The sequence below is a fragment of the Choloepus didactylus genome, chromosome 15, assembly GCF_015220235.1.
Source record: "Choloepus didactylus isolate mChoDid1 chromosome 15, mChoDid1.pri, whole genome shotgun sequence".
NCBI classification, from domain to species: Eukaryota; Metazoa; Chordata; class Mammalia; order Pilosa; family Megalonychidae; genus Choloepus; species Choloepus didactylus.
The window spans coordinates 66,899,138-66,971,226 of NC_051321.1; the positions used below are offsets into that span (position 1 = coordinate 66,899,138).

General features: G+C 41.1%; 2 protein-coding genes across 3 annotated transcripts in view; both read right to left on the reverse strand.

Annotated features, from left to right (window-relative positions):
* Nucleotides 1–1,556: 1,556 nt before the first annotated feature.
* PPA1 (inorganic pyrophosphatase 1) lies at nt 1,557–41,503 on the reverse strand. Its single transcript, XM_037804734.1, has 9 exons — nt 41,425–41,503; nt 40,048–40,106; nt 29,660–29,713; nt 28,223–28,342; nt 26,275–26,361; nt 22,406–22,532; nt 19,776–19,903; nt 19,417–19,502; nt 1,557–2,606 (listed from the first exon to the last, which is right to left on the reverse strand). The coding sequence occupies exons 1-9, from the start codon at nt 41,486–41,488 to the stop codon at nt 2,453–2,455; spliced, it is 879 nt and encodes a 292-aa protein (XP_037660662.1). The 5' UTR covers nt 41,489–41,503; the 3' UTR covers nt 1,557–2,452.
* Nucleotides 41,504–58,187: 16,684 nt separating this feature from the next.
* NPFFR1 (neuropeptide FF receptor 1) overlaps nt 58,188–72,089 on the reverse strand; it is a 16,188-nt gene continuing 2,286 nt past the window's right edge. Inside the window, exons 2-5 of one of the 2 annotated variants that reach the window (XM_037805032.1) lie at nt 71,616–71,767; nt 64,564–64,878; nt 62,238–62,337; nt 58,188–59,735 (exon numbers count right to left, since the gene is read on the reverse strand). In XM_037805032.1, coding sequence (XP_037660960.1) covers nt 58,859–59,735; nt 62,238–62,337; nt 64,564–64,753 — 1,167 coding nt within the window. In that variant the 5' untranslated portion in view covers nt 64,754–64,878; nt 71,616–71,767 and the 3' untranslated portion in view covers nt 58,188–58,858. The remainder of the gene's footprint in view (nt 59,736–62,237; nt 62,338–64,563; nt 64,879–71,615; nt 71,768–72,089) is intronic. The other variant, XM_037805031.1, reaches the window with a different exon arrangement.

Consider the following 72,089-nt stretch of genomic DNA (forward strand, 5'->3'; position numbering starts at 1 on the left):
AGTTAAAAAAAATCTGAACGCTCACTACATGCCATTTACTTAAAGAAGGTCTGTTTTACAGATGAGGGAACCCAGGTTTTAAGTGGCTGGTAACTGCCCTGTTACAGAGGTAATAAATAAATGGGCTGGGATTCAAACACAGGTCTGGCCAGCTCCAAAGCCCATAAACTTAATCACAAAGTTTTTCTGGTTGATAACTCAGAATATAATGTGAAGGAATTAATGGTCCAATTAGTTTACTAGAGAAGTAAAAAAAGTAACCACATCACATCAAAAGGTAAGCAAGTTTGTGCGTGCTTCTTTTACTACTCATCTAATTAAATTTTTTTTTAAAAAGCCTTGCTTTACATGGGATGCCAGCAATTATGTAACCAAGCATATATCAAAACTACTATAAGAGATTCCATTCTAGGGTCCCTAAGAATAAGCAGTCAGTTCTAGTCTAACAATTAATTATAAGATTGAATTTTCAGATCCTTGATAGAAAACAAACACTGAAAAGTACTCATGGCCTGCATGGTAATGTCGGACTTCAGATTAAAATAAAAATATCCTCAACTGAGTTTCAGCAAAATAATTTTATTTCTAACACAAAGAACACATATACATCCAGTATGTGCTTATCTGGCACATTTATTCACAAATGACTTCCAAATTACAACATTTGCTTTTATATTTAAGCCTATAACAAAGTTATCTTGGTTGAGATAAGAAAAATGCTTTTAGACAGACGGCATTCTGAATGGGATTGGTTACAGCTGAATTTGCTTTAGTAAGATTAGTTCTATACATTTATTAAAGCTTTGAAAAGCTACTACTTTTTGCAACTAATACTTCCAGATGAAAAGGAATGCAGCAATATCAGCTTGTAGTCCAGAGAAATTTCATTAGTTTTTCTGGTGATGGAAACCATTTATCCACTGTATTCAGAGAAAGAAAAACATTAGAATTCCTGCTAAGAATCAAAATTACATCCAACATGTAATACAGAATAACATACTTGCCCTATGGGTCCTACTACAGATGATCTTAAAACAACACACACACATGCAAGTCACCACAGCAAAACCAGGTAATTTGGTCACAGTGATTTCTTTTGAGCTTCCTTAGTCTTGATGCTAATCCTATAGAAGTATAATTTTCAAATTTGTTTTTTAAGTGGCAGAACCCTTTTCTCACCAGAAGAAGCTTACAGAGAATTCTAACATCTAAATGTGGAGAGAGGCAGCCTGTGGTCAAATGGGGACGTGGAGCCCAGCCCCCTCAGCTGACCCCACAGTGTCTGTGAGGCCTCTACACAGAACTCAGAGGAAAAACTGGGTCACACTGTGAAAACTGCTGTGCTAGTACGCTGCCAGTAAAGGTGCTGAGCAGCCCATTCTTTCTTTCCCACGTACACCATGGAACTCTAAAAAGGTTTCTCTTTCCGTCTCTTCACAGGTATGTAAGTAAACACCACAATTTTTAATGTAATTTTACTAGAACCTAGATCTTACCATCTGTTGGGAGTGTACAGGCAGATGCACACAAGGGTGGTGTGGTAACTAAAATAAAATATCAATAATATATTAGTCTAATCCCAGGGTAAAAAAAGCTAAGAAAGTATACTGACACAAAAATTAAAAGAATCTGAACAGAAGACAAACGATCCCATTTTTAAGTCTTAAAAATAATTTATAACATACAGGAACAATACAAGGTTTTGCTCTACTGCTAAGAGACACTAAGAAATTAAGACTCCTGGCTTTTATGACACACAGGAGACTACAATTTGTAACAAAAGAAGAATAAAAACTAATTTTATGTACATAATGATATATATATATAAACACACACACACACATATATATATATAATGTGAACAAAAGTGCTCTCATAGAAGACTTAACGACTGGCTTTTCCTTTCCTACTTTTCTATTTCATCTATCTTTAAGTGTCAGGATTCATACGTAAATAAAGACAAATCTATTTACTGGCTTCATCTTTAAATTGTCCTTTTTTCCTTCTACTACCCCATTTATAAGCCAGTTCTCATTTTCTTTGTTTTCTATAACATTATAAATGAGAATAATTTGACTTAGTTCTATCTTTTGGCTAATCCAAATCAGATAATGAAAATAGTACAAAAACAGCATTATTTCCTTGATGAATGGCTTATTACCTAACATTAAAGTCTTTTTTAGTATTACAAACCACTCCTACAAATAGCACCCAAAAATTTATAATCCCTTGCTATAACCAGGCCAAGCAAATTCCCATTGGTTCTTTTCTTTAAAAATGGTTTGTGATAGGTAAACAGGCACTGGGTTACCCGGTACATTCTGGAATTGAGTTAGGTTGACTAGGACCACTCCTCAGCTTCTCCCCTCAAATATGTATTTGTATATGTTCATGGTTTGCTATTTCAAGACTTTACATAGTAATATGTATACAGGAAGTACTCAAATGTTTGTTAAAAGAAGTACTTCTCTCTCCATTTGGCACCATATTTTTTCCACCACCAGGAATTGTTTTGTAAAACAAAAACTTTACATACAGAATCCACAATGGCTTTGGCAGAGTCCGGCTCACACTTGAAGGGGCTGTCAGACACTGTTGTATTCATGCTATTAAATAACACAAAAGTAATCATAAGTCACAGGAACAAAAATTCTATCTTAAGAGTTAAAAAATAACCAGGTGACATTGAAGTTTAGTTTAGTTAAAAGCTTTCTCACCTATATTAAACATTGTAACTACTTATTTGGGCAAGCTACAGCTATTCTTGTGGTCAGTTTTACTTACAGATTTAATTCAATTCAAATTGCTTAACAAGTTCTGATTTAAGAACTTGAGATGGAAGGCCCTGTAATTCTCACTGAAATAGCTGAGAAATGCCTATTAAAATGGGACATTTCTTTCCTAATTAGAAAAAATGAAGGGAAAAAAAGCCCAAAAACCCAGTTCCTATCACTGTTAGTGAGAAATTTGAGACACATAATCCTGGCAGAGTGATACCTAGTTCAACACTTGTGAAAAATAATTTGGTAAAATGTGTCCAAAACCTTTAAAAAGTTCATATGCTTTGACAGGGAAATTCTACTTCTAAGAACCCAATCCAAGATCTAAAAAATGATCTAGAAAGATGTTCACCAAATACCATTTCACTATTATAATTTCAGAGAAAAATTGGTGGTAATCAAGATGTCCAACAATAAGGAATGATCAAAAATGGTTTCTCTACAATTTGGAATATTACACAGAGATGGGATATTATATAATATTATAAAAATACTATTTTTTAATGACATGAGGAAATGCTTATAACATAGTGTTAAAACAAACTGTGTATACAATATGGTCCTCATTACAAAAAAAAAAAAAAAAGCATTATATATACATACAACGGACTGGTAAAAAGAAAAACTCCAAATGTGAGTAGGGGTAGACATTTCTGGAAACAGCATGGTTATGGGCGGGTTCATTGTTTTTTTTAAATTTTTTTTCATATCCATAGTTCAAAATTTCCTATATATTAATTATCATAGTACACTATATGGGTATTTTCATCTATTAAAATGAAAAAGGGAAATACCTGCATTTACCTGATAACATATATTAAGGCCATTTCCATAGAATAAATAAGACATCACAAAATAGAGAAATTAACTTAAAAGCAAAGTACTACATTTAAACATTTTCACACAAATGTATAAATGCGTTCGGTTTTTCTGCTGTGTGTGGAGGGACAATGTTTTCATTTTATAGGACATTTTCCTGATTCACAGAATAAAATATTTCTAGGAGAACTATTTTTATACATTAGGATTTTTCTCATACTCAGAAGAAAATTTTTACTTCCCAGATAAATTTCAACATTAAAAAAAAAAACAAAATAGGCCTACCTCCACTCTCCAAATGGTTGTCTCCAAAGGCAACCCACTACTTTTGGTCTTTAGTAACATCCCAGAAAAAAAATTTTAAATACAAATAGATGCTAAGATGTGTGTGGGTGTGGGTATGTGCATTTCATTTGCATAGTTGGGATCAAACTAAACATACTATTATGGACTTTGCTTTTCTTACTTAATATATTTGGGACATGATTCCATGTCAGCATATATAGATCTAATTTTTTTAAAAATGTGCCACAAACTGTTCTATTATATGGTGTACTTAACCATGACATTTTGGTTGTTTCTACCTTTTTGCTATTATAAATGATGCTGTAATGAACATTTTTATATATATATCTTGATGAACTTTTTGGAATGTATCTATAAGATACCTTCCTAGCAGTGGTGCTATGAAGAAAAATACATTTATTTTTAATTTTTGGACTAGATTTGCCAAATTGCCCTTCAGAAAAGCTTTATCTATTTATACTCCCATGAATTACATATGTTCCTGGCATCCCTGGCTATCATCCAACTTTGAAAATGTTTGCAAATCTATTGGAGAGTGTTCTAGTTTGCTAATGCTGCAGAATACAAAACACCAGAGATGGATTGGCTTTTATAAAAAGGGGGTTTATTTGGCTACACAGTTACAGTCTTAAGACCATAAAGTGTCCAAGGTAACACATCAGTAATCGGGTACCTTCACTGGAGGATGGCCAATGGTGTCCGGAAAACCTCTGTTAGCTAGGAAGGCACGTGGCTGGCATCTGCTCCAAAGTTCTGGTTTCAAAATGGCTTTCTCCCAGGACGTTCCTCTCTAGCAAGCTTGCTCCTCTTCAAAACGCCACTCACAGCTGCACTGAGTTCCTTCTCTTTGAGTCAGCTCATTTATATGGCTCCACTGATCAAGGCCCACCTTGAATGGGTGAGGCCATGCCTCCATGGGAATATCTCATCAGAGTCATCACCCACAGCTGGGTGAGGTGCATTCCAAGCAAATCTAATCAGCACCAAAAGGTCTGCCTCACAAGACTACATCAAAGTTAATGGCATTTGGGGGACACAATACATTTAAACTGGCACATTCCACCCCCTGGACCCCAAAATGACATTATCTTTCCATATACAAAATACATTTCATCCCACAATATCACAGAAACTTATATCATTTCAGTAACAAAAGTTAAGTACAAGATCCTATCAAAATCAAATGTAGGCATGGTCAGTCCTAAGGCATACTTTTCCTTTAGCTTTGGATCTGTGGACTTTGAACAAGTTATGTGCTTCCAATATACAAAGGAGGGACATTCATAGGATAAACATTCCCATTGCCATAAGGAGAAAGAGTAAGGAAAACAGGGTTAACAGGACCAAAACAGTTCCTAAAACCTGCAGGACAAACTCCATTAGATTTCAAAGTCTGAGAGTCATTTACAGAACAACGTTGCATCCTTGGGGATGCAGAGAGTGGGAGTCTAACCCTTTCTAAGGGCCTTTGTGGCAGCCCTTTCCTCTCCAAACACTTGGGTGAGTGCTCCAACATATCCAAACACTGGGGAGACCACCTTCTCGGCCCCACCCTCCTCAAACATCGGGGCAGCTCCCGGATTCCCTTCCATCTCCGGGGCACATGCTCAACCCCTTCAGAACAGTGTGGTGGCAGCCAGGCTCTCCCCAATTCGCTGGGAATGTGCTCCACCCTCTTTGGGGCTTGGGGTGGCAATACATTTCCTGAGCATCTAGAAGGAAGGCCTGCCCTCGACTTCCAGGGCAAACTCACCCTTTCCATGCTTGTGGGCCACTCCGTTCTCCCAGCCGAAGACCTCTTGACTCCAGACCTCAATCTCCATGGCTCTGTCTTTGAAGAAATTTTTCCTTCAGTTTGTTCCTTGTCTGTCTTCTCCAGTCCAGACTGGCAATGGCTCTGTCTGTAAAGATCTCGCAAAAATTCTGCTGGCTTCACATGAAGCATGCAGGTGTCAAAGCCATCAGACAACAGGAGTTTCCACAAATCCTTTCTGGATAATTCCATCTCCAATCTTGGCTTGTACTGAAATGGCAGCTGGGTTCCATGTTTGGTTACATCCTCACATTGGGCTGTAGCTTCTGGGATTCCACCCCTTGGAAGCCTGTAATTTTCCAAGCCATCAGCTTCTGGTTTCTTTGAACCTAAGAGTTCAGTTCAAAGTTTATCTCTCTCTGCTCGCATTTTACTATAAGCTGCAAGAAGAAGCCAGGGTACATCCTTCACACATAGTCTGGAGATCTCCTCAGCTAAGTATTCCAGGTCGTCACTTTCAAATTCTTCCTTCCATCTAACAGCAGGACTCAATTTGCCAAATTTTCTGCCACTTTTAAACAAGGATCACCTTCCTCCCAGTTTTCAACAACACATTCATCATTTCTGCTCAAGTCTTTATCAGAAGTATCTTTAGAGCCCATATTTCCATAAATAGTCTCTTTAAAGCAGTTTTGGCCTTTTCTATCAAGCTCCTCACAATTCTTCCAGAATCTTCCCCTTATCCATTTGAAAAGTCGTTCCAACATGTTTGGTATTTGCAAACTCAGCAGCAAAAGCACCCCACTTCTCTGGTACCAAAATCTGTTCTAGTTTGCTAATGCTGCAGAATGCACAACACCAGAGATGGATTGGCTTTTATAAAAAGGGGGTTTATTTGGCTACACAGTTACAGTCTTAAGGCCATAAAGTGTCCAAGGTAACACATCAGTAATCGGGTACATTCACTGGAGGATGGCCAATGGCGTCCGGAAAACCTCTGTTAGCTAGGAAGGCACGTGGCTGGCGTCTGCTCCAAAGTTCTGGTTTCAAAATGGCTTTCTCCCAGGACATTCCTCTATAGCAAGCTTGCTCCTCTTCAAAACGCCACTCACAGCTGCACTGAGTTCCTTCTCTTTGAGTCAGCTCATTTATATGGCTCCACTGATCAAGGCCCACCTTGAATGGGTGAGGCCACGCCTCCATGGGAATATCTCATCAGATTCATCACCCACATCTGGGTGGGGTGCATTCCAAGCAAATCTAATCAGCACCAAAAGGTCTGCCCCACAAGACTACATCAAAGTTAATGGCGTTTGGGGGACACAATACATTCAAACTGGCACAGAGAGTAACATTATCTTGTTGAATTGCATTTTACATTATGAATGAAATTGTTCATCTTTTAATATATAAACTGCCTTTTCCATTTTTCCCCCTGTATTTATTGAGTTGCTAATCTTTTCCTTATTGACTTGAATACCTATTTGTAAACTAAAGAATTTAGCCCTTTGTCATGTGAAAAAAGAAAATTGAAAAAATCTTCCTCTGATACATAAAAAATAATATAGTAACTAAAGCTTTCCTTTATGGATTTTGAGTTTTCTGTTCCATTTGGAAAGGTCTTCCTTATTATAAGCTAATAAATAAATTCACCTATGCTTTTTTCTAGAACTTTTTTTTAATCCATTTTATTGAGATATATTCACATACCATGCAGTCATACAAAACAAATCGTACATTTGATTGTTCACAGTACCATTACATAGTTGTGCATTCATCACCAAAATCAATCCCTGCCACCTTCATTACCACACACACAAAAATAACAAGAATAATTAGTGAAAAAGAGCAATTAAAGTAAAAAAGAACACTGGGTGCCTCGGTTTGTTTGTTTGTTTCCTTCCCCCATTTTTCTACTCATCCATCCATAAACTAGACAAAGGGGAGTGTGGTCCATATGGCTTTCCCAATCACACTGTCACCCCTCATAAGCTACATTTTTATACAATCATCTTCAAGATTCATGGGTTCTGGGTTATAGTTTGATAGTTTCAGGTATCTACCGCCAGCTACCCCAATTCATTAGAACCTAAAAAAGGTTGTCTATATTGTGCGTAAGAGTGCCCACCACAGTGACCTCTAGGCTCCTTTTGGAATCTCTCTGCCACTGAAGCTTATTTCATTTCCTTTTTCTAGAACTTTTTTTAACATTAAAATCTTTTATCTATCTGGAATTAAACATTGGTATAATATACTATGTGCCAGCAAATAGCACATAATTAACAAAAGGGTGTTCAGTGGGCTGGATGTTACCATACCCTTTAAAAAACAAAGCAAAAACAAAAGAGTACCTTTTAAAAACAGAACAAAACCAACAGAACATGTTGGTGGTTGCTGGTTTGCATCTCTAATGTAAGAAGTATGAGAAGTGAGACAGAAATCAAGTCTTATTTCCTTCCTAATTAGCCAGTTGGACCCAAACCACTGATCTGCACCACCTTCTTTACTATAAGCTAAATTCCTATACATCTTTAGTTCTACTTCAGGTCTACTAAACTCTAACAGAATTGAGTAATTTCTCTTTCTTCTTCAATATCAAACCTTTAGTCAGTAAAACGACATGAAGCAACAATAATTAACACTTCTTCCTACACCACTACCCTTACTTTTTTCAGAATTTTCCTGGCTATTCTAGCAAGCAAATTTTTCTAGATGAAAAGATACATTATGCTCTTGAATGTTGTTCAAGAGCATAATATATCTTTCTATTCATCATCTTTTATCCTCCTCAATAGAGTATTTTTTTATCTTCATTTTATTGAGATATATTCACATACCATGCAGTCATACAAAACAAATCGTACTTTCGATTGTTTACAGTACCATTACATGGTTGTACATTCATCACCTAAATCAATCCCTGACACCTTCATTAGCACACACACAAAAATAACAAGAATAATAATTAGAGTGAAAAAGAGCAATTGAAGTAAAAAAGAACACTGGGTACCTTTGTCTATTTGTTTCCTTCCCCTATTTTTCTACTCATCCATCCATAAACTAGACAAAGTGGAGTGTGGTCCTTATGGCTTTCCCAATCCCATTGTCACCCCTCATAAGCTACATTTTTATACAACCGTCTTCGAGATTCATGGGTTCTGGGTTGTAGTTTGATAGTTTCAGGTATCCACCACCAGCTACCCCAATTCTTTGGAACCTAAAAAGGGTTGTCTAAAGTGTGCGTAAGAATGCCCACCAGAGTGACCTCTCGGCTCCTTTTGGAATCTCTCTGCCACTGAAGCTTATTTCATTTCCTTTCACATCCCCCTTTTGGTCAAGAAGATTTTCTCCGTCCCACGATGCCGGGTCTACATTCCTCCCCAGGAGTCATATTCCACGTTGCCAGGGAGATTCACTCCCCTGGGTGTCTGATCCCACGTAGCGGGGAGGGCAGTGATTTCACCTTTCAAGTTGGCTTAGCCAGAGAGAGAGGGCCACATCTGAGCAACAAAGAGGCATTCGGGAGGAGGCTCTTAGGCACAACCATAGGGAGGCCTAGCCTCTCCTTTGCAGCAACCGTCTTCCCAAGGGTAAAACCTATGGTAGAGGGCTCAACCCATCAAACCACCAGGCCCCTATGTCTGTGGTCATGTTAGCAACCATCGAGGTGGGGTAGGCGAATATCCCTGCATTCTCCACAGGCTCCTCAAGGGGGCACTACATCTTTTTTTCCTTGTTTTTCTTTTTTTTTTTTTTTAACTTTCCCTTCTTTTTTAGATCAACTGTATGAAAAAAAAGTTAAAAAGAAAACAAACATACAATAAAAGAACATTTCAAAGAGACCATAACAAGGGAGTAAGAAAAAGACAACTAACCTAAGATAACTGTTTAACTTCCAACATGTTCCTACTTTACCCCAAGAAAGTTACCTAATATAGCAACATTTCTGTGAACTTGTTCCTACTATATCCATCAGAAATTAACAGACTATAGTCATTCCTGGGCATCCCGAGAACGTTAAATACCTTATCTGTTCTTCTTGGATTATTGTTCCCCCTTCCTTAATTGCTCTCTATTGCTAGTTCCCCTACATTCTACATTATAAACCATTTGTTTTACATTTTTCAAAGTTCACATTAGTGGTAGCATATAATATTTCTCTTTTTGTGCCTGGCTTATTTCGCTCAGCATCATGTCTTCAAGGTTCATCCATGTTGTCATATGTTTCACGAGATCGTTCCTTCTTACTGCCGCGTAGTATTCCATCGTGTGTATATACCACATTTTATTTATCCACTCATCTGTTGAAGGACATTTGGGTTGCTTCCATCTCTTGGCAATTGTGAATAATGCTGCTATGAACATTGGCGTGCAGATATCTGTTCGTGTCACTGCTTTCCGACCTTCTGGGTATATACCGAGAAGTGCGATCGCTGGATCGAATGGTAACTCTATATCTAGTTTTCTAAGGAACTGCCAGACTGACTTCCAGAGTGGCTGAAACATTATACAGTCCCACCAACAATGAATAAGAGTTCCAATTTCTCCACATCCCCTCCAGCATTTGTAGTTTCCTGTTTGTTTAATGGCAGCCATTCTAACCGGTGTTAGATAGTATCTCATTGTGGTCTTAATTTGCATCTCTCTAATAGCTAGTGAAGCTGAACATTTTTTCATGTGTTTCTTGGCCATTTGTATTTCCTCTTCAGAGAACTGTCTTTTCATATCTTTTGCCCATTTTATAATTGGGCTGTCTGCACTATTGTCATTGAGTTGTAGGATTTCTTTATATATGCAAGATATCAGTCTTTTGTCAGATACATGGTTTCCAAAAATTTTTTCCCATTGAGTTGGCTGCCTCTTTACCTTTTTGAGAAATTCCTTTGAGGTGCAGAAACTTCTAAGCTTGAGGAGTTCCCATTTATCTATTTTCTCTTTTGTTGCTTGTGCTTTGGGTGTAAAGTCTAGGAAGTGGCCGCCTAATACAAGATCTTGAAGATGTTTTCCTACATTATCTTCTAGGAGTTTTATGGTACTTTCTTTTTTTTTTTTTTTTTTTTTAATCATCATTTTATTGAGATATATTCACATACCACGCAGTCATACAAAACAAATTGTACTTTCGATTGTTTACAGTACCATTACATAGTTGTACATTCATCACCTAAATCAATCCCTGACACCTTCATTAGCACACACACAAAAATAACAAGAATAATAATTAGAGTGAAAAAGAGCAATTGAAGTAAAAAAGAACACTAGGTACCTTTGTCTGTTTGTTTGCTTCCCCTACTTTTCTACACATCCATCCATAAACTAGACAAAGTGGAGTTTGGTCCTTATGGCATTCCCAATCCCACTGTCACCCCTCATAAGCTACATTTTTATACAACTGTCTTCGAGATTCATGGGTTCTGGGTTGTAGTTTAATAGTTTCAGGTATCCACCACCAGCTACCCCAATTCTTTAGAACCTAAAAAAGGTTGTCTAAAGTGTGCGTAAGAGTGCCCACCAGAGTGATCTCTCGGCTCGTTTTGGAATCTCTCTGCCACTGAAGCTTATTTCATTTCCTTTCACATCCCCCTTTTGGTCAAGAAGATGTTCTCCATCCCACGATGCCGGGTCTACATTCCTCCCCGGGAGTCATATTCCACGTTGCCAGGGAGATTCACTTCCCTGGGTGTCTGATCCCACGTAGCGGGGAGGGCAGTGATTTCACCTTTCAAGTTGGCTTAGCCAGAGAGAGAGGGCCACATCTGAGCAACAAAGAGGCATTCAGGAGGAGACTCTTAGGCACAAATACAGGGAGGCCTAGCCTCTCCTTTGCAGCAACCGTCTTCCCAAGGGTAAAACTTATGGTAGAGGGCTCAACCCATCAAACCACCAGTCCCCTATGTCTGTGGTCATGTTAGCAACCATGGAGGTGGGTTAGGCGAATACCCCTGCATTCTCCACAGGCTCCTCAAGGGGGCACTACATCTTTTTTTTTTTTTTTCCTTGTTTGTCTTTTTTCTTCTTTTTTTTTTTTAACTTTCCCTTCTTTTTTCAAATCAACTGTATGAAAAAAAAAGTTAAAAAGAAAACAAACATACAATAAAAGAACATTTCAAAGAGACCATAGCAAGGGAGTAAGAAAAAGACAACTAACCTAAGATAACTGCTTAACTTCCAACATGTTCCTACTTTACCCCAAGAAAGTTACGTAATATAGCAACATTTCAGTGAACTTGTTCCTACTACATCCATCAGAAATTAACAGACCATAGTCATTTCTCGGCATCCCCAGAACGTTAAATAGCTTATCTGTTCTTCTTGGATTATTGTTCCCCCTTCCTTAATTGCTCTCTACTGCTAGTTCCCCTACATTCTACATTATAAACCATTTGTTTTACATTTTTCAAAGTTCACATTAGTGGTAGCATATAATATTTCTCTTTTTGTGCCTGGCTTATTTCGCTCAGCATCATGTCTTCAAGGTTCATCCATGTTGTCATATGTTTCACCAGATCGTTCCTTCTTACTGCCGCGTAGTATTCCATCGTGTGTATATACCACATTTGATTTATCCACTCATCTGTTGAAGGACATTTGGGTTGTTTCCATCTCTTGGCAATTGTGAATAATGCTGCTATGAACATTGGCGTGCAGATATCTGTTCGTGTCACTGCTTTCCGATCTTCCGGGTATATACCGAGAAGTGCAATCGCTGGATCGAATGGTAGCTCTATATCTAGTTTTCTAAGGAACTGCCAGACTGACTTCCAGAGTGGCTGAACCATTATACAGTCCCACCAACAATGAATAAGAGTTCCAATTTCTCCACATCCCCTCCAGCATTTGTAGTTTCCTGTTTGTTTAATGGCAGCCATTCTAACCGGTGTTAGATGGTATCTCATTGTGGTCTTAATTTGCATCTCTCTAATAGCTAGTGAAGCTGAACATTTTTTCATGTGTTTCTTGGCCATTTGTATTTCCTCTTCAGAGAACTGTCTTTTCATATCTTTTGCCCATTTTATAATTGGGCTGTCTGTACTATTGTCATTGAGTTGTAGGATTTCTTTGTATATGCAAGATATCAGTCTTTTGTCAGATACATGGTTTCCAAAAATTTTTTCCCATTGAGTTGGCTGCCTCTTTACCTTTTTGAGAAATTCCTTTGAGGTGCAGAAACTTCTAAGCTTGAGGAGTTCCCATTTATCTATTTTCTCTTTTGTTGCTTGTGCTTTGGGTGTAAAGTCTAGGAAGTGGCCTCCTAATACAAGGTCTTGAAGATGTTTTCCTACATTATCTTCTAGGAGTTTTATGGTACTTTCTTTTATATTGAGATCTTTGGTCCATTTTGAGTTAATTTTTGTGTAGGGGGTGAGGTAGGGGTCCTCTTTCATTCTTTTGGATATGGATATCCAACTCTCCCAGCCCCATTTGTTGAAAAGACCATTATGATTCAGTTCAGTGACTTTGGGGGCCTTATCAAAGATCAGTCGGCCATAGATCTGAGGGTCTATCTCTGAATTCTCAATTCGATTCCATTGATCTGTATGTCTATCTTTGTGCCAGTACCATGCTGTTTTGGCAACTGTGGCTTTATAATAAGCTTCAAAGTCAGGGAGTGTAAGTCCTCCCACTTCGTTTTTCTTTTTTAGAGTGTCTTTAGCAATTCGAGGCATCTTCCCTTTCCAAATAAATTTGATAACTAGCTTTTCCAAGTCTGCAAAGTAGGTTGTTGGAATTTTGATTGGGATTGCATTGAATCTGTAGATGAGTTTGGGTAGAATTGACATCTTAATGACATTTAGCCTTCCTATCCATGAACATGGAATATTTTTCCATCTTTTAAGGTCCCCTTCTATTTCTTTTAGTAGAGTTATGTAGTTTTCTTTGTATAGGTCTTTTACATCTTTGGTTAAGTTTATTCCTAGGTACTTGATTTTTTTAGTTGCTATTGCAAATGGTATCTTTTTCTTGAGTGTCTCTTCAGTTTGTTCATTTCTAGCATATAGAAACATTACTGACTTATGTGCATTAGTCTTGTATCCCTCTACTTTGCTAAATTTATTAGCTCTAGTAGCTGTATCGTCGATTTCTCAGGGTTTTCTAGATATAAGATCATATCATCTGCAAACAATGACAGTTTTACTTCTTCTTTTCCAATTTGGATGCCTTTTATTTCTTTGTCTTGCCGGATTGGCCTGGCTAGCACTTCCAGCGCAATGTTGAATAACAGTGGTGACAGCGGGCATCCTTGTCTTGTTCCTGATCTTAGAGGGAAGGCTTTCAGTCTATCACCGTTGAGTACTATGCTGGCTGTGGGTTTTTCATATATGCTCTTTATCATGTTGAGGAAGTTTCCTTCAATTCCTACCTTTTGAAGTGTTTTTATCAAAAAGGGATGTTGGATTTTGTCAAATGCTTTTTCAGCATCTATTGAGATGATCAATTGATTTTTCCCTTTTGACTTGTTAATGTGTTGTAATACATTGATTGATTTTCTTATGTTGAACCATCCTTGCATGCCTGGAATGAACCCCACTTGGTCATGGTGTATGATTTTTTTAATGTGTCTTTGGATTCGATTTGCAAGTATTTTGTTGAGGATTTTTGCATCTATATTCATTAGGTAGTTTTCCTTTTTTGTAGCATCTTTGCCTGGTTTTGGTATTAGATTGATGTTAGCTTCATAAAATGAGTTAGGTAGTGTTCCATTTTCTTCAATGTTTTGAAAGAGTTTGAGTAAGATTGGTGTCAGTTCTTTCTGGAAAGTTTGGTAGAATTCCCCTGTGAAGCCATCTGGCCCTGGGCATTTATTTGTGGGAAGATTTTTGATGACTGATTGGATCTCTTTGCTTGTGATGGGTTGGTTGAGGTCTTCTATTTCTTCTCTGGTCAGTCTAGGTTGTTCATATGTTTCCAGGAAATTGTCCATTTCTTCTACATTATCCAGTTTGTTACCATACAGTTGTTCATAATATCCTCTTATAATTTTTTTAATTTCTTCAGGATCTGCAGTTATGTCACCTTTTTCATTCATTATTTTGTTTATATGGGTCTTCTCTCTTTTTGATTTTGTCAGTCTAGCTAGGGGCTTGTCAATCTTGTTGATCTTCTCAAAGAACCAACTTTTGGTGATATTTATGCTCTCTATTGTTTTTTTGTTCTCTATGTCATTTATTTCTGCTTTAATCCTTGTTATTTCTTTTCTTGTATTTGGTTTAGGATTGGTTTGCTGTTCATTTTCTAGCTTCTTCAGTTGATCCATTAGTTCTTTGATTTGGGCTCTTTCTTCCTTTTTAATATATGCGTTTAGTGCTATAAATTTCCCCCTTAGCACTGCTTTTGCTGCATCCCATAGGTTTTGGTATGTTGTGTTCTCATTTTCATTCGTCTCTATATATTTAGCAATTTCTCTTGCTATTTCTTCTTTAACCCACTGATTGTTTAGGAGTGTGTTGTTTAACCTCCAGGTATTTGTGAATTTTCTAAGTCTCTGATGGTTATTGACTTCTAATTGTATTCCATTGTGGTCAGAGAATGTGCTTTGAATAATTTCAATCTTTTTAAATTTATTGAGGCTTGTTTTATGTCCCAGCATATGATCTATTCTGGAGAAAGTTCCGTGAGCACTAGAAAAGTATGTGTATCCTGGTGATTTGGGATGTAATGTCCTGTATATGTCTGTTAAATCTAATTCATTTATCAGATTGTTTAGGTTTTCAATTTCCTTATTGGTCTTCTGTCTGGTTGATCTATCTATAGGACAGAGTGATGTGTTGAAGTCTCCCACAATTATTGTGGAAACATCAATTGCTTCCTTTAGTTTTGCCAGTGTTTCTCTCATGTATTTTGTGGCACCTTGATTGGGTGCATAGACATTTACGATTGTTATTTCTTCTTGTTGAATTGCCCCTTTTATTAGTATGTAGTGGTCTTCTTTGTCTCTCAAAACATCCCTGCACTTGAAGTCTATTTTATCTGAGATTAATATTGCTACACCTGCTTTCTTTTGGCTGTAGCTTGCATGAAATATTTTTTTCCATCCTTTCACTTTCAGTTTCTTTGTGTCCCTGTGTCTAAGATGAGTCTCTTGTATGCAACATATTGATGGTTCATTTTTTTTGATCCATTCTGCGAATCTATATCTTTTAATTGGGGAGTTTAATCCATTTACATTCAACGATATAACCGTGAAGGCATTTCTTGAATCAGTCATCTTATCCTTTGGTTTATGTTTGTCATATTTTTCCCCTCTCTCTATTAATATTCTTTATTGTACCCATACCGAATCTCTTTAGTACTGAACCTTTCTCCAAGTCTCTCTGTCCTGTCTTTGTTTCTCTGTCTGTAGGGCTTCCTTTAGTATCTCCAGTAGGGCAGGTCTCTTGTTAGCAAATTCTCTCAGCATTTGTTTGTCTGTGAAAAATTTAAGCTCTCCCTCAAATTTGAAGGAGAGCTTTGCTGGATAAAGTATTGTTGGCTGGAAATTTTTCTCACTCAGAATTTTAAAGATATCGTGCCACTGCCTTCTTGCCTCCATGGTGGCTGCTGAGTAGTCACTACTTAGTCTTATGCTGTTTCCTTTGTATGTGGTGAATTGCTTTTCTCTTGCTGCTTTCAGAACTTGCTCCTTCTCTTCTGTGTTTGACAGTGTGATCAGTATATGTCTCACAGTGGGTTTATTTGGATTTATTCTATTTGGAGTTCGCTGAGCATTTATGATTTGTGTATTTATGTTGTTTAGAAGATTTGGGAAGTTTTGCCCAACAATTTCTTTGAATACTCTTCCTAGACCTTTACCCTTTTCTTCCCCTTCTGGGACACCAATGAGTCTTATATTCGGATGTTTCATATTATCTATCATATCCCTGAGGTCCATTTCGATTTTTTCAATTTTTTTCCCCATTCTTTCTTTTATGCTTTCATTTTCCATTCTGTCATCTTCCAGGTCACTGATTCGTTGTTCAACTTCCTCTAGTCTTGTACTATGAGTGTCCAGAATCTTTTTAATTTGGTCAACAGTTTCTTTAATTTCCATAAGATCATCCATTTTTTTATTTAGTCTTGCAATGTCTTCTTTATGCTCTTCTAGGGTCTTCTTGATTTCCTTTGTCTCCCGTACTATGGTCTCATTGTTCATCTTTAGTTCTTTGAGTAGCTGCTCTAGGTGCTGTGTCTCTTCTGGTATTTTGATTTGGGTGCTTGGGCTTGGGTTATCCATATCGTCTGGTTTTTTCATATGCTTTATAATTTTCTGTTGTTTTTGGCCTCGTGGCATTTGCTGAACTTGATAGGGTTCTTTGAGGATTTGTAGACCAATTGAAGTCCTTATCTCTAATTTATCAGATCTACAGCTTCGTGGAGTACACTTTCTCTAACTAACCAGCAGGTGGCGTCCACGAGCCACCTGTTCTCCACAAGCCAGTATCACCCCTGCTTAGCCTTTTTGCTGAGTGGGGGAGTGAGTCTTGTGGGGTCCAATTGGTGTACCAAGCTTGCGTGTGTAGTTGGTGTTGCCTGCCCTGTATATGGGGCGTGTTTCTGGGCAGTCAGGGAGGGGGGGGTGGCCCTAACAATCAAATCTCCCTGGTGATCCTAGAGTTTTAAAGCTGCTGCAATAGTCTAATCCTTCAGTTCAGTCCTGCCACAGTTTGTCTCTGCCACTGACCCACAAGTCCTTGGTATTGGCGTATGGCTCCTGAGACTTGCAAGTGGGCCCCTCTTCCAGGCTGTGCACCCCGGGTCCTCTGTTGAGGGATGACTATGCTATGTCACAGGTGAGTGCCGTCCCCCCAGGGCAGTTCTGGGCTGCTGGGCTGTGTAGGGAGGCTCCCAGTCTGCTGAAATGATGGCTGAATGGGGCTTTGTTAATTCACACTGCTCCACCTTCCCAACTCTGGGACAATCAGCTGAGGTTGCAGGGAAGGCTAATGTACACGCCCAGTTTTGTGGTGTGTGCCTGTTATTTGAAGCACTTCCGTCACACTGGGTTGTCTGGGGCAGCTCTGGGCTATGGGGCTGGCGATGGGCAGGAGTGTTTCCTGTCCACCAGGATGATGGCTGTGAGTGGACACCCCCCTTTTCTTGGGAAGTTGTGGTGTTTAGTGAATTTTCTCAGCCACTGGATTATTGCCTTTTGTCTCAGAGCTCTCTTAGTTCTGCTCTTGACTTGACCTGCCCAAATTGCAAGTCTTTGAAGCTTTCTGTATTGGGCTTCTTAGAGTAATTGTTTTAGAAAAAGAAAAAAGGATTAAAAAAAAAAAAAAGGGCCCTCCTCAGAGATCTAATGGGTTATTGAAATGCTAAGAGACAAAGCAACCAGGGCCATTAAGGAAAGGTCCACAGGGCAGAGAGATCAGCTTTTCTTTGGGATTTGCATATGCGCCTCAGGGCCTGAGCTCTGCCCTTCCCCTTTCTATGCTCACCAGAACTCCAAAAATCCTCCGCTTTTATTTTGGAGTTTTTCGTGTTGTTTTGTCTATGCCTGTCTCCTCTCTGCTGGGCTGGCTGCTCTCAGATTCTCTGGTGTCTGGTCTCAGTCTATCTATGGTTGGAGTTTGGATCAGTAGAATGAGATTCCGATAAGGGCTGCCACTGCAGTTCTCCCTTCTCCTTCCCGGAGCTGACAGCCCCTCCTCCCACAGGACTGAGCCTGGCAGGGAGGGGCGCGGGTCCCCTGGCCGCAAAAACTTACAGATTTCGCTGATCTCAGCAGTTCCACGTTTTCATGAGTGTTGTATGAAGTATGCCCAAAGTCAGATTGCTCTGTGGTGTGCAGTCCACGCAGTTCCTGGCTTTCTACCTACTTTCCTGGAGGAGTAACTAAAACATACAGCTCACCAGTCCGCCATCTTGCCCCGCCTCTCTCTCCTCAATAGAGTATTAAAGTTTTTTTTCTGGGTCCTGCAGATTTATTGTTTATATCTTACTGTTTCCTTTCTTAAAATACTATTCTATATAGGCTCATTTCTTCCATTTTAGTGTCTGATATAGTTTGTATAGAAAGCTATCTATCTATCTATCTACCTATCTATTCATTTTGTAATCAGTCACCTTGCTGAATTCTTTATTTTTCTAGGGTTTTCTGGGAGCACCATCATATCACCTCAAAAAATTATATATTTGTTCCCCTTTTTCCATATTCCTACATTTCATTTCTACTACTATTTCTTATTTCTGACTATTATTTCCAGAACATTAGTTAAGTGATGATAATGAGTATATTCTTATAAATACTGAAATACTTAAGAGGACGTATATGGTACTGAAAAAGAACATGGGTTTGGGAGCCAGACAGATTTCGGTCTGAGTCCTGACTCCCAACATTTATAGTGGTGTGAGGAAGGTTAAGTTTAATCTCTCTATACCTCAGTTACATGCTTGGCAAATATTAACTGGTAAATAAACATTAGCTATTACTATTAATGAGAGTTATAATTCGATACTCCTGGTAGATCCTGGTTTAGTTGCAATACATCTTATATATTTATATCAGCAAATACCAACACTTGCAGTCAACCTTATTTAACTAACAGATCCTGAGCACCCAGATGCTAGGCAACCTTTTCCAATTACCCTTCGATTTCATAGTCCCTTTTATAATTTTAGTTTGTTCAGAAAGTATTTTATGGAAACTTTTCAATGGTTTATGTATGGATTTTACCTTCCCATTCAAGTACTAGGTGACAAAGCTGGTTATCTCTGTTCAAAGTGAATGGTGTGGTTTGCTTCTTATGTTAAACATGGAGAAAAGAGTTAAAAGCTTACCAACTGATTCCTTTTCCATCGGTTTTCTTACTCACTAATGCTCTCCAATGGTCATGAGTGCTTTTAATAACATCAATTGCAAAGTTCTATAATTTGAAGAGATATATATTACAATCATTAGAAAGTGTTCTCTTCCTATTATCAACATCTTCCCAAAGCCTAAGACTTTGTCCCTTTGGAAACACTTCCTTGTGTCAGAAATGCAGAACATTTAAATGAATACATCAACATCAAGACTGTCTTCTGCCTTTAAACATTTGTTTAATAATCATATAGTCTTTAGATGGCAGCAATATGGTTAAATTATAAGTCTGAAAGCAAATAGGCCTAAAGTTATGGTTCTGAATTACTTTTCTTACTTTATCTTTAAATTCTGCATTGAAAGCGAACTCATTCTCTGGTTTTCCATCAGGAACCTTGTACCTTCTAAACCAGTCCACAGTGGCTTCTAGGTAGCCAGGTTTCAGCCGTTTGACATCATTAATATCTAAGAAGAGATTAAGCAGACAGCAAGAGATATCAGTATGAATTTAAAAAAATATATCAAGGACTTACTATGAGAGAACTATGAGATAGATCATCAAAAGTTTAAGACAATATTGGAGCTAACCATCTTGTTGAAAAGCGGACACGTATACACATTAAAAGAAAAAAAAAGTAGTATCTTACAATAGCTTTTACATTAATTACTAAGGGAACTATCAGACAGTAAGTGTGATTAGATAAGAGGACAGAGGAATGGCTGGGGGCTACGCAATGAAAGAAACAGTTTGGCAAATGTGGATAACATCAGTGTCATCTTACTGACCAAACCCTTGCTCACTGCCAGCAAACAGAAGATACAAGTGCTAAAAAAAGTCAATCAGGAAAATACTGGAAGAAGGAATGGATTCAACAGCAGAAATGTATTTACAGTTGTATAAAATAACTCTGCTTTAAGTCCAATTTATAATTTACATAGTTAAAGGATTATCAAACATTCTGTTATCATAATACCATTAAAAGTATAGAAAGTTTACAAAATGAACTGGGAAATGTTTATGTAACCAATAAATTAAGAATTAACAGATAATTATGATTACTGAATCTTTATATAGATAATCTTCTTACTTTCTATTATATTAGAATAGCCAGAAGTACCTGAAGTTACTGAACTGTAACCCAGGTGCCTTGATCTTTGATAATGATTGTATAACTATAACTTTTATCTTGTGATTGCAAAAACCTTGTGATTGACTCCTCTTGTATCCCCTTATTCTGTTTTTCAACTTTAGTCTTATGATCACAAAATACAGCCCCTAATGTTTATTAATGAAAGAACTTGAGTCAGCCCAGAACAACCCACTCCAATTCCTAAACTATCATACTAGACGGAGCTGGATTTAACCAAAATTGACATGCATGACATGCTCAGTAGCTTAAACTTTAACCTATAAGTGATTTATTCTTCATTATAATACTAAAAATCATGCCCATCATCAAATTAAGGCCACCATTTTCTTACATATATTCTGCGGACCAAGCATGCAATCAATCTGCACATGCTTAATAATTGGATCATCTTTAACTTGTCATCTCGAGCCAGTATACTCGTTATCCTAAAACCTGCCCATCTTTTGATACTATAAAACTATCAGTCACTGCAGTTTGGGGAGACAGACTTTTAGGTGATAGGCCATGTGAGCTCCTGTTTTGTGCTCTGCAATAAACTCTTTATCTCTTTGAAACCTGGTGTCTCAGAAAGTGGTCATTTGAATGCATCACGCAGAGAGCCCCCAGCTTTTGATTGGTATCATTTAAACACTGATGAATTTCAAAGAATTTATAGTTAACATAAAATGTGTCATCTGATACAGAAATAATTTGAAATCCCAGAAATCTGAAATGCAGGAAAAATATAAGAGCTGATTAATTCTCTGACTGTAAACCAGACACTGTAAAGATGTACTGGATCTAAATTGGGGAACCCTGAGCAAAAGAGCCAGAAAAAAAAAGGTAGGGAAACTTGGTAGAAGATTTTTGTTCCTCGTTTTGTACATTATGAATACACAGACAAAGCCAGCAGTCTGCAGAGCTAGCTGAGCAAGAAGCTCTAAGTACTGCCTCCTTCCTGATGCCACATCAAGAGAGCACTGGGGTAGAGTACATCTGAAGGGATTAGCAACAGTGACACTCAGGTTAACTTCTCATTGCAGAATCCCAATGAGAAAAACCAATCGAAGCTTCTCTGCCTACTGAGCACCGATTTAAATGTTCTTCCCAACCTTCCATGACTGAAATGTAGCCATCAGCCCTGTTAATCTTTTTAGGAGTTAACAAATATATTTGGTTCACACCATTTTTAGTTCTTTTCAATAGTCTATTCATCTATTCCAGTTGCCTTTTTTCCTAGTATAAACTTTTTTTATTTTAGAACAGCTGTTGAGTTACAGAAAAGTTACAAAGATAGTACAGTGAGTTCCCATGTACCCCATACTCAGTTTCCCCTACTATTAAATTCTTATATTTTATGGGACATTTGCTGGGGGCTGGGACGAGGGGAATTAGGGTACTTTGGGGGGGGGTGAGTGTGTTCATCGTTCCACAACTTTGTGAATATACTAAAACCCACTGAATTGAGCACTATAAAAGGGTGTACTTTATGGTATGCAAATTATACCTCGAAATACATACATACATACATACATACATACATAAAGCAAGCAAGCAAGCAAGCAACTGAGTGCTAGTAGGTAGGGAAGGAAAAGAGAAAATGGTAAGGTAAACCAAAGCTACCAGATACTTTTTCCCCTGGAGTGAAGGAGAAAGTTTACTTAGTCAATTATAGGAGATCAGTAGTGGAAACAACAAGGCTTTGCCAAATGTTTTGTGCCTCTATTCCTTAACAGTTTGAGGGCATGGGTTTACAGTTCTGTCATGATGTGTTAAGTTTGGTGGTACTTAAGAATGAGGTTATAGACTTCAGACTCTTCCTAACAAGGTTTCTTACCATTATAATTGGCTGCATCAGGATCATCCACATTAATGGCAATGACTTTCCAGTCGGTTTCCCCTTCGTCAATCATAGCCAAGATGCCCAAAACTTTCACCCCAATTATTTCACCTCTTGCACATACCTGGAGTCAAGAACCACAGTCAGGATAATACTACTGAAGGAAAACTTTCAAAGAGAGGTTTTACTTAGTGGATAATTGGGAATAAAGCTGTCAAGTTTCTGCAAACTTACCTTAAAATTGTTCCTTTAGGCATATTTTAAAAAGCTCAACAAGTAAATGCCAAACAGACTTAGCAAGGTTGAAAATAGGGTATCCCTTATTATTTGTAGGTCATAAGAAAATCACTAAAATAATCCAGGGTAACTGACTGTTTTTTCAACTACCTCTGACTACTCCAAAGAATAAATCCTCCATAATTCGTTCAAATATACGTGGCATCTTTACATTTAATTTTAAAGATGTCACTGAGTTTGCTAAGTCATACAGTATGACTTAAAAACTGAGTGACAGCTAGGACTTCGGAAGATGGCAGCATAGAAAGAAGTGGAAGACAGTCTCCCCCAGAACAATTCATAAATGAACAAAAAACCAGTAAATAACCTGGAATAACAGTGGGGAGACAAACATGACTGCCCACTCATCATCCACCAACCTGAATTGGGAGGAATGCCCGAGATCACAGCATAAAATCTGTAAGTAAAACTGCGGACCCGTGCTGAGAGCCGAGAGCCCCTCCCTCATAGAAGCCTCCCTCATAGAAGCCCCTCCCTCATAGAAGCCTCGCGGTGCTGGCTCTCTCAGCCCAGCTCCAAGTGAGGTTTTAATATTAACTGCTCAATACAGACAGCGAATCCTCAACAAGCAGACAGAGGCTTTGGGTGACAACAGACCTTGGGAGAATCGGGGGACATATCTGTCTCAGGATAGGGAGCCCAAAGGATTGGGTGCTATCTCTGGCTGACGGGTGAACCTGGGAGTTTTTCTGTCCCTCTCTCTCTCTCTGTGGAGAAAACCTCAGCTGTTCTCAGCCCGCAAGGCATTGTAGCAAAGACAGCCTCAGACATTCTGCATTCTGAAACGAGCTGAGAGCGCGCCACGGCACAGCACGGCGGCCCAGGGCTTCCCTTGAGGGACAGCACGCACTGGTGACGTAGCACGGCATTCCCTCGGCTGAGCTCCTGGAGGATCGCGGCTGGGAGGGGGGACCTGCTCGGAGAACCCAGGGGCGCTACACCAAGGCTGGTGGTTTGTAGAGCAGCAAGAGAGAGGGTCGGGGGCTGAACTGAAATGAAGGCTTAGACTCTCGCGGCAGCCTGGAATTTCCTGGAACCAGGGGGATTTGAACATTAGAACTGCCCTTCCTCCCTGGCCACCCGTACACATGCCCCACATTCAGGGTGGATGGCTCCAGCAACACACCCAAACTGAATTCTCCAACTGAACCCACAAGAATCATTTCCCCACACACCGCGGGAACAAGGTTGTGAACTGACTTGAGGGATATAGGTGACTCACAGACGCCATCTGCTGGTTAGTGAGAGAAAGTGTATGTCACCAAACTATGTCTCTGAAAAATTAGATCGATATGCTTTTTTTTGTTACAATTTGAAAGAACCCTATCAAGCAAAACAAATGCCAAGAGGCCAAAAACAACAGAAAATCTTAATGCATATGATAAAACCAGACGATATGGAGAATCCAACTCCAAACACACAAATCAAGATTTCGGAAGAAACACTCTACCTTGCACAATTAATCGAGGAATGAAAACATGGCAAAGGATTTAAAGGACATCAAGAAGACCATGGCCCAGGATATAAGTGACATAAAGAAGACCCTAGAAGAGCATAAAGAAGACATTGCAAGAGTAAATAAAAAAATAGAAGATCTTATGGAAATAAAAGAAACTGTTGGCCAAATTAAAGACTGTGGATATTCACAATACAAGACTAGAGGAAGCTGAACAACATCTCAATGTCCTAGAAGTCCACAGAACAGAAAATGAAAGAACAAAAGAAAGAATGGAGGAAAAAATAAAAAAAATCGAAATGGATCTCAGGGATATGATAGATAAAAGAAAACGTCCGAATTTAAGACTCATTGGTGTCCCAGAAGGGGAAGAGAAGGGTAAAGGTCTAGAAAGAGTATTCAAAGAAATTGTTGGGGAAAACTTCCCCAACCTTCTACACAATATAAATACACAAAGCATAAATGCCCAGCGAACTCCAAATAGAATAAATCCAAATAAACCCACCCCAAGACATATTCTGATCTGACTGTCAAATACTGAAGAGAAGGAGCAAGTTCTGAAAGCAGCAAGAGAAAAGCAATTCACCACATACAAAGGAAACAACATAAGACAGTAGTGACTACTCAGCGGCCACCATGGAGGCGAGAAGGCAGTGGCATGACATATTTAAAATTCTGAGAGAGAAAAATTTCCAACCAAGAATACTTTATCCAGCAAAACTCTCCTTCAAATTTGAGGGAGAGCTTAAATTTTTCACAGACAAACAAATGCTGAGAGACTCTGCCAATAAAAGACCTGCCCTACTTCAGATTCTAAAGGGAGCCCTACCAACAGAGAAACAAAGAAAGGAGAAAGAGATGTAGAGAATTTTAACAGACATATATAGTACCTTACATCCCAAATCACCAGGACACTCATTTTTCTCTAGTGATCACGGATCTTTCTCCAGAAGGGACCATAAGCTGAGACATAAAAGAAGCCTCAAGAAATTAAAAAAAAAAAAAAAAAAAAATTGAATATACTCAAAGCACATTCTCCAAACACAATGGAATACAAATAGAAGTCAATAATTTTTGAACTGTAACTCCACTATTTTCTTCCTACATGATAAAAAATACACAAACTCTAAGGACAAATCAGTGGTTTTGAACTCAACGTAAAATATGTCATTTTAGACAACTATATAAAGCTGAGGGAATAAAGGGGTATAGGAACATAGTTTATGTGCCCTATTGAAGTGAAGGTGGTATCAAAGAAAAACAAGATCGATAGGGATTTAAAAGGTTAATTTTAAGCCCCACAGTAAACAAAGAAATTATTAGAGAATATAACCATAGAGATGAAAAGTAGAGTTTGGGTTAAGAGAAATGGGGGAAGGGGCAATGGGGAGTTAAGAAATGAGTATACGGTTGCTGTTTGAGGTGAAGGGAAATTTCTAGTAATGGATGGTGGGAAAGAGCATTACAACATTCTAAATGTGATAAATCCCACTAATGGAAGGCTAGGGAGGGGGTGGAATGGGAAGATTTAGGCTGTATATATGTTTCCACAACTGAAAAAAGAAAAAACAAAACAAAAAAAAAAAAACTGAGTTGACAACTTTCTTTTCAGTTGTTTAATATTTCCCTGAGCCTGAAAAAGAACACAAAGAAATATAACCATAATCAGAAACTTACAGCAGTCTTACTTGACAGAGTAATCCTTACCTCAAGTCTCCAACTCATAGGGTCATTCAGCTTGGGTCAATTCACTGATCACTTCAAATCATTAAATAAGGTTTATCTTGTATGAAGATGAAATTTGCCTCCTGGTCCTCTTAGCCTATTGACTAATTCTCTGCCTTCTAAAGCAATGCAGAATATATCTACTTCTTTTACTTATATGCACATTTATACACACATATATACACATTATTTTCTATATTAAGGTTTAAATGTACAACTTATAATATACAAATGCTTAGAATGAAATAGAACCTTTTATTACCCAGAACTATTATTTCCACTAATATTCATATATTCATATATTTTATTCACAACATTTTTAAAAGGATAAACTTTATATATTTCATTAATAATATGTCAACACCAAAAAAATTTCAGAATCCATTACCTTGCTCCCAATTTCACACACATCAATTGGGTCATTGTCACCACAACAGCCAGTGTGTTCGTCATTGTGTCCTGGGTCTTCCCAAGTCTAAAACATAAGGCATGCAGTATAGCATTCCCATACTTGCTATTGACAAATGGATCAAGTTGACATTGAAAGATAACACCCTATGAATCTTTGTTTGCAAAAATTATGTATCTTCAGTTATTTTTTCTCATTTAAAAAAATTTTCTTTAAAATCTTTATTCACACTTAAGAATACACAGTAATTTCAATCAAATCCTGGAACCCCTATTATGTAAATAATGCTAAACTAAATTTAAGCGTTAAAACAGACAATGATCCTATTTAAAACAAACAAAATTACAACCACTACAAATAACTGAGATGACAAACAAACACAAAGAAATATAGACGCAAATACTTACTTTACAAATACATTAAAAGAAAACTGCTTGGATGAACTCTTCTAGGTACTTACTATCTTCTACTAACTAAATTTTCTTCAAAACACATTTCCAAAGCAGAGGTATCTGGGCAATAAGACTGAAATGGAAATGAAGTGTTCTGATGGTATAAGTGTTATCACCTTGACCAGGAACCAAGACTGAAAAGTTTAATCTGTATTTTCTGGAGCATTCAATTGCTGATTTTCTCTCCTTGCTAAATTGCAAGACAGAACACTTGCAGAGCAATTCAAAAAATAACTGATTGCTCTGCTTGCCAGAAAGTCAGGTTTAAAGTAACAACTATTGCTTTGGTTCTTTTCTCCTCCATCCAGAACATATAACTTGGATTTGTTTATCTACTCAGCTAGAATAAAGGCAAAAACAAAAAAGTGAAGGGGAAAAACAAAATACCAGATCCAACAAAGACAACATTAAGAAAGCAAAGCCCAACCCACACAAGAATAAGTAGTTTAGCAATGTTTTCCCAAAGGGCTGATATTTCAACACTAAACACTAAATCAGTTGAAATATAAGGTTAAGTGCCACTACTAATGCAGACAAACAACTCTGATTACCTAACAAGCTAGATGAGTCTGACTTAAGTTCTACTAATGTATAGGTTCTCTCACAGGGGATTCTATTTAACACACTCAATGGTTAATAAAAACAAAGCATTTATCAGAATCAATAGGGAAAATTAAATTGAATATTTCATGTAAAAACCTTAGGGGCCACCACTTTAGCCTTAGACAAACAACATTTAAATACATGTCCTTCACTCAAAGTAGATGTCATTCTGGTTATTCTTCATTAAAATATTAAATAAGAACCTACTACATACTGGTATTGTGCTGGGGATAAACTGGTAAACAATGTAGACCTCCCTCTTCTCAAAGGACTGTATGCTTTGGTAAACAATCCCATAATTACTCTACCACAAAGAGCTTGGCCTAAAGAAGGAACCAGGCCTCTACACATGAAAGTCAACAGCTATGAGAACTTAGCTGTGCCGAGTACCAAGTGCCTTATTCTTCACAACAACCATGAGCTAAGTACTATTAATATCCCTATCTCAGGGAGGGGGAAACTGAGGCATGTAGGCACACTGGAATTCACAAGCTGGGGTCTGAACTCTGGTCTGCCTGGTGCCAAAAATCAGTGCTTTTAACCACTATCCTACACATTTCTTTTTACTTTATATACTTGCCACTCACTCAATCTGTAAAGAAAGATTTTATATAGCTTATAACTTGCCCATATTTAAAAAATAACTATTCAGAAAAATAAATTTTTGAATCTGAATTTGAACATTGTAAACATTTACCTTTCAGTTTATCTTGAAGATTCAAGGAAGTATTAAAATGAGTTAACTATCTCTTATCTTTAAAATCCACTATAGAAAAACCTTTTTTAAGGTGCTTAAATGTTTTTATTAATAGCAGTAAGTTAATTTTTAACAAGCTAAAATGCACACTTTCAGTAATTGCATGATGACATACCTGGGGGATGGCACCATAGTTCCAGATATATCCTTTATAGGGGAACAAATTTGCAACATAACGGAGTTTTCCTTTTTTCACATCTTGTTTAATTGGGTTTAAAGGGTCCTTTGTAGCAATCTGAAATTAAAATTTTCAAATTATTATATATTTGGCTGTGAAATATTTTTCAAAACAAGAATTTGAGGAAATAACTTACACTAAGCATGTCTACATGTCCCCTCATTCCACTTTAACACTATCATTTACTCTTAACATTTTTATAATTTTTTAAAATTTTTTATTGTGGAAACATATACATAAAACACAAAATTTCCCATTTTAACCATTTTTAAGTGTACAATTCAGGGGCATTATTTACATTCACACTGTTGTGCTATCACCACCATCCATTACCAAAACCTTCTCATTGCCCCAAATAGAAACTCTGCACCCACTAAGTAATACCTCCCCACCCCTCTCTCCCCCAGGCCCCTGGTAATTGCTAACCTATTTTCTATCTCTGAGAATTTGCTTATTCTAGAGATTTCATATAAGTGGAATCAGATAGTATCTGTCCTTTTGTATTTGGTTTATTTCACTCAGTGTTTTCAAGGTTCATCCATGTTGTAGCATGTATCCGAATGTCACTCCTTTTCAGAGCTGAATAATACTCCGTTTGTATGTATCTATACCACATTTTGTTTTTCCATCCATCTATTGACGGGACACTTGGGTTGCTTCCATCTTTTGGCTATTGTGAATAATGCTGCTATGAACACTGGTGCACAAGATCTGTTTGAGTCCCTGTTTTCAATTGTTTTGAGATATATACTTAGAAGTGGAATTGCCGGACCAAATGGTAATTCTATGTTTAACTTTTTGAGGAGTGACTAAACTGTTTTCCATAGCAGCTGTTCCGCTTTACATTCCCACCATTTTATGATCCGAACCTAAAATTTTCTCCATAATCAGCCATTAAGTGGAAAACTTACTTAAGTTATACAGGAAATATCAACAAGGGAAAAAGAACATTAACCAATTCTACAAAACAAAACCTAAACCCCTATCATTTGAGAAATGAGAAATACTAAGATTTTTATTAAAAAGGCAAAAGAATAATATCCAACTTCAGCTTTCCTTTAAAGCATTGAAAAATATTCAAATATTTGATTGTCATATGTATGCAAAGTGTGGTTACTGTCAAAAGGCTTAAGTGATATAAAATATGTATATAAATATACATAACTAAAAACCAAATATGTTAGCTGTTATGAAAATTAACAAGATGCAAGAGAAATTACAGTAAGATTATTTGTGGCTAGGCTGATGTAGGTGGAAAAGAGATTGGGACTAGACAGAGGAAAATCTTGGGAATTTAGATTAAATCTTGAGTATATCAGTGTGGCTAGATCAAAAGCAACATCCTAAGGCTATCAATGTAAGGCAAAACATTACCTCCATTTTTGCATTAGACCAGCGTGGTACTTCAACTACCATGTGGAACACATTCTGAAAAAACAAAGAGAAAGGGGGTTGGTCACAGGAACTAATTTGTTGTCTTCCTTTAATGAGCAGTCCTATTTCTTCCAAAGCTTATCTGCTCATTGTATCAGATTTTTGACAGACCTTTGAAGTCAATAGACTTTCAACACCATACATCAAAAAAATAAGATACATTGCTGGATGAAGAGATAAAGCCAATATAGCAAAACATTAGTTGTAGAAGCAATGTGGGGGTGTTCACTGTGCAATTCTTTTAACTTTTCTGTTTGCTTTAAATATTTCATAGTAAAAGACTAGGGGGGAGGGGAGTGGAAAGAATATTTCTATAAAGGAAAGAAACTGTTTTTAAACAAACATAACAGAATTTGTATCTCTAAGAAGGAACTCTTCAAAGCAATCATCTCCAAGGGCTATTCATCTGCTTCAGTGATACCACAATTAGGCAAAAGGTTTTTGGAGCTTCTATTTCAAAGGCAGTTTATAAGAGGACTCCCATATCACTCTAATTACTTTGTCATACTTTAGTTTTGGCCTCAAATAAAATGAATTAGCCCAATCACCATCATTATTCTCCAGATTTGGCTGTTTTTAAAAACCAAATTCTGTTCAAAAGGACAAGAAGTTTGACAATAAAGATAAGAGAATATGTTTCGAAAATATTTTAACCAATAGCCATTCTATAAATTAGTTAGCAGCCTTAACTTGACCACTTTGAAGTGGATGATATATTCAGGGAGAAAAAATCTGAGATGCTTACTGTTTAAAAACACAATGAAAAAAAAAACACACATTTTGCCATCTCACTGTTTAAAAACACAATGAAAAAAAAAACACACATTTTGCCATCTCATTTTGCACCCTAGAGACAAACATTAACTTGACACAGTTTCTCTGATTAAAACTGGGCTTTAAAAAGAGTCAGAATATCATTTTTACCAATGCAGTTTTAAATGTGGTTTTTCAGTTTATGGCCTCCACAAAGGGCACTGATAAAAATAAATAGGCAATTACTCCTTTATTAAAAAGGTATTTTAAAAAGTTGATTTAAAATAAAAAGTACTACACATCTTTTTAGAATTACCCCTTTCTATTTTGTATCAAATATCAGAGACTGATAAGCTACAAGGGAATAAGTCAAAGGTTTGGAGTCAATAATTACCTTGCTGCTACTTTTTTAAAAATACAATTTTATTTGAGATATATTCACACACCATACAATCCATCCAAAGTACACAATCAGTGGTTTACAGTATCATCACACAGTTGTCCTTCATCGACATGATCAATTTTAGAACATTTGCATTACTCCAGAAAAAGAAAAAAGAAAACCCCAAACATCCCATATCCCTTCTCCCCACCCCCTTATTGACCCCTAGTATTGCACTCTAACCAATTTTAAGACTTACAATAAGGTAGCTTTACTAAGACAGTGTAGTATGTCACAGACAGATACATAGATCAGTGGAACAGAATAAAATACCCAGAAGATCCATACAATATACAAGCAACCAACTTTTTGTTGTTGTTGTTGCTATATAGCTATACAATCATTGTCAAAGATCAGAGCTACTGGATTACAGATCACCAATTTACAGTATTTCCTTCTTTGCTGCTACTTTTAACCAAGCAGAAAAGCTACACAGGTTTATATTCAAGAATGTAAAACTTCTGTTATTTATTTAAGTGCTTGGTCAAACCAAGGGAAACTAAAGCATTCATTCATGGGTTTCTGTTCCAAGACTCCTGATGTTTACTTGGTACAACATAAAGGTGATAAAGAATGGTGGCAGTATTTAAATCCAAGACTGAATAAACTACTGTATCCCTGTAAAGTAGTAACTGATGGTATAGAAACTGCTAACACATTTGTTCATAGGTAGGAAACCTCAGATCAATGTGATTAAATTTCACTCTTCCCACTGTAAATTTTCAAGAACTGCATCTATCTAGTACCATTTCTCGGCTATTAAAATGAAAGATTTGTTGGTTTCTAATTCAAGGCCAAGTCTGGGTTTTAAAAGATTTCAGCAGCAATAACCTAAAGAGTCACAAGGTGGAGCTGTTGCTACACGAAAGAGAATTTAGTGCCACAGTATAACTATAATCACATCATTTAAAGCTACCCAGGAGAGAAAACCAAGGAGATCGGTTGTTAATTTTTTTTTAAAGAAAATACCACCAAATGAATACATTGCTTCAAGAGAAAAGTGGCAGATAGAGCTGAAATTTCTAATTCAAAGTTTGGGAACTATTTGAACACTTTAATGGAATTAAATGATAAATATGTACAGATCCTCAAAACATTATCTAACATTACAAACCTACATAGCTAATGAGAAGTAAAAAAAAAAAAAATTTACAAAGGAATAAAACATCTTTCAGAAAACGGAAAGATAACTCTACTATGAATAGAAAAACCCTGAAAGCCTGAAGGTTTGATGCTTTTTAGAAATTAGCTGGGCCAAAAATAGCAAGGGATACCATGCAAGGGGCCAGAGTCAATTATCTTTTTTTTTCCCCCAAACAATTATTTCTTGAGCACCTCCTATTATGTGCCAGACACTTTTCTAGATGCTGAAGACTAGCAGTGTTCTTTCAACTCCACACGAGTTAGATTTCCAAACCAGGTACTTCCAGCTTACAGGCCTCACCACAACAAATGTGAGTGGCTTGACTGTAAAATTGATGCTTAGTACATTTTCAAATGTATGTAGATGCTGTAGTGATTTCTGGACTTTTTTTTTTAAAGCAAGGAATTCATACCAGCTTTTAGTTATTATTTTCCCCATCAATTATTATCACAGAGGAGGTTTTTATAAATTATTTTGATGTAAGGGGGGTGGTTCTTATACTTTCTTTAACAGGAACTACTACTAAAGAAGTTTTTAAAGAACAATTTATTGCTCCTAGACACCATGGCTACAATTCAGGGAGTTGTCACTGGATGAACAGTGATATTTAGGATGTTCAGGTCAACTCAAGAAAAATTCAACCTATTACACCATTGCTATCAAAACTTTTACTGTTTAAAAACTATGCTTTCTAATATTCCTAATGTTTAAGCACTTAAAAATGAGACAAAATTTTAAGAACCTTAGTACCATCCAGTTAAAAATTCATGCCTTCTTTCTCGAACCTTCATTTTTTCAACTCTTACTTAGTTCAGTCCTGAATTTATCGCCTTATTATATTCCCAATGTGAGGACTTTTTGGAACTCTGCTCTCCATTTCTACCAGGCCTTGGATTCTAAAACCCTTGCTCTGGTATCATAGCTCTCATCTCCCCATGTGCAATTTCAGAGAAAAGGAGGAGATAGTATCCATAGAGGGATAATTTTGACAAACCTGTGGAAGACAGGGGAAAAAGCAAACTATACCTTTAGCTCCAACTTCCTAAAGTCAGAAATATAAGTGTCTCATTTCCCAGATTTATAATCACATCATCAGGTAGTTCAAGAAAGTTAATGTTAAAGATGTACAGATTCTAAGGAAATTGGAAATTTAATAAATCTAAATTATATCATTTGATTAAGCCAAAAGATTTAAAATAAAATTACTAATGAATAGGCAATAGCTATCTGGTAGGCTATAGGTACTAATGTAGTAAAGCACATATATTGGGAACATATTCTCAACTTAATTACATCCCATCTCTGAATCTTAGCAAAGTTAAATGTCTTTATTGGGAGACCTAATGAATGCCTTATGACTCATGACCTGTTTCCAACACTGGATCTGAAGTCTAATGAACATGATGACATTGCATTATTACGTAAGTAGTTTCAATTAGCATTTTCAAGTTGATCCATCATGTGCTTCTCTAAGATAACTTCAGAAACCAAATAAATACTAGATTTAGAATACAAAAATCACCCTCTGATCCCACCACACTTTCTTTTATTTTTCTGTTTTGCAGTAACGCTGCAAAAACAGTGAGAAAAACCATGGTAGGAGAGAGGATTTTCTTATAAATTCATCTAGAGATTAGACAAAGCAAGAAGCTAATATAAAAAGCAGCTTGTCTTCTCTCTCTCTTTTGAACTTCCAGAGTAGTTCTGGAATATTAAATCCCTATCAAAAGAACTTATGTAGCTAATAAGGAAATGCTCCGCCCCATAATGGTAATTTTGAAAAGGTGTACCAAATTTCATCATACCCAGGAATATTTTGCTAATTAAGTGCTTGCCAAGCAGCAATGGCTCATAACACTTAAATTTAAGTTTTGGCTTCAAAGTCAGTTAAGTGATTATAGAAGGATTTACTCTAGTTTGTTAAAGTAAATAGGTTTCTGAATTATTTCATTGACAAGTGACAAAAGTCTATGACCAAAGGAAATAAATATTATGACCATCGCTCACACATTGTACCCTACTCATTTAGATTTGTAACTTAGCAAAGGAAAAATGGTTTCTAAAATGAAAAAAAAATTTTTGCTCAACAAATTGTGTTACGATTCCTTGGGAAATAGTTAACCTATTAAAATTAAAAGATAAAAACAAACTTTCAATAATACTCATTTGTTTTCCAATTACACAGACTAGCTACTCATAAAAGATCCAACAAGCTCTTGTATTTGGCAATAAATACTGCCACACATACCTATATAAAGTAATAACACTTTTTTTTAAAGATTAAAAAATTAAAATCTGGTTTCCCAACTCTACCCCTAAAATTAGTTCAAATTAGTGAGAGGTTACTGAGCCAATGTCTTTAAAATCACTCCTTTCAGAAACATTAAATTCTAATTCCTTAGTGAAACAGGATAAAGCTTATTCAGCTGATCTAGCTGCCTATCAGTTTCTTTTTTTTTTAACTTTTTGTTTTGCTATATCTATTTATCTATCTATCTACTGAAGGTTGCACACATCATAATTCCTGAACACAGTAACACAATACTTCCATGTATATCTCCTATGAACAAGGATAGTCACTTATATAATCAATCACCTTAGGGGCAGTTATCAAGTTTAAGAAATTTTACGTTGATATAAAGTTCACATTCTATATTCCAATTGTTCTCACGTCCAAATAATGTCCTTTTGAGTCTTTTCTTCTCCATTCTTAGATTCTATCTAGTATCATTTATTGCATTTAATTCTCATTATCTCTTTAGTTTCTCATTCATTTTTTTAAATTGTGGAAAATACATACAACATAAATCTTCCCATCCCAACCCCGCCCAAGCATCCCATTCAGTGGGATTAATCACATTCACAATGTTGCAGTAACCTCACCACCATTCCTTACTAGAACTTTTCCTTTACCCCAAACAGAAACCTACTCTCATTTTGCATTAAATTCTCCAGTGCCCCTGCCCCCCACCCTGGTTACCTGTACTCTACTTTCTGTCCCTATGAGCTTGCAAATTCTCTGATATTTTCTTTGTGGTTACAATGGGGCTAAATTTAACATCCTAAATCTAGAACAACCTCATCTGCTTTGATGCCAACTTAACTACTTCAATAGCATACATAAACTATGTTCCTGTGCCCCTCTGTTCCCCCACATTTATACAGTTCTGGAGCATGCACATATGGCCCTAGGAATTTCCCCATTTACACAATTCTGAATGTCCCTGCTTCCCCAGGAAACAATTTCAGCAGTCCCAGGTTCTGCACTATCCTACAGTCAGCAATCCCTTGGCCCAGTCAGCCACCTGATGCTCTCCCACAGCGTTCTGTAGTAGAGCTCCGTGAGCCACCTTCCACACTCAGTCAAGCTCTGGAATGGTGGGTCCCTCAGGCCACCGCCAGGCAGAATGGGCCAGACATACATGCTCCCAGTATGTGCAGGAGGGTTATTATGCTCCCTCGGGAACCATGACCAGGGACCTGTACTGGGAGCACAGGAGGCTCTGGACCAAGCCAGTGAGGGGTGATAGAGGGCCCAGCCAGAGCGCCACGAGATCCGACAGCTTTTAAGTGGTCTTTTTCTTGATTTGGCACTGCCCAGTTACTGCAGCCTTTAACTGTTTTCTGGAGTTTGGGGAAAGATGTTGTCACCAGTTCTTGCTGGTTACTCAAAGCTCCTTCAGGGCATCTCACTCCGCCAAATTGATCCCTCACATTATCAGTTCCTCTTAAGACATGTCATAACTAAGAATAAGCTCCTATTTCCCCCCTCAGATGAGCTTTAAGATAACCAAATTTTGAAAATAGATATTCCAATCATAATCTCTGCTTATTTTTTTCCTTTCATGAATGCAAGCACTGGGTCTGCACTTCCAGTTGTCAAACTCTTCTGTAATTTGCAACTGAGAATTTGGACTATGGAAACTTTCCAAAGAAAAATGCACATTTATACCAAATTGCAGTTTCAGATGGTTCATAAAACTACAGAAGTCCATCCATGGCCATTCCAGGGCCACAAGGTCACCAAGAATCCCTGTACTAGAAGACTACAAAGTCTCCCCAAAGCATGCAAAGAAGTTCTTATTCATTTCCTTAAGTAAGCCTTTATTCTGCACTACCAAAGATAAATTTACTGTGGAAAATTTGAAAAATACAGAAAAGCACAACATGAAATGCATTCCACAGACATCTCCATAATCACAGGAGGCAGTGTAGCTTAATGGTTAAGACTACAGGTTCTGAGCCAGAATGCCTGGGTGTGAATCCTGCTGCTACCACCTATGAGCTCTAGCTGTGATCCTGAACAATGGGGGTTAATAAAGGAACCTTGCTCAGAGAATGGCATGATGGTTGAATGAGATAATCCACCTACAGGGCTTTAGCACAGTGCCTAGGATATAGGGAACACTCAATAAATATTAAATATATATATATATTTCTTTTTACAAATGAGAGGTAAAAGTATAAAGCAAGAGACTGATTTGATGTAGCCTCCTTCAGTTTTTTAAAACAATTATTGTAACATACACAACACAAGTCTCCTCCATTCTCTCAATTGATTTTTTTTTTAATAATTCAATTTTAAACAACATTCTTTTACAACAATTAAAAGATGACCAAACAAATAGCTAGAAGTAAACATATGAAACTATCAAACTCCAACCTAGAAGTCTGGACTCCTGAAGACAACTGTATAACAATGTGATTGTTGTGAAAACCTTGTGGATCGATCACACTCCCTTTATCTAGTGTATGGATGGATGAGTAGAAAAATGGGGACAAAAACTAAATGAAAAAATAGGGTGGGATGGGGGGGATGGTTTGGGTGTTCTTTTTTACTTTTATTTTTATTCTTATTCTGATTCTTTCTGATGTAAGGAAAATGTTCAAAAATAGATTGGGGTGATGAATGCATGACTATATGATGGTTCTGTGAACAGCTGATTGTACACCATGGATGACTGTATGGTATGTGAATAAATTTCAATAAAACTGAATTTAATTAAAAAAAACAAAGATAATCAAACAAACCAACAAATAAACTAGAAAACTCCATTACCCTATATACAAATAAAATTGGGGAAGACCATATTTAAATCATTAATTCTGTGATATTTTTAAAACTTCCATTTATAGAAAATCCAAAACAAAGCAAATCCTGTACATAAGAGTGATCTAAAAAGTATTCAGATGCGTAGCATATCTCCTCTAAACATTCCTGTTACAATGAGAGATCTAAAAAATTTAATGATAAATGATATACAACTGTGGAAAGTATTTGTTAAGTTTCCAAAGCATCAACCTATTTGATTACAGAGGCCCCACTGTCTTTCAGAAAGAAAGAAAAGAAACACAGTTCCATATTTACACATGCTCCCAACAGTCCCCTGAAAAACAAACAGAAACCTACATTGTCATAACAAGTATTTAACAGAAAAATTTAAGACTTGGAATAGAAAAATATCAAACTTCTAAAATTAAAACAAGTCATGATATTTGAGCACTGGAAGAATTAGATAAAGTTTATAATCTCCCCAGTGCTTCACACTATTTTTGCTGACTACGTGCTGGATTTTAAAAATTTCTGGTATGTCAGAAGTTCTAGGTCAGAAAACTCTCTGAGCTACAAGTGCTTTTATATTTGGTCCCAAAATAGATCCAGAACAAAGAATATCCCTACAATTAAGAAAAAAAAAAAAAAAAAAGTACAGTGAGTGCTTGCTTTTGACTTTGTTCATCCCATATGAATTTGGACATAATCCAAGCAGGATATTGAGTTACAAGGATTTCCAGAGCTGGCTGGATTTATAAGATAATGGCATAGACCAAAACAGATGCTGTCCACACAGAAAGGTCCTGACGTAGAGTAGAATATAAGCCCCTGGACATTTTTTCTTAGTAGAGCTGAGTTGTGTTAAAGTTACATTCTCACTAGATAATGACATTTCCTTATATCACCCTTCAAATGACTGACCATATAAAGGATAAAGTCTATGTCCACACCCCCAAAATGTATTTATGTAAACTTAATCACTTTGGAATTAAAAAAAAAAAACACAAACACATTTTTCTGTGACCAACTGAGTTAATCAGATCTTTTGTTTAGGCCATAATCCAAAATAATTGATGCCTACCATTCCTTGATTTTTGTTTTGTACATACTAAACTTCCTTATAAACAAAACAAAACAAAGAACTCTTCCGTGCTTCGCAGAAGTGCTGTAGTCTGGATCACTGGTGAAATTCAGGGCTGTCTCAAGAGCTTGTGTTTTAGTTAGAGTTTTCTCTGCTTAAAGTGGTACAAGGTGGTAAAAGGCAGTCTTCAGTTGAGTTAAGCCCAGTTTACAGGCATAATCAGGGCCGCATAAGATGTCACTGTGTTGCAAAGTGATCTGAGTGAAGATGTTTTTATATGACACCAACATGGAATCTCAGTTTCCCATTTTAGGGTAATGTGGAGCAGCAATAAAATTAGATACCACAACTGCTATGGTTATTTTGGTCCTTGCTTCGATTACTGTCCACACACACAAAAAAACATCTATAGATCAAGAAAACAATTTCCTTCCTTAGATATCTGTTGCCAATCAATCTGTATGCCATCAATAAATTTAGGGGTCATCATTTTTTACCTCTTCATTACTCAGGATAATCTGAGATGTTACTGTAAAGTACTTTGAAATATATACTATTGTGGAACTCACAGACCATTCAAACCAACCAAACCATGGCAATTCAAAGGGAGGGGAGGATCTGGCAGTTCATACCAATTCCCAGGAAATCAGATGTAACAACGAAGAGTTTCTGAATAAATACAACTTCAAAGATCCCACAGGGGAACAAATGCCAACTAGAGGTCCCTCCTGTAACTGTGACACATAATTGGCCTCAGGCTGTTTGTTCCACTGCCTCCAGTCACAGCCCAGCTCAGGCTCCTTTGAAGCAACACACAGCCTGGTTTTTCTGCCCATGTCCAGGTGTTAGGACAGAACTCAGCAAATTCCCTGGTGGAAGTACAATGAATTTGTCTATTTCTATCTGAGAGTCAAGCCCAGGAAAACAGTAAGACTCAGCACATATAAGTATAAAGTTTCATCTTTATTATTACTCTAGATGTATATAGGAATGTGTTGTTCACACCTAGCTGAGGAGGGTCAATAACCTGTGTAGCTTTTGTACTCACTGTGCATCAGTCTTACTGAATGAATGACATTCATTCATTACACATTTAATGTGTAAAAAAGAATCAAATTTGTCCTTATGTCAATTCCTAAATATAGTATCAGCCTCTCCCATTGGGAATGAGACTAAAGAAAAAAGCTGTTTTTAAAATAACTAAAGTTGTACAAATACTACATGTTCTTTGCAAAAAGATTAGAAAATATAAAGAGGCCAAAAAGAAAATAAAAACAAAAAGTCACTAGCAATTCCACCACCAAGGGATTACAAATATTTTGGTATACATAGTTCTAGGGTTTTTCCCCCTCAGAAAGCAAAAATTCTTATCAATTTCTGGTAAACCTACTCAATGCTAAAGTTAGATTTCTTCACCACTGATATATATAGGAACAGACATGTCTTTTTACAAGTCTGGGGAATAACTTTTATTAACACTATTAGCAGCTCTTAACTCTACCAGCCCATTAAACATATCAAATTTCCCCATAATCATTGAACAATCTAATTTATTGTTACTGTTCAAGAAACATCCCACAGCCCAATTTTTGTGCTAGCTCCCTGGTTTATTTTTAAACCACTAATATTTTAATTCCAAATACTCATATACAACAGATCAATGTGATTTTTTTTAACCAAGACAGCCTAAAAACAGTTTGCTTGAAATAATCTGGCTTTAAGACTGACTTCATACTTAGTCAAGTCCCCTTTAACTCACAGCATTTCCAGTACTTAAGAGATATATAAGAAAATCCATATATGGAACTAGTTGATATGAGTAAAGAAACTAATTTTAAACAAAAGGATGCCTTACCTTATCTGCATAAATTGGAATATCATGAAATGGAGATATATATTGTCCTTTTTCATTTTCTATAAATCAAAAAATAAAATAAATTTATTACCGGTAATTGTGGTTAATTACACTTCCAGATGCATGAAGTACACATTTTTTACACCAAGATTTTATTCACGTGCCAGAAAATTGTTTTTCCTGACCCTCCTCGAAGCTGGGGTTGGGCTTTCATCCTAGGCTCTCCTTAGGTTATCTAACAGGTACTTAACCCTGTAATGAGGGCAGGGACTGTCACCTTAGTATCTCCAGAGCCTAGCAGTGCCTTGTAAGCAAAAGGCAATCAAATTCTTTTGGAGAGAAGGCGAGGACCTATTTGCTTAATCATTTCTTTCAGTATTCACAAAATGGGAGTTAACCGTGCCTGCCTATTTCCTTCCAAAATAAAACTGTAACAAAGTTGAAATAGAAACGGCTTGGGTCACACATTTAGAATGCTTTCATTATCGCGAATCATCTGTTCCTTGTAGCCAGGAGGGAAGAGTGTGAAGATAAACCAAGGTAGCTTTCCTCCATCTAAAAGGCAAAAGGTGGTGCACCAAGGCAAGCGGAGCGCCATCAGCCTGCAGCTCCCTCGGTAGTAAGTGTAGCTCTAGGTGCTGGACTTGGGGTACCCCTTAAACATCGACCCCTTGCACAAGGGTAAAATTTTGGCACGTTCTTATTCATGCCTCCCCGATTGACGTCACCTGTCTGACTTGAGGGGAACAGCTTTCTGTTTCATAAGGAGATTTCCCAGCATCAGTGTTAACAGGAAAACACACAGGAGAGGCAGGAGCGCTGTTGGGACCCCAGAGGGACTGGTCCAGCGCCTTCACTGACCGCTCCTGATCGGTGCCTGTTTCCCCATCAGTAGAACAAGTGGTTGGATATTACCCCCCCTCAGTGCCGATGATCTGAGCTACAGTGGAAGAATCTTATAAGGTCTTTACGAAGTCACCATCCCCCCTTTTCCCTTAAAGGGAATAATCCTCTTACGGGGATTATTTTACCAACCAATCACCTTTCTAGGGTGACTCAGTGGTTTCCTTTTCCCATCAGACCCTGCCCGAGCAGGACACCTACAAAACCATCCTGGCCCAGGATCTCGTCCCTCCGAGCGTGTAGAGGAGGAATATTTTTTTCTAGCAGAAGGTGGCCAGAGGCCGACCCACCCCGTCCTGCCACAAGCGGTAACTGCGGAAAGTAGGCGCCGGCCCGAGCTGCGAGGACCGACCCAGAGTCCGGCCCGCGCGGGACACCCGGCCGAGCGCGGGCCGCACCCGCATGGGCGGGAGACGAGGCCGGGGAATGAATGGCCGGGAGGGCGGGTAAGGGGCGCGGTCCGCGGACACTCACTGAGGAAGACTCGATACTCGAAGGTGAAGGGCGAAGCGCGCTCCTCAATGCTGAAGCCGCTCATGGTGCCGGTGAATGAGCCGCCGCCGCCGCCACAGATTCACTAGCCCGCACGCGGCGCCGATGGACAAGGGAAGACCTCCGCGCCTGCGCACTTCAAGGACTGGACCAGGGAACAGGGCGGGGAGCGGCCTTTAACGCTCCTCCCGCTCGCGTTCCCACCCCACCCCCGCCCGGCCCACTCCGTGCGCAGGCGCACTTCGCCCGGCTCGCGGGGTTTCGGGCCCCGGCCCCGCCCCCGCCAGCCCCGCCCCCTTCCCTATGAAGCTGGGCCACGTTGCCGGCTGCAGGCTTTTTCTCAGTTCTCTGGACTCGGCCCACGGCCTTTGGGATTCTGGCAGAGGCGGTTACGCGCTTAAATTATCTTGGACCGGCTAGGAATAGACCACGGCCCTCCGTCCTGTCTCCTTCGTCTCCCCCGGCTGACTCGCAGCACAGGAAACTTCCTCTGAGTCTCCCACATCCCTCCCTGCTGGGAGCAATTCCGTATCTCCAAAGGCGTTTTCACTTGCTTGCGGTCTCACAGGTGCAGATTTTTCAACTCTGTTTCAGCAAAGTTGCGTCACGTTAGTGACACCCATAATGGCTCCCAGCAAGATACCAGCTCATCCATTTTCTAGTGTTTGATGTCTGGCAAGCTACTTTTAGCACTTCTGCCTCAGTTTGTCATCTGGAAAGTGGAGAAAATAATAGTAACTATTTCACAGGTTTGTTGGGACGATTAACTGAGTTGATCCACATCACCTGGCACGTTGTACGCTCTGGGGAAGAGTAACTTGCTATTCCCACCCTCCCCAATGCAGGAAGATTTGCTCCACTGTCTCCTTGCCCAACCGACCCACATCTCCAGGGACTGCAGAAGGAAGCATTGGGAAGATTCAGGCATGAGTTCAGATTCCTTTGAGGACGTTTCTCACAGGGGTAGGGTCTTTGGAGCTTGTTTTCCACCTCCGTTCTATCGTGTCAGATTAGACGCCCAAAACTAAAGTCTGACTGAGGCTATAGGCAGATTTTTGCATCGCTTATTTTACCAGTCCTATCTGTCTGTTAGGAAAAATTGTATTTCAACGTCTTAATTGTAAATTAGGGAATGATTATTCACATCTCAATGCTTAGTTTTATTTTTTAAAAAAATGTTTAGTGGGCAGGGTTTCTTTAAGTAATTTTTGTTTTTTCTATGGGCATTAATGATTAATGTGCTTTGAAGACATTTTGATTTATGCTTTTTTCCCCCCCAAAACAATGTCTGTTGTAGAAAATGAGATGCTCTCTGTATTAAATGAAAACCTAGTAAGACACTTTTCTAATTAGAAAGTATGTCCCTCCTCTTGTCTCTATCAAAACCCCCAAGCCTCTTTGACACTTCTGTTAATTTTCAGAAGCCACGACTCACTGATCTTTTGAACATGACTACATCACACTGTTATAAGGTAGTTAGAACACAGAAGCAGGGAAAATAAAAAGATAATGTACCAGTAGTCTAGTCAGTAATACAGTGTAGGCCGGACAGTTAAAGGAATCTCTGCAGAATAAGTAGAATCTAGTCCAGAGTGGTTTTTAAGAGGATGCTCTTTTGATTGACTTGCTCTCAGTTTTCTGCATTTGAGCAGAGAGAACCATTTTTCTTGGAAAACCCAGAATTTCGTCTCTGACTGACTCATGGACAGACAGAAATGATGCGATAATGTGCCATATGCACTTTCCCTGTTGCTTCCTGCCAGCTCAGAGCAAGATAATAAAGTCCTCCTAACCTCTGGACTTGCACACTAACTCTGATTTATTGCATGTGTTTGAAGAGCCAATCAATGCCAACTCTAGTAAAACGCCCAGCCCTGGTTTTGGCTGGGGCAGGAGTCAGTGCTTTGTAACTTCCCTGGTAGACGGGGTTGGGGTATCCCTCGGGGTCCAAGAAGACATGTTCTATGCTTCATGTTTCCCTAAGGCCTAGCATGATACCTGGTCTAGAGCAGATGATTAATGAATGTTCACTGGGCCAATTGTAGAAGAATTAAGGAAAAGGAGGGAAAATGTCTTCTTAAGGACATTAGTTGGACAAAGAAGGAGCCCAGCTGTTCTTAAATGTTATCTTTTATTGCTCTGTAACCAAATCAAATGGCATTTTTCAGTGTGTGGCTTGTCCTCTTTGCTATGGGTGAACCTGTTGCATACTTCCAGTTTCCTGACACTCTCTCTCCTTTGGCTTGTGACTGCATTCTCTTCTGACATTCCTCCTACTTCTCTGGCCACTCATTTCTCGTTCTCTCCCTTGTAGAGGGCGATTAAGGTAGCATGCATGAAGTCCACCTTCAGCTATGCCGGAGATGTGCAACATGGCTGCCAGGGCTGATACAACAATAGCTTAAGTTACCCTCAGCCTTCTTTACAGAAGTAGTTCGCGCCAAAAGTGCTAGTTCGCGCCAAAAATGCTAACCCTACATCTGCCATCCGCCCTAGCAACAGCAGTCACCAATCCTAGACCGCCACGAGCCCTTGCTAGCCACTTCCCCTTCTCCTAGAGTATATATGCTCTGCCTCTTCAATAAAGTTTTGCAGCTTTATCAGAAACCTGTCTTGCTGTCGTTCTTCGCGTCTCTTGTCCCATACCATTCCTCCCTCACAGGATTTGGAGCCTCTGTTGATCGTCCCGCGGGCCGGGACACTCCCTTAGCCTCTCTTCACCTGCCTGTTCATTAATCACCTCCTTTGTCACTTTTCATATTGTCTTTCTCTATAGAGACATCTCCCTAGGCTATCTCATTGAACATCTTTGGCTTTAACTACCTCCCATAGGTCTTAGCCATGGAACCTCTCAAATCTATAACTCAAGTTTTTTTTGTTGTTTTTTTTTTAATTTTATTGAGATATATTCACATACAATATAATCATCCAAAGTGTATATTCAGTTGTTCACAGTACCGTTATATAGCTGTGCAATCATAACCACAATTAATTTTTGAACGTTTTCATTACCACAAAAAAAAGAATAAAAATTAAAGTAAAAAGAGCATCCAATACATCCCATCCCCCATCCCTCTCTATTATTCATTTACTTTTTGTCCCCATTTTTCTACTCAACTATCCATACACTGGATAAAGGGAATGTGAGTCACAAGGTTTTCACAATCACCTGGTCACACCTTGTAAGCTATGTACACTTGTCTTCAAGAATCAAGGCTAATGAGTTGCAGTTCAACAGTTTCAGGTATTTCCTTCTAGCTATTCCAATATACTAAAAACTAAAAAGGGACATCTATGCAATGCATAAGAGTTACCTCCAGAATGTTCTCTAGATTCCATTTGAAATCTCTCAGCCACTGCAACTTCATTTTGTTTCATTTCTCTTCTCCCTTTTGGTTCAGAAGGCTTTCTCAATCCCACGATGCCAGGCCCAATCTCATCCCTGGGAGTCGTGTCCCACGTAGGGATGAGGGCAGTGAGTTTACCTGCTGAGTTGGCTTAGAGAGAGAGGCAACATCTGAGCAACAAAAGAGACTCTCTGGGGGTGACTCTTAAGCACAATTATAAGTAGGCTTAGCCTCTCCTTTGCAGCAACAAACTTCATAAGGGCGAGCCCAAAGATCTAGGGCTCAGCCTTCTAAATTGGTAGTCCCCAATGCTTGCAAGAATATCAGTAATTCCTCAGGTGGGGAAGTTTAATATTTCCACATTTTTCCCCAATCCCTCAAGGAGTCTTTGCAAATACATTTTTATGCTCTGCCCAAATTACTCGGTGATGTTTTCAGGCTTAACACTAACCTGTACAAACCAGCCAGGTCTCACTCCCTATTCAAAGTTCCATGTAATTATGGTGTTTGAGTAAACTGACCATACAAGTTAAATTATATAGTTTGCTACAGAAAATACAGCTTTTACACCAAATAAACATCTCTTCCTTTGGTCTCACACTGAAGTTGAAGTTTTAAAACTCCATTCCTGGTATAATCACATAGTTATGCATTCACCACCCCAATCTATATGAGAACATTTCCATTTCTTCTGCAAAGAAAGAGGAAGAGGAGAACAAAGAGTCAAAAAAGAAAAAAAAAAAAGAAAAGAATAAAAATGACAACTAAAAAAATGAAAGAAAAAATAAAATAGAAATAAAATAAAACACAATAAAAAGGTCAGACAACAACATTAATACCAACAATCCCATACCCTTCCCTTATAGCCCCCTCTTACAGACGTTTAGTTTTGGTATATTGCCTTTGTTACAATCAATGGAAGCATATTACAATGTTACTGTTAACTATAGACTCTAGTTTGCATTGACTGTATTTTTCCCCATACCATCCAATTTTCAACAACTTGCAAAGTTGACATTCATTTGGTCTCCATTACGTAAAAACATTCTTATATTTGTACATTTAAACGCAATCATTGACCACTCTAGGTTTCACTAAGTTATACAGTCCCACTGTTTATCTTCTGTCTTTTCTTCTGGTGTCATACATACCCTTAAACTTCCTCTTTCAACCATACTAACACTCATCTTTGTTCAGTGTACTTACAATATTGTGCTACTGTCACACCATATTGTGCTATCCATTTCTGGATCTATACAATCAATCCTCTTGAACATTCTATACTCCTTCAGCATCAAATGCACAATCTCTGTCCTCTTTCTATCTCCTGAGATCTTTGTTTCTACACTCTTCTCCAACCCTATCTCTCCTGTCTTTTTCTATCTGTCTGTATCACTCCCTTTAGTATTTCTTGTAGAGGAGGTCTCCTGTTCATGAACTCTCTCAGTGTGTGTTTATCTGTAAATATTTTAAACTCTCTCTCTCATTTTTAAGGGACAATTTTGCTGGATATAGGGTTCTCGGTTGGCAGTTTTTCTCTTTCAGGATCTTGAATATATCATACCATTGCCTTCTCACCTCTGTGGTTCCTGCTGAGAGATCTGAAGTTAGTCTTATTGAGTTTCCCTTGTATGTGATGGATCGCTTTCCTCTTGCTGCTTTCAAAATTGTCTCTTTGCCTTTGACATTTAAAAATCTGATTAGTAGGTATCTTGGAGTGGGTTTACTTGGATCAATTCTGTTTGGGGTATGCTGTGCTTCTTGGACCTTTAATTTTATGTCTTTCATAAGAATTGGGAATTTTCATTGATTTTTTTCCTCTCTTATTCTTTCCACCCCTTTTCCCTTCTCTTATCCTTCTGGGATACCTATAACATGTATATTCATGTGCTTCGTGTTGTCATTCAGTTCCCTGAGACCCTGCTCATACTTTTCCATTCTTTTCTCTATCTGTTCTTTTGTGTGTAGGATTTCAGATCCTTGTCCTCTAGTTCACTGATCCTTTCTTCTGCCTCTCCAAGTCTGCTGTTGTATGTCTTCATTGTGTTTTTCGTCTCTTCTATTGTGCCTTTTATTTCCATAGTTCTGCCAATTTTTTTTTCAAGTTTATGAATTCTTCCTTATGGTCACCCAGCATCTTCTTTATATCCTTCATCTCTTTTGTCACATTTTCTTTCAACTTGTTGATTTGATTTAGAATAATTGTTTGAACATCTTTAATTAGTTGTTTCAACTCCTGAATCTCAGTTGAGGTGTTAGTTTGTGCCTTCGATTGGGCCATTTCTTCATGTTTCATGGTGTGGCTCATGATTTTTTGCTGTCTAGGTATCTTATTTTCTTGGTTGTTTTCTCTATTTTGCCTAGGGTTTTCTTGTTGGTTGTCTTTGATCTCTATCTTTTATTTGTTTCTCTCCCTGGCCAGTTGTCAGATTGGCTCTGCCTCCCAGTCTTCCCCTCAAAATCAGGTGCCCACAATGGACTGCCACAGGGATGGATGGTAGGCACTGGGCTCCCCAGCAAGTTCACTGTGTGTGGTAATACAAATCTGCTGGCTTCCAGTGGTACTTTGTTTTCCATCAGCCAGCAAGACCTGGGTTTGTTTTAGAGCCCTGCTTTAACAGTTAGATTGTCTGTATTTCTCAGCTAAAACTGGGCTGAGTTTCTGTGAGGGTGTGTAGACCAGCTCCTGTGGTCCTAAGAAAGGATCTGGAACATGTTTTTAAAAGTTTGTCTATTCCCTTGCACTTTCTGGACTGTCCAGCAGATAGAACTGTTCAGTAACTTAATGGTTCTCAGTAGTTGCTTTGCCTCCGAGCACAGGCTGCATCTACACAGGTGAGCTGAAACTGCAGGATTCCTATGCCCTCACTTTGCCAACCACAATCTGGCTCAATGTGGGACTCCATCTGTGGCAAAGTACTCCCTCAGCTGACCCAGTACTCCAGCTGTCTCCAAGGCAAGGAAATGGCCACTAGCTTCTGCTTCCCCCAAGGGTGGGGGAAGGGCTTTCAGACCCAGGGCTGGAAACACAGTCTCTGCCCATGTTTTCTCAGTGTCTTTTTCCCTCACTGACCTGGGCCTTATAATGTCCTCCCCTGTCCCCTGGATCTTCAAACAATGGGTACATCTCACTGCTGTGAGAGATTTTATAGTCTGTGTCCCTGGTGGGAGGGATCCCATCTGCTGATTCTGTGCCTTTCCCACACTGAGACCAAGTGAAGGGGAGAGGAGAGAATTGGTCTGGTCTGAGATGGAAGATTCCTACCTGATATTTCTTCTCTTTCTTCAATTTGGCATTTGCAGCATCTTTCTCCAGTTTATGTCCTCCACCAGAGTTTCAAACAATTCAGAATTGTCCTTTTTTCATTGAATCTCTGGAAAGAAGTTTTCTGTAACTGTTTACATTGCCATATTGATGTTGGCACTCTATTACTCAATTTTATTTAATACTTATTGTGGCCATGCTCTGTGCTGGGTGGCAGGGATGTAACACTGAATAAGAAAGACAAGGTCATGACTCTCACAGAACTTATAGACTGGAGGAAAAACAGACTTCAACAAGTAATTACAATAAATTTGAATGAGAATAGTGATAGAGGAAATACAGGACATTATGGAAGCAGAGAAATTCTTCAAGGAAATGACCCTTAAGCTGTTACCCAACGGATAGGGATTAGTAAAGGAAAGGTGACAAGGCAGGAGTCAGAAAAAGACTAGCACATGGTAAAACCAGAGAAGTGGGTAGGGTCAGATGGTGGAGGGCCCTGGAATCCACAATAGGGGTTTGAACTCTCTCCTAAAGACAATGGGAAGCCTAAGAAGGGATTTTTGCAGGAATGTGACATGATCAGAATTGCCTTAAATGATGGCTCTGATGGTGACTTGGAGCCTGGATTGAGATTTAGCAAAACCAGAGGCAGGAAGACAATGAGAAGGCTGCTGCAGTGGTCAAGGTGAGAGACGAGAACGGTGTCCTGGACTTGGGTAGCAAAGGAGAAGTCGACTGATTATTGAGCCGTCTAGGATAGAACTGATGGAACTGATCATTCGTTGGATGGGTCGGAAGATGTGGAAGATGGAGATTTGAGGATGATTTCCAGGTTTCTGGCTACAACAACCAGTTTAATGATGGTGTCATTACTGTGTTGGTGGGAAAGAATAAAGGATGAATTCACTTTTGAGTATGATAGCAAATACCAATAGTTTCCTGCCAAATAGCCATAGCCCCTCCTCCTTTGTAACATAATCCTGGTTTTGTTCAGGAATCTATTGCTCTCTTCATACGTGTTCTTTTCCATATTCAAGGATGAGTATTAAATGAGCAAAGACAATCATGATTGTCAGTGTGTGTTTCAGGTATGTAAATGTGATATGATTCTGTCCAATGGAATGAGAAGGAAGCCACTGGAGAGTTTCTAGGAAAAGTTTTCTCAAAACAACAGTGAACTTCTGGATGTTTGTTGTTTCAAGCCACAGAGATTTTGGGGGTTGTTTGTTACAGCAACATAGTCTAGCAAAGTTGATTCATACAGATGGCTAAAGCTGCTGCAGTCACCTTATGAGGTATCAGCAATGAGGAGAGTTTGCTAGGAACCAAGCTTATATGCAGAAGTAAAGCAGAAGAATGGAAAGAACCTTAGTTCTTAAGCTGTCTTTGAGTAACTGACTTAACCAACTATAGCACACTAGTAACAATCTGCCTCCCAACCTCTTTGCCTAAAATCAGAAGCTATTTGGTACATTATCTGTCTTCTCAGTGATCAAAGCCCCCAGATTCCTTGCTGCCCACCACTAGGCCCTGAAGCCACATTTTAGGTGACACATTTTAGGTCAGCATTCTATTCCTGGTAGCAATTATTCTATTAGCTTTTTCTAGATGATGTTGCCAGAACAGACAACCCTCCCCCTGGTGTCAACAAATACAGCAGCCCCTCCCTCAACAAATATGGCAGATCAGGGGAAGAGAGTGAACAATATGACAACAGGAACTTAGGATAAAAATAGTTAGATGAAGCTGTATTTGCATAGTCCGTTATATATAAGATAGAGAAAAGCAATTTCCAGAATTGTCAGTGACAAATAATGAAGAGAACCTGGTGGAGATTATGGGGGGTGGGAGTTGGGGAGGGTCTAAAGTCCAAGTCCAGATGTTCAGTGGGTGGTTAGAGATGAGGCCTGGAACTCAGAAGAGAGAGGTAGGCTGGAGCCCTCAATTTGGATGATTGAAGCCATAGGAAAGGATGAGATCACCTAGAGGGAATGACTAGAATAAAGAAAGCAGAGAGCCTAGAACAGAACTCTGAGGAGCTCCAACATTCCAGGGACAGGTGGAAGAAGAGACCAACAGTAGTTGAAGAAAGAATACAGGAGATATAGGGGATAAAACATGGCAGTATGGTATGTTGGAATCCAGGGGAAGAGAGGGTTTTGAGAAGAAAGGATTGGCCAACCCTTATATACAACTGCCTTCAGGACTTGTCTGCTTGGCTGACCCACAGCATCTCACAGTCCAAAAGTGAGTTTACCATCTCTCCCTACAAATCTGCTCTTAAGTCCTCTATCTCATTTAATGATGCCATATCTGTCCAGTACTCTAGTCTCCCCAGCCCCAGGGGAAGGTCCTGATTAGTATAAGTTAATCATGATGGTTCCATTCCCCTTGACAGTATCTGGTTTGGTCATGGGTATGTGACACAATTCTGGCTACAGGGATTTGAGGAGAGGTGTGATGGAGGCTTCTGGGAAAGGTTTTTTTGCTTCTCTTACTGGTACGCTGGAAGAAGCCATCCCTTCTTCCTTTGGACATCGTCATGGAATTTGGCAGCCACAGCCTTCTTACAACCTGAAGGAGAGGTAGCCTGTAGGTACAACTGATACACCTATGATGAAAATGCAAAGTGGAGAACCTTGGCTCTTGATGATGTCTCTGAGTTGCTGAATTAACCAACCCTAGAGCTGCCCTACCTCAGATCTTCTTGCTATGTGAAATAATAAATTGACTATGTTTAATAATTGATTTCATTGCATTTACATCAGTTTGATTCAGGGTTTTCTCTTTCTTGCAGCTGAAAAAAAATTCTTATGGATAAAACGTCTCAACAGTCTTTCACCCTTCCCCTAGACTAGTTAGATTGGAGATTAACCCTAGTTCCTGGGGTGGGCCTTGATTTGTCTAAATCAATCATGATAATCCCATCCCCCATAAGTGTTTAGGAATGCCATCTCAAGTCAGTCAGAACATGGCATTAATCTGGCCATAAGGATTGTTTAAGAAATGGGTGCATGACCCAGTTTGAGCCAATGAGAGTTTACTGCTTCCTTCTGGGAAAGGTGCCTTGCTCTTATGAGAAAGTCAAGGGAAGAGTCTCTCTTTCTTTCTTGCTCTCTTGCTGAATGTAAACAGGAAAGCAGGTGGCTCTGATTGTGCTGGCCATTCTACCCCATGGGAGAAGCTAGTGTGAGAATGAAGTTCACACTGCAGATGGCAAAGCAGAGGAATGGAGACCACCTGGCCGTTGATGACATTGCTGAACCCCTGGTTCAACCAATCCTCTGCACTTCCTATTATATGAGGCAATATATCCCTTATAGCTTAAGCTGGTTTGAGTCAGGTTTCCGTTACTGACAACTGAAAGCAACTTAGATGATGACCCATCCTCCCACATCCTATCAGTTTCCAGGTAATATTGAATTGGTCTCTCAAATATCTCTTGAACTTGCCTCTTCTCCAGTCCTTTTGCCTTAGCCAATCCCATGATTTCTCACCCGGATTCCTGCAAATGCCTCCTATCTCACTAGCCTCCAGCTCATCTCTCTCCTATTCATTCTCCATCTGCTGCCAGAGGGAGCCTTAAAAGATCAAGATATGAATGTACTCCTCTCTGCTTCAAACCCTCTCTCTCCACCTGGTTATCTCCAACTCAATCTTTTAGACTTATTTCAAGCTTCCTATGGGAACCCTTTTATGACACCCCTCAGGCTGTTCTGTCACATCTCTGCCCACCACAGTACCCCATCGAAGAAATCACTGTACCACATTGTGATTTTTCTCTTTTCTGCCTTTTTACTAGGCTGTAGGGTAGACCATATAAGCAGACTCAACAGACACTCAGTTTGTTGAATGAACACACGCCAGAATTAAGTTTCATCTTGCCTGTCACATACTATTATAAGTGGGGAGCTAGCCAAACAATTAATTTGGTGTAATGTCAAGGACAGTGGAATGCAATCCACAAAGCCTGAAATTTTGTTTGATTTCACCACTTAGTAGCTGGGGGTACCTCAAGTAAATGCCTTAGCCTCTACACACCTCAGTTTCACATCTGTAAGAATGGGAACACTGTCATTATGTCCATGGTAACACAACCTACTGGCTATTCTCCTTTGGGAGTAGACCGGGATGGCTATTTTGTCGGGAAACTTTATTCATGGTAAAGATGTAAAAAGGGGAAAAATACTAATGAAATGGGAAGTAAAAAATTAGACACCAAACTCTTTCATAATAAGTTTATTTTCTATAATTTATAGCATAGTGAACAGGATCATTTTCCAAAGACATGGATTAGAAGAGAATAAAAGAGGTTATTATGATCATTAGAGGTGGCTTCAAAAGACCGCCAGGCAGCACTGCAGGCAAGTAAAATACACTATGCAATATGCTCTTTCTTGGGGGAGGTCAAAACACATAAATGTAAGTTTCTCTGTCACCAAAGCAGTTTGGCTTTAGGTGTTTTAACCTCTGTGCAGGTAGGGAGATGGGGGTGGGGTGTGGTGGTGATTGCTCCTCAAAGAGAAAGTTATTTAACACCAACACTGGTCAAAAATGAATTTGCCCAAATCAGTAAGCTTGGGTTTTTCCACCCACATTAATCTGGTTGCTTGCACATGACAACAGCAGCATTTGTTGACAACCGGATTCAAAGGCCTGGGCATTGCAGCTAGCAAGAGAACACAAACAGCTCAAGGCAGGACACTAAAGCCAGTTCAGCAGCTTTAGCTCTATCAGTGATGACTACAAGGGCAGAAGAGTTGCAAGTTGATTTCTTTCAGCCCATGGTTCCCTTGAGGACTCGATGTGGTGTTGGATCAAACTAAATTTATACCTTTTCCTTAAACTACTGGTCTTCCTCTCATTTCAAAATTTTGGAAGCCACTGAATGCGATGGAAATGTGGTCTTGTGGCCAAAACAGCAGTGCGGAACCTGTGGCTGGCTGGATTTATTTTTAGGATTTAAAGTGACCTCCAACAAGCCTCTTTCTTTTATTCTGAACCTCAGTTTCCCAAGTGTGGGACATACAGTCCACAGCAGCTTGGAGGAATGGCAAAAAGTTGGGTTTCCTGGTCAGATGGATCAGGACTTGAATCTCAGCTTCAACACCTCTTAGATATGTGACCTTCAGTAAGTTCCTTAACTTCTTTTGAGCCTTGATTTTCCCCATAAAATGTGGGAGTAACAAATATCTGTTTATCTCATTACATCATTCATTCAGCAGACACGTATTGAGTGCCTCTTACACACCAGGTAATGTCCTAGATCTCTGTTTTCATGGAGCTTATGGTCTATTTTGAGAAATAAGTAACAGACACAAAGTACTTAGCACTGTGCCTGACTTTTTTAAAATTCAGCTTTATTGAATCCCATATAATCCTCCACAGTGTACAATCAACTGTTCACAGTACCATCATATAGTTGTGCATTCATCACCCCCATCAATTTTTGAACATTTTCCTTACTCCAAAAAAAAGAATAATAATAAAAATAAAAGTAAAAAAGAATACCCAAAGCATTCTATCCCCCCATCCTACCCTATTTTTCATTTAGTTTTTGTCCCCATTTTTCTACTCATCCATCCATTCACTGGATAAAGGGAATGTGAGCCTCAAGGTTTTCACAATCACACAGTCACACCATATAAGCTACATAGTTATACAATAGTCTTCAAGAATCAAGACTACTGGGTTGCAGTTCAACAGTTTCAGGTCTTTCTAGCTATTCCAATACACTAAAATCTACAAAGGGATACCTATATAATGCATAAGAATAACCTCCAGAATGACCTCTTGACTATATTTGAAATCTCTCAGCTCCTGAAACTTTGTCCCTTTTGGTCCAAGAAGGCTTTCTCAATCCCACGATGCTGGGTCCAGGCTCATCCCTGGGAGTCATATCCTGTGTTGCCAGGGAGATTTACACCCTGGGAGTCATGTCCCACGTAGTGGGGAGTGTGCCTGTCTGTTAATAGGCATTCGATAAATGTTTTGAGTTAACTTGAAATTTAATTCTTGGAATTCAGTAGCATTTTAACATGCATTAATCCTTTTCCATCAATCCCGCTCATACCTCAGGGCCTTTGCACATCATATCCTCTCTGTCTAGGTTGTTCTTTCCCTAGCTATTCACATGGTTCCACCTCGCTTCATTCATATCTGCACTCAAATCTCAGCTCCTCAGAGAGGCCATCACTAACCACCTATAAAAATAGCCCTCCCACCTCTATCACACATTATTCTCTTGCTTTAAACCCATCTTTGATGGATTGAAAAGACATTTATCAGTGAAAAGTGCCTCTTATAAGGATTTAGAGCAAAATTTGCTTCTAAAGTCTCTACAATATAATCTTATTTAAGAAATAGATTAGAACAGGCATTTTATAATAAAAGAATGGCCAATAAGCACACAAAAAAATATGGCATTAGTCATCAGGGAAATTTTTAAAAGATGGATACTACCAAGTATTGACAAGGACGTGGAGCAACTGGAATGGTCATACGCTGCTGATAGGAATGCAAAATGGTACAGCCACTTTGGAAAACACTTTGGCAGTTTCTTATACAGTTAAACATACTCTTGCCATATAATCCAACAATTTCACTCCTAAGGGTTTACCCAAAAGAACTGAAAACATACGTACATATAAAGACTTGTATGAACATTCATTGGGCATTATTCACAATGGCTCAAAACTGGTAACAACCCAAATATCTGTCAATTGATGAGTGGATGAATAAAATACAATATATCCTTATGATGGAATATTACTCAGCAATAAAAAGCAATGAACTACTGATACATGCTACAACATGGATGAATCTCAAAAACATCAAGCTAAGTGAAAGAAGCCAGACTCAAAAGCTTATATACTGTATGATTCCACGTATATGACATTCTAAAACAAGTGCTCTAGTGACAGAAATCAGAGCAGGAGTTACCTGGGACCAGGACTATGGGGAGAGGATTGACTACAAATTGGCACTGGGAACTTTTTGGGATGATGGAAATACCTTTTACCTTGAGTATGGTGATGGTTACACAATGCACACCTTTGCTAAAAGTCATTAAATAGATCGTTTAAAATGAGTGAATTTTATTGTATGCAAATTATTCCTCAATAAAGCTATTAAAAAATATATATGTATAGAATATGACTCCATGCTTATCTATTGTGGTAGGATTTGGTGCTTTTTACTTTCTTCTCTTTGCTTATCTAGATTTTGTAAAATTTCCACAATGATTATGCAGTGCTTTTGCAGAGAAAAAGCAACAATGAACATAAACATAAATAATTGGGTTATTCAACAATCTACTGATTCAACATTGTTTGCTTGTAATGAAGCCCATTTGGGTCACCTCCCTCTTCTCATCTATCTTTCCTTGATGGCACTTCTCAGGGGTGAATTGAGGAAACAGATACAGAAAGGTACAGAGCTTAATAGCAGCACTTTGTATATCCAGCCGTCAGTTTGGCTCTCACACTGATTTTGGAATGAATACACAGTAGCCTAATGATAGGGGGGCTCTCCTCCTACTTTGCCAACTCCGCCTTCCATTCCAACTCAAATCAACTCAGGCATCCGCCAGGCCCCAAGAGAAAGGCCTCAGAATACAGCTGGGCAGATTGTGGTTTGTGGGGTCCAGGCTGGGGAGCCGCTTCCAGCTCACATTGGTCTGTTGGGTGCTGCATGTTCTTGGGGAAGTCAAGAGGCCATTCATCAGTGAAGTCCCACAATTAGAATGACCACTCATGCTGCACATGGCAGGCCAGGACATGGCGTCCCTCCAAGATCCCCTCCAGAGTGGGGGTGCTAAGTGTCAACGGGCCTCTGGCCCTTCTCTCCCATCACACATCCAACTCATTGCCAAACTTTCCACCCATGAAATGACAGTCACCTTAATAGACACTAACGACCTGAAGGTGGAGGATGGCGTGTCTGGAGAAGCCTGCCTTGCTTGTCGTTGAATGTCTTGGGATAGCTGTATGAGGTCCCTGACAGAGCTGAGGAACCAGGGCACAGGAGTCAGGTAAGGACAATAAAACTAGAATTTAAAAAAAATAGCTTCATAAAAATACCATCCATGGAGGGTGTAGAGAATTTTGTAGGCACCCTAGTCAAGGAATAAAGCCCAGCAGAAGTTTAGGGCAGCTGGGATGGACACAGGGAATTGAGACAAATCACAGCTGTGTCACACATAAAAACTAAGCTGGGTGAGATCCCTGACTCATGTCTTGGGGTCTCTGTCCTCGGGGTTCACACAGGCACTGCTGACAGGAACTACTTCCAGCATCTTAAAACTGCGCACATCCCCACATGGCCTCACTGCCTCACAGAAGCATCAAGTCATGCCTAGTTACCATTCAAAACAAATCTCCAAACAGGCAGGTATAGAGAGGACTTAGATGGATTATAAGAAGGAATAAAAATGACAAAAATAAATGAATTGTGATTGCAGTATTTTTTTGTTGTTGTTTTGGTAGTCACAATACAATCTTTCAAACTATGGCATTTTTGGGGGGATGGAATAAAACAAAGGAGCCTTGGTGGAAAAGTTGGGCGCTGCTGGCTTGGGTGACTAGCCTGGTCTCCCCCAGTTGTAAATGCTGTGACTTTGTGTTTCGTGAGAAACATGCTCCAGAGGAAAGTCCAGACAGCATCTCCAGGCAAATCCCATCCGGCCACAGTGACAGGCATTTGGGGCTTGGGATGGCTCTTTCTTGGGCCTATTTTTAGAGCCTGGAGTCAGAGTCTTCACAGTAAACAGCCAGAAACCTCTGGCCCATGGGACATGTAAGGCTGATGCAGTACCAGAAACAGGGGCCACGGCACCAGCTCACCCACAGATGGACAGCAGGGCACATTCTCTCCCAAGACCCTCATCCGTCACTGCCCAGTCACCTCTACAGGGACAGCAGGGTGATGGATCATGGCAGCCTGCTCAGCATATGGGTCTAAATATGTACACGGAACAGCTCAGGCCAGAAATGACAAGAGTACATTGTAGACTCTCATTTCCCTGAACCCAGAGCTTGGGGATGGGGATTCTGGTTCTGTGAGCCTTCTTGTTCACTGTCAGGCAGAAAACCTTTTTGGAGGATTCCCAGCTGTCCTCCCCACCATGCCCAATCTACCTTCCTTGAGGGGCAGGCTGCAGTGTGGGAAGAACATTGTCAGAAAACAAATTCTAATCCAAACCCTGCCCCTCTGTGGCCACGTGACCTTGGCCTCTCTGAACCTCAGTTACTTTGCGAAATGGCAATAACAACAACTCCTTTAGCCTCAAATGTACGGATCAAATGAGATAGTGCCTGGGAACATGCTTGGAGAACATATTGTACAATTGCTTAGGAATTTTCTTCCGCCCTTACAGTCAGTACTTAGCAAGGAGTAAAAGGGTTGTCATTACAGGTCAATTAAGGAAACAGAGTCTCAGAGTCACATTCTCTGCTCTGATCCCTGGAAATGTTTCTTCTTTATTCACTAAATTTCTAGCAATATTGTGTGTTCTGTAGTGGTGAAGGGAAAAATGTCCACTTAACTGCAGACTACTGGGGCTGTGCAAGGACGACCTGAGATGATCCCTTTTCCTCCCATCTCCTGGAGGGAAGCCTCATTTCTTCAAGGTGATGCAGGTGTGCTGGGCGATAGCCAGAGTAAACAAAGGACCTCCTGGCCCCCACCACTTTTTAGGGCACATGAGTCATCCATGCTGGATGGGGAAGGGGTTAGCACTTGACCTTCAGGAATCTCCAAAGAGCACCCAGCTGCAGCTTCAGTCAGCTGACTTCTCCCCCATCCCCAGGGAGCAAGGAGGAGATGCCTTGGGGAAGGCTTTGTGCTTGCAGCTTCAGTGAGCTGGTATAATAAGTTACTGTGCTTTCCCTTCCTCCTTATTCACGAGTAAATAGACACCTCCACATGGCCTCGCCTGGGTCTGGATGATGGTGAAGGCAGAAAATAAGTTACTGTGCTTTCCTTTCCTCCTTATTCACGAGTAAATAGACACCTCCACGTGGCCTCGCCTGGGTCTGGGTGATGGTGATGGGCTCTATCAGGGTGAGCCAGGGAGGAAAGAGTCCTCTCCTCCCTTCTCTAGGACCAGACCTAGAGGGCCAGACCCGGGGCACCCCGCAACTGGCTCTGGAGGGTTTGATCTGCAGCTGCTCGGTTGTGATGTCCTATTGTGGTGCTTTGGGGAAGAGCATGGCCTTGGACACTTCTTGGAACAAACAAGACAAACCAACACATTAGAGTCAGCAGGAGGGGTCCATGGTGGCTTCAGTAATAGAACATAAGGGACTTCAGGACATGAGTGAAAGCATCAAATGGACAGGCCAGCTTTGTATTTCACCTCTTCCCAGCTGCCTAATTAGGATTTATACTCTTTCTCTGTGCACACCTTAAGGGGCTCTTTGGAGATGGGCACTGGAGTCACACAGGCTCAGTGGAGATTCCAGCTGGAGACCTTGTGCTAGTCATTGGGCTTCTCCAGGCTTCAGCTCTCTCATCTGTAGAATGGGAATAAGAAAACCTATTTCCAAATGGCTGTGAGAATTAAATGAGACGATCTTTGTCAAGTGTACCCCATAGAAGGATTTCAGCGAATGTTAGCTCCTTTCTCCTCATGTGCCTCCATCTGAGGGGATGAAGTGGAGAAGGCATCACCGCAGCTGCCTACTACCTGGATTTTAAGAGGAACCTCTGCACCCTCTCCTAACACCATGCCAGGCCGCCATCTGCCCAGGCTCACGTTCCATTAGCTGCTCAGGCACGGGGCCTGCCCTGGCTGGACACCTCACATATCCCAGGCTGGTATGGTGAGGGGCAGGTGGGAGCAGCCAGGGCCCTCCCGGGCCAAGCCACGGTGAGCCACCCGCCCATCCCGCTGCGGGAGGCGGCCAGGCCGGGGCGCTCCGCTGCTGGGCCCGGACTCGGAGGGCAGGCCCGAGTCGCTGGGCTGCACCTCCACGAAGACCCGGCGGCGCAGGAGCCCACTGGGCCTCTCCGAGTAGGCCTCCCGGTGGCGCCCCCACTGCGGCGGGCAGAGCCGCGCGCGGAAGGCCGCCTGAAAGCCGCGGCGGAAGTTCTCGTTGAAGTAGCCGTAGATGACGGGGTTGGCGCTGCTGTTGAAGAAGGCCAGCCAGTGGGCGAAGGGGAAGGCGTAGACGCTGACCAGGTGCAGCTGCGGCTCGCTGAGCCGCCCGTAGTCGATGAGGAGCAGGAGCGACCACAGCGGCAGCCAGGACAGCGAGAAGAACAGCGCCACCATGACCAGCATGTGCACCACCCTGGCCTTGCGCCCGGACGCCCGCCGGCCCCCGGCGGCCGCCTCCTCGCCGGCCCGGACGGGGCCCGAGGCCTGGAAGAGCTTGCGGGCGATGCGGGCGTACATGACCACGATGAGGGCCAGGGGCGCCAGGTAGATGTGCGAGAAGAGCACGGCGGTGTAGACCTTGTGCATGCCCTTCTCGGGCCACGCCTCCCAGCACGAGTACAGCGGGTAGGAGCGGTTGCGCGCGTCCAGCATGAAGTGGTGCTCCTCGCGCGTGACGGTCAGCGTGATGGCCGAGGGGCACATGATGAGCAGGGCCAGCGTCCAGATGACCGCGATGGTGACCAGCGCCTTCCGGAGGGTCAGCTTCTCGCGGAAAGGGTGCACGATGCAGCGGAACCTGCAGCCAAGGAGCAAAGAGAAGCAGGCGTGTGGACAGAGCTAACGGCTCGTTGAGGACTGCCGGGAGGTGGACACTTTTCATTCAATTCAGCATCGCAGCAGCAGCAAAGAACAGCTCAGCCATTAATTAGTTCCTTTGCTAGCAAATTGGTTTCCCACCTGGGAGGGAGTGAGCTAGTAGGCTGAGTGTCAAGGGGGAAAAACAAAAACAGATTTATAAGGGAGAGGGGAAGAGAAAACTACAGTGTGGAGACAACGAACTTGGTGTGTACACTTTGAAGGTAAACTGATTGGCTGGCAGTTTGCAGAGTGGTTAGGCTGGACGTTCTGTCCTTGAGGAGGCTGTTTAGATGTATCAAAGAACACAATTTTAGTTGTTTATGGGTTCTCCAGAAAACCTTGGGAGTTCAGATGTGGAGCCTACGTGACAGGCTGTCTCTTTTAATGTTGGCCAGAATCCTTCCCCCAGAAGCTCCACTATGTCAGGATAGAACTGCACCATTGCCCCATTAGAAAGGCTCAGCAGCGATTATTAATATATCCTTATCTTACAGGTGAGGAAACCAGCAAATCAAATGTGTTAAGCAACTGTTCAAGGTCACACAGCTAACAAGCAGCCAGTACCAGCCTGGAACGCAAATCTGTCTTGCTCCTCTATGCCATATAAACTGGCAGCTGTAAACCCTGGCTGTGTGTTAGAATCTTCTGAAGCATTTCTGAATAACTCTTTCCAATTCTAACAGCCAAAGATTCCAATCTAATTAGTCTGGGAAGGGGCTTGAACATTGTTTTGTGTTGTTTGTTTGTTTAAAGCTCCTTGGGTGATTCTAGTTTGCAGCTGGGGTGAACTGCTGATGTTAGGTGGAGGAGGTGAAAACTTAATAGTGAGAAAATGAGGGCGCTGCTTTCCAGAATGTCTTCCCCCATCTATTGATGTCAGAAGATGGGAACATTAGGACTGTCTAGTCAAGCTTACTTGTTTTCTTGGAGGGGGAAAAAGACCCAGAGCAGGGAAGGGACTTAAAAAGTCACATGGCATAAGGGCAGACCCTGCACTAGAACAAACGTATGAAGTTCATCCCAGCCAAGTGTTCTTTTGACTTCACCAAACTGTGTCCTGCCATCCTCCTTACCTACCCTTCCATATGTCTGACAGTACCTTTTACCTCTTCCACTGCTTGACTCAAGCTTTCTGTCTCAAGCTGCATGAGTTCAGCCTACTGGCTTCACAGCATCTCACACTCAAGAAATTGCCAGAGAACAAATAATTCCTAAAGCATGTGGTACTGACTATGAGTGCATTAGCAATTAATGGGTGGAGAGAATAGTATGACCTGGGGTAGTCTGAGCAGGCTTCCTGGAGGAGGTGGGCCTTGAAGGATACTGCAGACACCTCTGGGAGAGTCTGCACCTCACATAAACTTATTCAACAATGATAACGAAATGGAGCTCAGTGAAGGAAGGGACTTCCCCCAATCATCTGGTTGGTTTAGTGGCCTGGCAGAGAAGGAACCCAGTTTCATCACTGCAGCTGCCTACCTCACTGGATTATAAAAGACCGGGTTTGATGGGGGCAGAGATGGATGGAGGATGGGAACACCAAATTCTAGAAGGAGAGGAGCTAAGAAGTGCTGTGCTGGGGACAGGAGGACAAGGAGGAGGGTGTGAGTGTAAGGAAGAAATAAAGTGATATTACAGCTGACATTTGTGCCAGTACTGTACATAAGCTTCACATCCAAAAGGGTCATTCATTACTATCATTGATTCCATTTTACAGATGACAAAACTAAGGGTCAGAGTAGTTAAGTGATTTACCCAAGGTCACACAGCAAGGCAGTGCTGGAGAAGGTGGGAAGACTGAAGACCATGGGGACAAACACCATCTCCAGCCTCCCCATCTGTCTCCCACCGCCTCCCCCATACCCTGGTACCACTAATGATGCCAAGGAGGAGGACTTACTGCAGTTGGTTCTGTGTTTTATTGTTTGCAACACCTCCTTGGCCCCTTGGCTCCATTCCTCACCTCTGGCCTTATCCACAGACCTATGCTTATCAGAGAATCTAATGGAATCTGGGGCTCAAAGACCAGAAGTGGATGGAGACAGGGTGGAGATGAACTGCTAGGGACCATCCGGGAGACGTGGTGGTGGAGCGAGGGAGCAGGGAGAGACCTTTCCTTCTCCCCCATTCCCAAGGCCCATCCCTTAATCAGGCTCCCTAGCTTGGACTCATCAGACTCCTCAGTGGCAGGATTCCTGTGGCTCAGGAAACAAGGACTGGACTCAAGCTACTCACCAGCTCCAGGAATCCCTGTAAAGCCTCCTCGGGAACTGCCTCCCGGCCTCCCAGAGGGAGGGGGTGGAGAAGGGCACCGGCCACAAGCCTTCCCTTTCTGGATGAGGATTCAGCCCCCCCTACCAGCAGTGCTGGTTGGAGACAGTGGCTCCTCCTGGTGTCTGGCCCCAGTTGGTGGGGATAACCCAGTCAGGAAACCCCTCACCTTTCCACAGCGATGGCCACCAGGGTGAAAACAGAAGCTGACACAGACATGCCCTGCACCAAGCCGCTCATCTTGCATGTGGCGTTGTCAAAGGGCCACCCTGCAATGACAGAGGCCACCGCAGAGTGAGAGATGCCCCACCCACAAAGAGCCAGAGACCTCCAGGCCATCTAAGCCAGGTCACCTTTGAGGCTTGGATCTTTCCACCATGTCTTGCTCGGTGGTCATCCAGTCTCCTTGTATCCTCCCAGGAACCAGGAATTTAACCACATCCTTAACAGCCCATACCACCATGGACAGTTCTGACAACTAGAGAGATGCTTTGTAGCAACCAAAATATGTCTCCCTATGATTTCTCTCCATGAACTTTAGTTCCATCCATCCCTGACCCAGTTTCTGGACTACTGGTTCTCAAACTTGGTTGCACACTGGACTCACCTGGGGATCTTTGTAGAGAACCAATGCCAGACTAATAATCAGAATTCAGACAAAGATTCTATTAGAAAAGACTAAATACTCTTCAAAAAGAGACTAGTTAAGTGAATTATAGTATACTCATACAGTGGAATTCTAAGTAGTTGGAAAAACAATGAGAAAGCCCTTTTACTTATTTATACGGAATAACTCCATGATACATTTTTTCCCTTAAACCTTTTATTTTGCAACAATTTCAAACTTATATGACAGTTGCAAAAATAATATAACACCCATACAGAGAACTCCAACATACCCTGTGGACACCTAGACATTTTATCACATTTGCTGTATCATTCTTCCTATCTATCTATCTATCCATCCGTCCATCAATCCATCCGTCCATCCATCTATCTGGTCTATCTCTATCTGTTCCATGATACATTTTTAAGGTAAAAAAAGTAAAGGTGTAGAACTGACTCTTTGGAAAGTTAACATTTTCTTACTTTTCCTTAATTTGCTTACACAGAATATTTTTGGAAAGGGACAAGAGAACTGACAACACTGGTTACTTCCTAGAAGAGCTAGGAGGCCAGAAGACAGGGGCGGAAGGGAATTTTTCACTGGATACCTTTTGTTATCTTTTGAAGATTGAACCATGTGAATGTTTCAGGTATTCAAACGATTTAAAAATTTGAGGGGCATGAAGGACTGGAAACTAGACGTCACCAAATCCGTGTTGACTGTTGTGTGTGTGTGCGTACCTCTTCATGAATCTGTGTGCGTGTATACATGTATGCGTGTGCAAGCATGTATGTGTGTGCATCTGCGTGTTAGGGTGGAGAAGGATGCACATTCTATTCTCAGAAGCCCCAAAAGAACCTGGGATTCATCAGTGAGAAAAAGTTCCCCCAGGCCAAGCCAGTACAGCCCAGGGGAAGCTGACTCGGCCCTGCCTCCACTCCCTAGGTCCTGGAACCTACAGAAACACTAGCTGCCCTGCCCTGGGTCAGGTAAGTCACCCGAAATGGGGCTGCCCAAGCTCTGGATGCCGAGCTCCTCCTTGCTGCTGGTAGTGCTAAGCTCAGAGCTGGCAGGCTCGGACTCTAGGGGGCTCCACAACTCTGGAAAGCAGGTCTGCTGCACATGGAGTTCCATGGTCTTTGGAGCCCTGATTCGGGAACAAGAAAGACAAATCACATGGGAGAGAGTAGATGACAGTGGAAGCATTCTGACATTTACAGGTTGCACAGGCAGGTACTGAGAAGTCAGGTGGTCTAGTTCTACTTGAATTGCTTCTACCAACCCCTGCTAAGTGTACAGACAGTCTCTACTTAGACACATAAAGTGACAGAGAGCTCACTACCTACAAGACGAAACTCTTTTGTTGGTGAACAACTCAAATGAATGAAATTTTAAGTCCTTATTCAAAGGAAACTTGCCTCCCTACCACTCCTTCCCACAGGTTCTAGTTCTGCCTGTGGGAGTTACATGGGAGAGTGAGACTATGAGTCATAGAAATATGGGTGTGACAATGTGGACCTTGACACTTATCAGCTATGTAACTATGGGCCAGTCCCTTAACCACTAGGAGCATCAGTCTCCTCATCCATTAAATGGGGATCATAATAAAACAATACTTCACTGCATGTTGCTGAGGATCAGTTAAGATAAGTCATGAAGCATACTTAACACAATGCCTGATGCAAAGAAAATGATTACTGCATTTAATGAGTTCATGATTTCTAATCTAACCCCTCTGCCACAAGACTGTCCGGAGTGTTTGAGACAATGGCATCTCAGCCAAGAGACCAGCTCAGCAATGATTTCTGTCCTCCAAGCTCCCGTTTCAGGCTTTAGCTGGTGGGGCAGGGCAGGGGAGCTGGTCCCACCACCCACCACCCACACTTACCTGTGATGAGGTTGTCCACGAGGGTGGTGGGCATGCAGAAGATGCCCACCAGCAGGTCGCTGACAGCCAGGTTGAGGATGAACGTGTTGGTGACAGTGCGCATGTGCCGGTTCCTGAGCACAACGAAGCAGACCAGGGCGTTGCCCACCATGCAGAGAAGGAAGATGAGCACGTAGGCCACAATGAACATGGCCGCCACCGGCGAGGAGTGCTGGTAGTAGGAGGAGAAGGTGAGGTTCACGGCTGAGGCAGCCTCGGCACTGCTCCCATTTGGGCTTTGGGACCAGCTGCTGTTAGGAGGCTGGGAGGGCTCCCCTAGGACCAAAGAAGAATATGAGTCATGACTCCAGGCAAAGGGGTCCAAACCCTTCTATGCTCCAAATCCTGACCACGCCCCAGGACCCTGATCATGCACTCAACTCCAATTGCAACCGGATGCGCTGCTCCAAGACTTTCAAACTTGAGCACTCAAACCCTCATCTCACCTCCCACCCCACCTTGCCTAGGATTCACTCCCCAATGCTGGTTATTCTCCACTTACACCTCCTCCTCATTGATTCTCCATTTTGCTCTGTGCCCCAGAGATGACCATCTAAGGGCTGCATCATAGGGTCTCCCCAAAAGATATATCCACGGCCTAATCCCTGGGATCTGTGAATGTGACTTTATTTGGAAAAAGTTTCCTTGCAGATGTAATTAAGTTAAGGATCTTGAGATGAGAGCATCCTGGATTATCTGGGTGAGCCCTAAATCCAATGGCAAGTGTCCTTACAAGAGACATACAGAGGAGGGAAGAGGAGAAAGCAGAGATTGGAGTGATGCAGCCCAGGAAGAGGCTAGAATGTCCCAGGAACGTTCACAGCCCAGGAATGTCAACAGCAAGTAGAAGCTGGAAAACGCAAGGAATGGAATCTCCCCAGAACCTCTGGAGGGAGCACAGCCCTGCCAACACCTTGATTTTGGACTTCTGGCCTCCAGAACAGTGAGATAGTAAATTTTTTTTTGTTTGTTTTAAGCCACCCATTTTGTATTAATTGGTTACAGCAGCCACAGGAATCTAATATACCCAGGTTCCTTTGCCCTATTCTGGCTGGGATCAGCCCATGGGAAGTACTGAAGGAAACTGAAGGGCACTTGAAGACAGAGGTCAGGGTATTTGTCTCCTGACTCCCTCTTTGCCTGGCATCATTCTGCCAGGGGCTGGGTTTCTCTACGGCCACAGCTCCTGTTGGTCAGCCCCTCTTCCAGGGCTCTAGCTCTTGCCAGGGTGCATGGTCACTGTCACCTCTCCTTGCCCCAACAAGCTGACAAGGTCATGGCAGCTTCCTGTGGTTGCTGATCCCCGGTGCTTCACTATCCATCACTGGTTCCCTTACCGCTTCCCTTGCTTCTGAAAACTCCCTCCACTGAACTCTCTTCAGTTAAACCCATTCTGAGTGTGCCACTTATTTAGTTCTGGGACTCTGACACCCTCATAATCTTTGATGTCCCTCCTCACCACTTCCTCCATAGAACTTCAGTTGGGAAAGGCAAGAGAGCAGTGCAGAATGGGAGAATGAAAAGAGGAATCTGAACCAGGGCTAAGGAACAGAGTCACTTATTAAAGCCAAGGCTGCCACCATCCTTTGCCTCCTCCCATCATGGTGATTTGCAGAGCACTTTAGGAAGCACTTCTCTACCTATTATGACATTTAACTCTCCAGAACCCCTAAAGTAAACTGATTAGGGATTGGCCCCCATTTGAAATGGGAGAACTGGGCTCAGAGAGGTTGGATGACTTGCTCAAGGCTGCACAGGAGCATGCAGCAGAGCTGGCCTGGCTCTGTGAGCTGGGGTAGGCATCTCTTGAGTTCGTGTGTTTTTAGTGCATGTTTCCTCAGCCACGTTTCGAAGGGAGGGGCCCAGTGTCCAACCACAGCTCTTTGGGGAAGTCATTAGATGTGGTGACTCATGATGTTGTCTCATAAACTCTTCTTCCACCTTCTTATGGGACCAAATACGGCCCTTTCCAGGGGACGAAGAGTCTTTGGGGAGTCTTCTGTCGCATCCAGAGCTCAGCCATTGGGCTGGAGGCCTGCTGGAGGCCTGGGACCTGGAGGCTAGACAGACCCTGGGGAGACCAAGGGCCAATGAGCTGGCACCGTCAGGGCCGCAGGGACCAGTGTGTGCAGCAATGGGGTGCTCTGGCGGGGAGTGGGGGACCTACTAGTGGAGGTGGAAAAGTGGGAGCCCCTGGTGCATGGTGAGAGGGGAGGAGGAGATGACATTCCCCTGCTTGGGCTCTCCAGGAGCTCCCACCTGCACGCGAACATTTCTATTTTAATATGAAAAATGTCAAACATATACAAGAGAGAATATTGTAATGAATATATACAAGTGTATATAGTGACCATTACAAGAGAGAATAATATAAAGAACCCCATATACATGTCATTCTGCTTCAACAATTACCAACTCAAGGCCAATTTTGTTTCATCCATACTACCACCCCGCTTGGATTATTTTGAAGCAAACACTAGATATCGCTTTCTTTCATTCTTAAACATTTCATGTGTATTTCTAAAAAAATACGGACTCTATATCCAGCATTCCAAATTCCCTGATCAGTTCATAATTTTCTTAATAGTAGGTTTGTCAGTTGGTCGTGATCCAACAAGATTTCCATTTCTATTATCCGTGACTAATAACAAACTACCCCAAATATAGACCTCAGCTTAAATGTCTCTCCTCAGAGGGACCCGACCTGCTTACTTTGTGGTAAGCGCCCCACTATTCTCTCTCACAGCATCCGTTTATTCTCTTCAATCTGTCTGTATTTTATTTGTTTCACATTCCTGTTCTTTTTCCCCACCCCGAGAGTCAGCTCCGGAGAGATCTTCCCTGTCTTGTTTGTGGCCCTATCCCAGCATATTGTTGTGCCTGCCTGGTAAATAGTTCACTGGATGATTGTCAAAGGAATGAGGGTTTGTATGAAGGGAAGAAGGAAGGAGAGGTGGTGATGGGGGGCCTTCCCCAGACTTCTCTGGACAGAGCCCCTGAGAGGCCTCGCTTACCACCGCATCTGCTGGGAGAGTCCCCGGGGGCCCACCCTGCTGAGCCTCACAGTCCCCAGGGCTGGAGGAGACCGGGGGTGTGGGTGGGTAGGGGAAATTGGCTGGATTCCGTTAGTTGGTGTGGTTCCCCTGCTGCCCCTTCACTCCGCCCTCAGAGAAACCACTTAGGGAGCCTCATTCCAGACCTTGTCCCCAGGAAGCATCTGGGAGTGACACTGCGGGTTTCTAGACCCTCGGATGCGCCTGAGCAATAGTCTCTACCCACGGCCCAGCCTCCAGCTCTGTGGACAGACCCTCCTCTAGGAGGAAAACCTCCTTCTTATTCCTGGTTACTCCCCAGGGCCGGGGGCAGGGACAGGTGGAAGCACGCAGGCCTCCCACCCCATCTGGGCTCCATTCCAGCACCAGAGACCTCATTAACACCTAGCCTTGTCCTTTCTGGGCTCTGCAGGCATCCTGTGGATACATCCTATGAAAATCTCATCCTCTGAACCCAATTAAGCCATTCCCCTACCTGGGGAGCATCGTGAAATGAAAGAATGGTGGCCTCCAGGGTTCGCTGATGATCTCAGCTGTCGAGCTCAGGGCACTGAAAGCAGGGGCTGGACAGAAGCTGGAGGTGCAGTGGTCCTCAGAGCGTGGTCCCTGACCATCTGCATCTGTATCACCTGGGAACTGGTTAGAAATGCAAATTCTCTGCCCTCACCCCTGAACTGGGGAATCAGAAACCCTGGGGTACCAGTGGGGTCCTCCAGGTGATTATGATGCTCACGCACGTTTGAGGACCACTGCACTAAAGCACTTGGGCCAAAGGCCCTGGGAGGGAGTGGATGCCCACCGATTGGGAAGCCCCAGCCTTTCTTCCTGCTCCTCGCAGTGACTTTAGGCAAGCCGCTTCACCTTTACAGGATTCAGCTTTGTCATCTTTAAAACACAAACACTTCCTGGCTATGACCCAGGGTAGATCATGCCTCTGGAAACCAGATTCCTCCCTGGTAAAATAGAGAGAAGTTAACACTCATCGGAGAGGGGATGTGGTGAGGCTCCAACGAGATCATGTGTGAAAAGAATTTAGAGCAACGCCCGGGTGTGGCTCAGTGGTGTTTGCCTCGCTGCAGAAGTACTCATAGCATTAAATTACACAGTGGCTGTGAGGATAATGCTTTGTGATACTTAGTCTGGGCCTCCCTACTGGCTTGAAAGATGTGTGTTAGAAAACAACAACAAAATGAATAGAGCGAGTCAGGGTGTCTCCGAGCTCACATTCCTCGCACTAATAACTTCGTCCTTACCGCCACCTGCTTGTTTATCCTGGTAACACCCGGGGAGCTCGGGCCCAGGCTGCAGACCTTTCGTTCAGCCCGCTCAACACCCACTTCCTGAGAGCCTCCTTTGGGGGCACGCGGCCCTGGACCGCGAAGCACCGGGGAGGCACAGAAGAATAAAACATGAGGAGCTGCAGAGGGGCACAAAGCAGTACAAATGGCCCATGAACATGGGAAACAAAACTCCTACCTTCGGTTGTAATCCAAGACATGCACTTCTAAAAGAACATCGAGGTAACTTTTCATCAATCAGGTTGGCAAAGAAGATACTGTTAATGTGCACTGAGCGGGGAAGGGAGGGCAAAGCAGCTCCGCCTCAGCAATTTGGACACATCCATCCAAAGCCCTAACAAAGGACCCACTTCCCACTCCAGCAATTCCACTTGTAAGGAAAAGGACAAGCTTTAATAGCATGGGGAAAAATATTAACCATGGTTTGTATGTAGTTAATTTAAAAACATTAACCATGTGGTTACAAAATACTATGTACATGCATTATAAATCCATATTTGGTATTTTAAAATGTGTGTGTGCATATGTGTGAACTGTAGTAAGAATGAAAAAATATTAAGTGTTTGTCCACAGAGGAGTTTGTTTCCTAAAGTGATTTTTCTTCTTTTTCACTATCTTGCATTTTTACTTGTCAAATCAGAAGAAAGCTCTGATCAATGACTAAAATAATGACTTTGTCACTGGTTCTCAACCCTAGCTCATATAAAGATCACCTGACTTTAATGATACAGACCCCCAGTCCCACCCCAGACCAACCAGAATCTCTGGGGGTGGGGCCCAGGCGCTGCTATTTTAACAGAGGCGCCCCTGGTGGTTTCAATGTGCAGCCAGGATTGAGAACCACTGAACCACACAGTCCCTGTCCTCAAAGTACTTACCCAGAGCTTTATCTTGATAGACCAAAAAATGTTCTCTGTTCAGATGGAATTTGTGGTCTTTGAAAGCATTGGATCTCTCCCCAAAAGTTTGCTCAGTGCACTTTTACATACAATTTCCAGGGAGTGTTGGGCATTCAGGGCTGTGTTCTGCCCTGCATCCCCTGCCCCTTCTAGCATCCTCATCTTTCCCTTGAGGAACTGGCTTCCTTGCGTGCAGCTTTCGAGGGACTGTCAATGAGAGCTTGCACATTCCCCTGACCACAGAATGGCCAATCAGACCGCTTCTGCGGATTTAGTTCTGGGTCCTAGTAATTCAGCTTTTTCTTCCATCAGATGACCTACCTATACCCTTCTAATAAATTCCTCTCGGTGCTTAAGTTTACCAGAGACAATTTCTTTTGCTTGTTACCCCACTGGTCTGGGCTAATACAAGGGGATTCTCACACGCACACTCCATCACCCCACCACTAAAACTAATGATCCTTGGGCCGCCTAGGAGTTTTTGGAGTCCAGATTCAGAGCTCCAGAGAAAGTGGAAGGGGAAGGAGTGGGTGGGTGGAAACTATGAACCCCCAAAATTCCTGCTCCCCATGTGATCTTCCACGGAGACTGTGCTGATGCGGAGGGGAAAGGGCGCTGACCTAGACATCAGAAAGCACAGCCTAAGGTCTGGCTCCAGAATGTACACATGACATGGGGGGGGGGGGGGGGGGGGGGGGGGGTGGCACACAGCTTGGTTTGAAGGAGAAGCTTGAGGACTTGTCTTAAATGCTTTTGCAATTTTACAGTGAGGTGTATTTAGTTTGGAGTGAACCTATTCCCCCATCTCTCCCCTTGGTACCACCACTGTAACCCAAACATTGCTTCCTCGGTGAGTTGGGGAGATACACTTATTTCCCTGTGTCCCACTTTCTTTCAAATGTGGATGATCTGGGGTCTCGAACCTCCCCAAGTAATGGGGTTGTTATTAGGCCCAGCAAGATAGAGTAACTATTATAAAGAGCCTTACAGAGCAAGTGGCTGCCTCCTGACTGCATTGGCTATCCTGCCAGGCAGCCATGGGGCACCCAGGGGTTGCGATCAGGTTCCAGCTCATTAGGGTTTGTTCCCACGGATGCAAGCATGGACAAGCCCTGTGTTGGGGCCAATGAGGAGAGTGAGGGGTGGGCACGCTGGAGGACAGATGCTGAGGAAGGAGGCTTCCCAGACTTCTCCCTCAGCTACCGTCCCTCCTGGAGGATGAACTAAAACCCAAGCCATCCCAGGCGCCCACCCTAACAACATGGATTTTGCAAGCCTGACCTCTTCTGGTAAGAAGAGCAGGTGGGCCTTCCAAGAATCATTTGGGTTGGCAAAGGCCAGAGGTTCTGAGAGCTGAGAGGTTCCTGGAGCATCCAAAAGGAGCCCCTAACCAGCCTTTTGCATTTTCCCTTCTACTCTGAAGCCTTTTCATTTCCCCCACTTCCTCCAGGAGCGCTCTGGGTCTTCCATTTACCCATCAAAACCTATATACAGGAAAGTTTTCAAAACAAGTCATTTACCTCTCAGTAAATACAAGCCACATCTCCCCCATTTTAAATGTATGCAGTTGATTTGGGGGAACTTAAATTCAGATTTTTACATTAGGCTTTTGAAATTTCATTTTCTTGGTTTCAATCTAGCAGTCCAGTTTGCTAAGAATCTGTTACTTAGAACCTGTTACCTTGTGGGTGGTATGACTCTTGTCCACAGATTTGATAGGCATGCCATTTACCTTCCCTCTGAACCATTAATTCATGTCATACCTAGGGAACCCCCGCCATCAAGTTGTAACACACGGCTTGTTGCCGGTCCTCCATCCTACAGCTCTCCATCAATCACAGGGCCTTCATGAGAGGTCTTTCCAGTGTCCTGCTGAAACCTTGTAATGCATCTTTTTACCCCTTAGAAGCCCAGTCTGAAAGAGGAAATTCAGACAGTTAAGCCCGATTTGTTTTTAGTGAACCCATGAAGACTCCTAATGAGCACTGCATTCTTTTTTTTCTTTTTGAAAATAGTTTTGTTGTTTTTATAGAAATACATGCCTATCATAAAGCAGTTCTGAGCACTACAAAAGGAGAGAGTAAAAATCACAGAAAGCTCATGCCCAGAGATAACTGCAGTTGCAGATGCATTGGAGATGCTTTGTGCCCCAAGATTCCATCGGGGCTGGACAGTTCCTTGCATTTCCAACATCCCATGTCAAGCCTGCACCCAGTGGTCTCTCTGCTTTAATTTCT

What these genes read in the sequence shown, in the direction of transcription:
- PPA1 (XM_037804734.1), bottom strand. Translation starts at nt 41,488, where the DNA reads ATGAGCGGCTTCAGCATTGAGGAGCGCGCTTCGCCCTTCACCTTCGAG. An exon ending in GGTCTAATGCAAAAATGGAG is followed by an intron (nt 28,343 to 29,659) that starts GTAATGTTTTGC and finishes TTTTAATTTCAG; the next exon opens with ATTGCTACAAAGGACCCTTT. An exon ending in GATGGAAAAGGAATCAGTTG is followed by an intron (nt 2,607 to 19,416) that starts GTAAGCTTTTAA and finishes GTTATTTAATAG; the next exon opens with CATGAATACAACAGTGTCTG.